Consider the following 72,089-nt stretch of genomic DNA (forward strand, 5'->3'; position numbering starts at 1 on the left):
CAACCCCTCTGTGATAAAAGTGATTTGTACTTATACTTTTTAAATTATTATCAGTTTTTTGTTTAAATAATAATAATTTATTAACCCTTAAAGCAATGAGTGATAAGGGCGAGAAGAAATGTGGCAAGAGTATAAAAGAATTGCCAAAGAGTGGAGACCATGTAGTGTGTACGATCTGCAATAGTGGTTATCATTATGGCAAATGCAGTATCAAAGATAAGACATGGAAATCGCTAGGTGAAAAGAAACATAAATGGGTTTGTGTTAATTATAGAAGCAAAAGAGAGGAAACTCAGCAAGCGAAGAACCCAATGAATTTCTAACGTCAAATGTGGATGACTATGTTATTAGTAGCCTAGGTGTAACAAAGTCCATTTCTCATAAAATAGATCAACTGCTCGAGACCAAAAGTAAATTCAACAGTATAAAAATGACCACGTCCTTTCTTGCAAACAAATATGACGAAATACTAAAGGAGTTTAAGCAATTGTCAGAAGAAAATAAAGCCGTAAGAATTGATATTGCAGTTTTGAAGAGAAATGAAGTGCAAAACAGCAATACAATTCAGGATCTACAAGAAAAACTGGCTGACCTGGATTAGTATGGGAGAAGGATGAACCTGCAAATTCACGGGATCGCTCAGGAAGCAGACGAAAAGCTCCCGGAGCTGTTAAAAGAGGTAGCTCAGAAGATAGGCCTACAACACTCGGAAGTGGACATCCATCCGTCTCACAGGCTACAAAACAGACGAGATTGCAAGCCTTTCACTATATTGGTACAATTTATGTCTGCAGCCAAAAGGGATGAGTGGCTGAGAGCGGGGAAGAAGGCCAAAATTCCGAAAACCTACTTCAACGAGAACCTCTGCCCAGAGTACCGGACCTTGATGATGGAGACTAAACAGAGAGAAAGAGCCCATAATTACAACTATGTTTGGTTCCAGGGAGGGAAGATCCTACGCGTAGTAAGGAAGAAAGAAGACGACAGGCAAAAGTGTTAGTGATCGAGTCCTTTAGAGACCTTATAAAAATAGTTTAGCTTATATAATTAGGTATTAAGTAGAAAATGGTTTACTCTCTTAGGTTAATAAATAATTATAATTACGTTTTAATTCAGTAATATGCACAGGGTCAAAATTCAATTTTTGAGTAAAACACATAGTCATTCTTTTTAGTTTTAGGTAGTCCTAGTAATAGATTAATATTTAATATAATGTTTAATGATGTGAATATTTGTGAGACCTACAGGTATTAGGCCTGTTCAGCTAGTAGTTTTTAACTATTACAATCAATGATGTAGATTTTAATGATGAAAATTTAAACTTCTAGAGTCACCTTGGTCTTAGTAGTTGGTCTAATTAACTATATATATATATATATATATATATATATATATATATATATATATATATATATGTTATGAATAAAATAGTCTAAGCATACTACACCTAAATATAAGGTCAATAGCAAAACATTGGGATGAACTTATAATGCAGATTAAACTATCAAACAGTGATTTTGATTTAGTAATCTTATCGGAAATCTTTTGTAGGGAGAATGAAATAAATTATTACAGTATACCAAGCTACGAAAAAACTTATAAGTTAAGAAAAACCAAACAGGAGGATCATAAGCTTATTAATTTTTTATTAATCAAACATAATACTACTAACAGCACTAAACACCAATACAGAATCATACGAATGCATGTTAGGTGAAATTTTAGTTGCAGGATTCAAAGACAAGATATGCCTAAAAGCCATCTACAGACCACCTAGTTCTTCAAGCAAATTGTCAATAAAACATTTTCTTTAAGAAATAGATTCAGAACTTAAGAAGTTGAGCAATTATACAATATGTGTGCTGAAAGGAGATGTTAATGTCGATTTAACTGATAAGAAAGATCAACGCGTTAAGGAGTATGAAACAATTCTAGCTGCTTGGAGACTAAGCAGGGGAATATGGTTCAGAATTGGTTGATGCATTAAGTAAAACAGGAATAAAAGGTATATATCTAAGATGGTTTTAATCATATTTAAAAAAACAGAAAATTCAGAATAAAAGTAGATGGATGTAACAGTGAATTAAAAGATGTGAACTACGGGATACCAACTTGGTCCGCTAATGTTCATAGTTCATATAAATGAAATGTTTGAGATTGTAGAAGAATGTCAGATTTGGACATATGCCGATGATATAGTCTTGGCGTCAGGACACAAGAAACAGAATTTAGCGCAGAAATCCCTTCAATCAGATTTTAATAAAGTAACAAAGTGGGCCCATGATAAAGGACTCGTTATTAATTGGGGAAAAACAGTAATGATGCACTTTCACATACAACATTTAAAAGTAATATAATTCCACAAATTAAATATCACACATGTGACTGTTTACATATGAATAAGAATTTGGAAGGAATAGAGTGTATGTGTGAGACTATTAAATTAACAGAAAAATGTAAATATTTAGGAGTTTTGGTAGACAATAAGTTAATTTGGAAAGACCACATTAATGAATCACAAAATAAACTGACAACTTGTTTTAATATCAATGTATAGAATAGGCAACGCAATAGACAGAAAATTAAATATACAATATATAAGGCTTTGGTTGAGTCCGTTATTAGGTACGGTGTAAATGTCTGGGAAACAGCTGCTAAGACACATTTAAATAAAATAAAAGAAAAACGTACAAGATAGGTGTTTAAAGATATTACTAAGAAAAAATAAAAACGAAAATGTACAGTAGGCAGGCCTAAGAAAAAAGAAGCAAAACACTCTCTCCAATTGGTGTATATACATATACCACAATAATAACAAATGTAAAAAGAAACAATCTTAAACGCATTGTTCACAAAAATGTAAACACAAGGAGTAAGGAAACCTTTGAAGTGCCTAGATCGAATACATTTTTATGGAGAGCGTCCACCGAATTACATCGTGCCGTTCCTGTATAATAAGATTCCTAATTATATTGATGATACCTGTATAAACCATTTACGATTTAAATATAAAATATTTAATAAGCTAATGGACCAAGAAAGTTCTGAAAGCTAAAAATGTGTAATATAAGAGAATAATAATTTAGCTAAAGACTCATCCCATACACTACAATACCAGTGACAATACTTTTCACTTTAACCCACGAAACACTTGACAAACTCCCGCATAAACACTTTACTTACCCAGAACTATACACTACGTACTACTGACATATTGGTGGACATGGACGATGAGCACGTGACGGGGACAGGACGGGAACTAACAGTACGTATTATAAAAATGCCTTTTGAAACAACTGCTGATAAGAAAGGTTAACACACTTTCACTAACAACCAATGAACAATCAAGTAATAATTACTGCAGGGGCAAAGTATTGGGTCTGTTTGCCAAGATAGCAGATGACAATGATACAGTCTTATCTAAAAAGGAAGTAAACATATTTTTATTAGTATTGTTAAAATTGATAGAAATGTTCGTATATTTGTGTACTCTATTTCTGTTAATATTTATTTAATTTATTGTAATGTTATTGTATTGTAATATATATTGCATGTGTTATTGATGTTATAAAGAACCCTTTTAGTTCACTGTTCTATGATATTCGCTACGGATTTCATAATTATATATGTTGCGCTTCTTGCTATTTATTTTAATATCTCGGGGTTATTGTAATTTCATGTTCATAACATAAATATTTGTTACACAACCGTTCGTTTTTTCAGTTACGGAGTAGTAAAAGTTGTAATTGTAGTTAATGAAATATCGTGTCATAGTATGTTCTTGACAAATTATTATGATGGAACAATTATTACAATAAAATCACTAACTAATGCTTGAAACTCCTCATCATACTAAATGTCTGATATGTGGCCTTGTGAATATGTAAGTCCTGGTATTAAATAGAAATTCCAAAATATTGTATCATTTCAATTAAAAAATAATTAAATTACTTTACCATCATTTTGGTCACAAGTGATATACATTTACGGTATGTTTCACATGAAACAAGGAGTTCCTATTTCTAGCATAATACTTTATTCTATGGTATAATGTTATTAGTACCATAACGAAAAATCATGGTATACATGAACTATCTGCATCTAACATCTATATATTCCGTATTCGTATCGTGTTGAAACATTGTTTATGAAATTAATTCTTATAGTATTTCGACCTCGCTGTGGAGGGCCATATTCAGCAAACAAGGTTACATCGAAATATGCTTAATTTATTATAAGGATTTACTTGTAAGTATATGAATATGAAATAATTGTATACGAGTATATTGATATTGTGTTTGCGATGATTTATTAGTATCTTCCGACATATTTTTTAATTCAACCATAAATAATATGTAATCCCTATTAACATATTTTAAATTACTATACATTTAGTCAAAAGAAGTGAGTAGTCGAAGTTCGCACTACAATGATTAGAAATATTTGGTGAGCTTAATATAGTTTATATTTAAAACAATAATAGTGTAAAATATATGAAAGTTATTGTTTAAATTTATCATTACCGGTATTTACCCGTTTAGTAATTTATTGCTTAATCTCTAATGCTGCTAGATGATAATTGCAGACTTGTAATCTCGAACAAGCATTTTTTTAATGTTAACAATAATTGAATTAAAGATTAATAATGTGGTTTTCAGAGTGGAAGTGTGTCCAGTTCGTCTACGTCTGCGGACAACTGGCCAATCGCCTCTCTGGGTGGGCCTCCGCCAATGGGCTCCTATCAAGAGCCCAGAAAGGGTTTACCCCCGCGGAGGGCTGCCTGGAGCACAATTTCCTGTTACAGGAACTCCTCGATGAGGCACGTATGCATGGGGGGGAGCTTTGCATTGCCTGGCTTGACCTGGCTAATGCATTTGGGAGTGTCCCCCACTCCTCGCTCTTCTCCGCCCTGCGCTCTGCCGGTCTTATAGTGTAAGAACCAGCACTCTTAGACCATCAGCTGATAGAAGACAGCCTGCAGGTTCGATGAACAGATGTTGTGCCTTCGGCTGGTGCTTCCACCAAATTTTAAGTTTTATATTCTACTCACATGTTTAAATATAAATCTTCTGAACTTTGTGGTATATGAAGTAATGAAAGTAAGTATATGAAAAATTAAGGAAATAATTCTTGAAAATAACTATAAGGCTAATTGCAATGAAAATAAGAGCTATTATACGTATACCTAATAGTTTTGTTAACATTTCCAAATACACTGGATAAATATGGCTGTATATATAGGTACCATACGACATTCAAATGTAGATATTAACACCAATTTATTTATTTGTTGGGTGTATTAGCTTATTTAATGTTTTATGGAGTTTGGTTGTTTTAACTGATTTTGCAATTGAATAGTAATGCAATAATAAACGAAGGTTTAATTTCAACTACATGTTTGAATATAATCTCATGTACTGTGAAGTAAAAGTCACTAAAATTACATAGTTGGTTTGAATCGCAATTCAATTATGTATAAGTCATCACTGTCTAATATATATGGTTATTTTAAATGTATTATTTAGACTGTCTTATATTACTAAAATTTACATGTATTTTTATGTTTTACATAAGAGTCAGTGGTCAGACTACGAGTATATCTGACCTTCAGAAGAGAGTAAAATAAAAATGTTATCCGATTTCGGAGAAACTCATCCTTATGATTGGGGCGAATGACTTTTTGAAGGTAAGATTTAGCACTGTATGGTTACTTATTTCATATCATTAGTTATTAACTAAAGAATATTCATTAAAGAAAAGCAAAACAATACACAATAAACAGATTTAGATACCGCAGCTGGTTAAATACTCTAAGAGTGATATTATATTAAGTTATATGATATTTATTGTCCTATTAAATACTGCGACTAATCTCATAACAGTATATCATCAGGTTTCACAAGTTTATACATTTTTTGTTACCCGCTGCAATTATAATTTTAAAAATGAGTTTGTGTTTTTTTTGTTTAGTACGTGTTGTTGGTTTACATAAAGCTGTATCATAAAAATTTGAACGAATACACATTCGAATTATTTAATAAAACGCAGCTGTTACATAATTTTATAGTGATATTAGGTACCTATACTCTTTGGTGTGTTTTAAAATTGTACTAATTATAATATGCGTTAAATACCAATTGCTTCTAATAGGATGCTATCGGTCGTATATGATTATTGTCAGAATCAGAATCAGAAAATTTATTGTGGTAAACATTTTCACAAATGTGACACAACGTCATGCTTAGGCTTAATGATTATTTGACTAATTACTAAGTCTATCTACCTGACTTATTAAACTAACAAATTCTTCAATATTGTAACAGCAGAAATCCAACAACAAACATTTAATTTTCATTTTAAAAGGTCTTAAGGTAAGTTGGTAACAAATGGTCTTATGGTTTGGTAACAAATTATACAGTTGTTTGCCTATTTCTAAAAAGTTTGATTTAGTGGAATGATAGTTGTACTGATCTAATCTAAGCATATTACAGTTTCTTGTGAAATAACCATGTACAGAACTATTAGTTGGCACAGAATTTAAATGAGTTTTTACATACAACAAACATTCCAATATAAAAATAGAATAAACAGTAAAATCTTAAGCTGTCTAAAATATGGTTTACAGTGAGTTCTATTCCCCACCTGACGTATAACTCTCACAGCCCTTTTTTGTAATACAAGTACCCTTTTTACATTCCCACCACTACCCCATACTAAAATTCCATAGGTTAAATGGCTATATATGGGCATAATAAACAGCTATTAACACTTCTCTATTAACAATTAATCTTAACCTACACAACATAAAAATTCCTCTAGCCATCTTTTTACATAACATTTCAATATGAACATTCCATTTAATATTAGACTGTACATAAACACCAAAAAATTTAATATTATATATATCAACATCATTTCTTAAACTAAACCTAAGATTTTGGGTTTTACTCTGATTCAAACATAAAGAATTTGCTGCACACCAATCATTTACTATTTGGTCAACACTTAACAGCACACTATCAGGTAAAAAATTAGTATCTCTTTCAATACTTATCTGTAAAGCAAGATTATCAGCAAAAAACAAATGATCTCACACAATCCATTTCAAGAGAAGCAGACAAATCATTAATATATATTATGAATAAAACCGGGCCCAAATTTGAACCTTGGAGCACGCTGGAAGCTACAGGAAGATACTGAGAGTAACAGTTATTATAACGTACTGCTTGATGCCTTAGAGAAAGGTAAGATTGTACAAGTTTTACAGAACTTTTATCAAAACGATAGAAAGTTAACTTATTTAATAGTTTAGCATGTGATACAGTATCGAAAGCCTTAGACATGTCATAAAAACCTACCATACATTTTGTTTTTCATATCTATACCATATATTCAGTCCCTCATAAACTCTACAATAGCTTTACAAGTCCCTTTATTAGATCTGTAACCGTACTGACAATCAAAAAACAATAAATTACCCTCAAAATACTTAAAAATTTGACTATTTAACAGTACCTCCAAGACTTTGGATATAACTGGGACTATTGACACTGGCCTATAGTTATTACAATCTGAAACTGCGCCAGACTTATACAATGGCACCACTTTAACCCACTTCATGCACAGCGGAAAGGTTTAACTTTGTATACACAAATTAAACAAATAGCTAAGGACTTCAACAATGAACGGAGCAGCTAATTTTAAAACTAAAGAATTCAGACAGTACACATCCAAGCTTATGCTGTTACTTAATGAGTGAATAGCTTGATAAACCTCCTCCCCTTTAACACAACTAAAACTAAATCTATTTACAGCACACACAGGCACATCTTTGGTAACTTTACTCAGGTATTGTGACATACTCTGATTTGAGTTTGGAATACTATTTATCACAGAAGTATCATTATTTAAAAAGGCAACATTAAACCCATCTGAATTACAAGTTTCATCTTTATATCTATGGTTAACTGCCTTATCATTGATGTTAAGATTCTCATTGATAATTTCCCAGACAGCTTTAGGTTTGTTGTTGACATTCAGAATTCTATTACAATTATGTGTTAACTTAGCTTCTTTTATTTTGTTTTTATAATATCTTTCAAACTCTTATAATAATCTCTATCATAAGCAGAACATGTGCGTTTAAAGTCACTATAAGCATCAAGACACTGTAGTTTAAGGTCACTGAGTTTCTTATCATACCACTTAGGAGTACCTAGTTTTGGTTTTTTTTACAGGCACATACTTAACAGGAAAAGCAATATCAACCCTGCCCAAAAAGACACTGAGAAAATAATCAAATTTTTCGTCTAGAGTTGTTAACGTGTACAAGTGCAACCATTTCTCAAGAACCATTTCTTGTACTGAATTTGGGGGGGGGGAGGGGACTTTACATATTTCTTTTTGAGGTTGAGATTACTTGCTGTTTAACCTACCGTTACAATATCAAATAACTATCAAACTATAATGAACTATTAAATAGTCGCTTGAATATATTTTCTAAGAACTCTCACAAATTCACCGCCTTTATATAGTTTTTAATAAAAATTGTAAGTTAAGAGTATAAATATAGAATTCTTGTTCTGACTAAAACAATACAGAAAATAAAGCAATAATATGACTAACCATTTTCCAAGCTACGGATGTGGCCATTGTACTCCTCCAAGAGTTTGAAATGGCTCAGACCGTATTTTTTCTCCAGCTTTGGTATCGGCGCGGCGGCAGGTTCAGCAGGATTAGACTTCTTACAGTTTCCTGCAGTGTTTTGATGAGTGCAGAGAGTTCCCTACACATTGTCGAAATGTCTGCATTCTGAAATCATTGTTCAAATGTTATGATACAGTATTATGTAAACCAACACGTACTAAACAACAAATAAAACACAAACACATTATGAAAGCTACGAGTGCATTGTGTAACACAAAATGTGTGAAAAACTTATTGCGTGAAATCAGTGGAAAGTACTGATAAGCAGTTTTTTTTTTCCTTTATTAAAAAACAGGCTTAGGTACATTCCTATGCAGCCTCATTTTTCACTGGTTTAATTAACCTTCAGCCATACTATTTATGTAAATTATATCGTTTAATATATCTTTATTAGTATTTATTTATTTATTATTAGTTGGATATACAAATATGTTTGTAAAATCTAATCTGTTTGTGTTAGTTAGTTTTCAGAATGATCGATCGAGGATTCTAATAATAGAGATTTAGGGGTATCAGGTGGTCTTCCCGCCAGGGGTCCATCAGGCATTCCTAATCCGAAATATGGACCACGGATATACAGCCCAACACCAGGAATACATATATGTTTTATATGCTGGTTGATGCTCTATTTGATTACATGTGTTTCTTAATATTAACTAGAAAGTTGTTTATTTCTTTATATATTTCTATGTCTTCAAGTTTCAACAATTTTATTCAATTTACCGTCTGAGTAGGTGTGATTAAGTTTTAAGGGATTAAGTAGTGAGTTACGTTAAGAGTTAATATAAAGCCAATAACATTGGCCAAGGCTGGTTGTTAACTTCAAAATTATGATTTAGACTAACTCTTATAATTTGGTTATAAAAGATTTTGAACACTGAGGGTGTTTTCCTTAGTTTTTTACTACATAGAAAATTATAGTGGCCATGACAGTTCAAATTTTGAAATATAATATAATTATAAATTTACGCTAAATTGAGTTTACATTGTGCACACGATAACAGCAACTACAGATCTTTAACCTAACTTTATTTGACCTAACCTTAAAACACATGTCGGGTGATGAATCAGATGATTTGTGTCCGTGCTGTAAAAAAGTGGTTAACGAAGATGATATTGCTCTTGAGTGTGAGGAAATGTGCAGAAAATGGTTTCACGGAACATGTATGAATATTAATAAGGAAGAATATAATAAAATTAGCGATGTAGGCGATAAAGTCAAATGGTATTGTGATACTTGCTCCCAGGAGATAGACCGTTTGTTGAAAAAAGTGTGTGCTTTTTAGGATTTCATGGCTATAAATGAGGCTATGAAGAAGCTGATGGAAATAACTAAAGGAGTTGTGAATGACAATTTGGAAATGAACAGGAAAGTCCAAGAAATGAATGCAAAACACTTAAAGTTGTCTGATGAAGTACAAGTATTAAAAAAGGTTAATAGTGATGGAAACTTTTCTGGTTCAAGTAAGCCTATTTTAAGGTTAGATAATCAATCAGTGTCTCAGCAAACTTCCGATGGTAAGGGTGATCAATATAATGGTCAAGCTGAGGCTGTTCCACAAATGTCAAAGAATGTGTACACTAACTCTAGTAGAGGCTGGAAAACTGTTGACTACAGTAGAGGTGGGCGCGGTAGATATAACTGACAGGGTGGCAGAGGTAGGCCTAGGCCAGACCTAGTACAGCCTCCTGAAATTGAATCAAATGTTAATCTGATTGCGCCTAAACCTCAAGTTATCAACACTGAAGATAGGCCTAAGGATAGTTATAGCAAAGTCTTGAAGTCAAGTACAAGAAATAGGGTTATTTATGGATCTTTGGAATCAAAGGGCAGCGTTCCTTTGAAGACTGTTAAGAGAATGTTCTGGTTGTTTCTATCTGGCTTTGACCCTTTGGTTACTACAGATGAAATTTTGGCCTACTTGAAGGATTTAAACGGTTCTGACGACTATGGTTGTTATAAGTTGGATACTAGGTATGACACATACAGCTCATTTAAAGTCGGCGTCCCACTTGAGTTGGCTGATGAACTCATGCATCCTACTCTGTGGCCGGCCGCAGGGTTGCATAGTAGCAAAGTACCAAGCGCCAAGAAGAAATCCTGTTGCGGAAGTTAGTTCTGGACAGCCTAGGCCTGGATCGATGCCTCCTATGTGCGTAATGATATTTTTTAACACAGGGGAGCCTATCACGCAGCAGTACGTAGTGAATAGCGACTCAAAATCAGTGACCGGTGATGTGTTTGTTTCGGTGCATTGGAATGTACAGGGACTATTGGGGAAAGTCGATGAGGTTAATTTGCTGAATTTAAAGCACACCACTGATGTACTGGGTATTTGTGAACACTGGTTGAGCTTTGAAGAGCTCAAAGGCATCTCTATTCCTGGTTTTTACCTTGCTAGCTGTTATTGTCGAGGGTCAGGACGGAGGGGAGGTGTAGCTGTATTTATCAGGAGTGGTATCAAAAGTGAAGAGCTTAGTAACATAGTTAATTTATCTGTTCCACATACTTGTGAAGTCGCTGCTGTTTTTATTCCTGAAATGAATTTGATTTGTTTAGAACTGTACCGCATTCCTGATGACAGTAATTTTGATGCTTTCATTGATGAATTAAACAATGTTTTAAGGGTTTTGAGTTACAAAAACAAAACTAATGCATCTATTATATTGTCTGGAGATTTAAATGTTGATATTATGTTTTGTTCCGATTTGAAAAAAATGTGTTTGTAAATTTGTTGTTAAGTTTTAACCTTTCATTAAAAGTGTATGATGTAACTAGGCCTAATATGATGGATGCTAGTAAGGGCTCATGTATTGATAACATTGCCATAACCATTCATGTTGATAGGGTCATGTCTGTGTCTGTGGAGAACTTAATTGTATCTGATCATTGCGCACTTGTGTTTAGAAGTAAGTTGCAACTGGCCTATAATAGACCTAAGGAGGGTAACGGTAAAAAATTAGTTAGGCCTATTGATAGTCTAAATTCTAGTTACTTTTCTTTGTTGATTCAAAAAGTGAAAAGTGAAAGTGAATAAGTTTTTCACACATTTTGTGTTACACAATGCACTCGTAGCTTTCATAATGTGTTTGTGTTTTATTTGTTGTTTAGTACGTGTTGGTTTACATAATACTGTATCATAACATTTGAACAATGATTTCAGAATGCAGACATTTCGACAATGTGTAGGGAACTCTCTGCACTCATCAAAACACTGCAGGAAACTGTAAGAAGTCTAATCCTGCTGAACCTGCCGCCGCGCCGATACCAAAGCTGGAGAAAAAATACGGTCTGAGCCATTTCAAACTCTTGGAGGAGTACAATGGCCACATCCGTAGCTTGGAAAATGGTTAGTCATATTATTGCTTTATTTTCTGTATTGTTTTAGTCAGAACAAGAATTCTATATTTATACTCTTAACTTACAATTTTTATTAAAAACTATATAAAGGCGGTGAATTTGTGAGAGTTCTTAGAAAATATATTCAAGCGACTATTTAATAGTTCATTATAGTTTGATAGTTATTTGATATTGTAACGGTAGGTTAAACAGCAAGTAATCTCAACCTCAAAAAGAAATATGTAAAGTCCCCTCCCCCCCCCCAAATTCAGTACAAGAAATGGTTCTTGAGTTTACTTACATACTTAAATATATAATGTAATATACTTGTTCTTACTTTCTTGCCGCGCTGTATTTTTATATACAAGATTTTTTAGTTGATTTCAGTAAATTTAGTATATTATACATTAAGTCTTGGTGATGTGATGGTCATAAATGATAGGATCATTATTTTTAATCTGCCTAATTGAGACTATTTTGCTCAATTTTATTGATCGTTAACCATTTTGAAATTATAACATTATGCCATATTTCAATGGTACTGTATGCCATGATACGTAATTTTATATAAATTTTGTTTGTTCCAGAAGAGTATGTAAGGATAGCCGACATCAGCCCACTGTACGTGACCTCATCTCCACGCCAGAAGTGCCTTATGCATCTCTTTGAACGGTATTTAAATTTAATGATTAATTTAACTTTGCAAGTATTAACTACTGCATTTTGATGAAGCGCCGAAAATAGATTTTTTAATTTTATATTGTAATCAACTATTAATATTGTTTTTTTATACTGTAAATTCTCTATTTTCATTAAATATCTAGTATGAAATACTTTTACTAACTGTCTGTTTTCACGTATTGACTTTTTACAGATTTTTCTCTGGAAGAGCTAGACGACCAGATTTAATTCACCTCAATCGGCAAGGTCTTATAGTTATGCGTAAGTATATCCTTGACAATGAATTGTTTATAAATTTTAGATTTGCTTTTACTCTGTAAAATTTTAGTGTTTATATAACTTTATATCTGGACATTTTATTGTTATAAAAACAACATAGCATATAAGTTCTTCATAATTGGATTTTTTAATTATGCTACACCAAAGATTTGTATGAGATCATGTCTTCCAATCTTTAGTGAACTGAAAAGTGGGAAAACGTGTTTCTTTTAATTAGGTTTAATAAAGTGTTACAGATATATTATTGCTCATTAAAACAAATTGTATATAACTGTTTAAAATTGTTTTGTGAGTAATAGTATACATATTTGTATTTTTAACATCAGGTTGTCCAAATTAAAAAGAAAATTTAAACATATAGTTTTGAGTTATTTAAATGTATAATAAAATTTAGCTGTTGAATATTTATATTTTTACAGAGTTATGCTATATCTTTGGATATTTGTAGGATGTATAGAGTAGTATGTAAAATGTATGTATTGTAGACTAGTATGTAAAACGTGTAACATAGTTATCATCATAGTAAATCTTTCTGTATATTTAATTAGCTGTTAAGCTTTTTGTGTATTTAAATAGACGATTTATTACTATTATTGTGTCAAGTACAATTCATGTAGATATTTTATAGTAAAGTGGCATTATAAATTTTACTGTTCTAGTACCATAATACCGAGAAGTCCTTTAAAGTTTGTGTATCATTGTAAATGCTGTAATACTTTTCACGAAAGACCATGTTTTACCATAACTATTTTCTTATCTTTGAACTAGTCTGTATATGTTTGAATGGAATAGTGCGGTAATATTTAATAGTACTAAGAAAAATCTTTAAACGTAACAATTTGGTATTTTCATTTCACCCTTACCCCACTAAATGTTTTAGACAGCTTAGCGCGCTAGATTGCTATTGGTACCTATTAGCCAAAACACAACACCTCCTGCTGACCAGTGCAGTATTTTCTCCCAATCTCTGTACTGCCTAAACCAGAAGTTGTGGCACAAATCCGAGGTCAGAATCGAAAGATAAAATTAAGTTTCCAACAAGAAAGGTCTAGTCCAGTCTATTTTTGTCGTATCTCTAACGGTTAAGCCAAAAAATGCCCTTAAAGTCAAAACTTTGATTAAAACTGGAAAATTCAATAAAATAGGTCTAACTTAAGTTCCCAGACCCGTAATCTAATTCTCTGATTTTACCTGTCACCGAATTCCGCTTATCTCCCAATTTGGCAAACACCCAAAAGGGGGCCTGGGGTCGTAGCCCCCAGCGAGCCGAAGGCGAGTATATATATGTAGGCTAAATACAGGATGGAAAAGCTTGGGTAATCCTCGCATTTTCTATCTTATTCCCGGATGAGGGGAAAATCCTGGTTAAGTTCTTGCAATATTCCCAAGTAACCGTTTATGAGGTTTTGCGTTATAGAAGTCTAATGTTTCCGGACTGTAGTCAGGGAAAGAATGGATCGTTGAGCCTTGTTAGTGTTTATTTCGTTTTTTTTTTACATTTAAGCAACTTTAAAAATGCCATATCACAATGTGAAGGAAGTCCACCTGTTTGGAGTACAGTACGTAAAAACATCCACAGGTTTGTCCGTCAAAGTTAGTTTTCTATTAGGTTTTAAACCATATTCCAATAAACTAGACATATTAAATTCGTCACTGATGCAAACTAGAGTAGAAGTTAGATATTAGCGTTTTATTTGATATCTTAATTACACTTCTAATCAAGTACTGTATTCGTAATAATTAATCAACATTAAATGTAAAAATTATGTTTCGGCCAATTTGTAAAACTTAAATTGAAAGTGTCGACAGCTTTTAATGTTAGTTAAATTTGGATTATGATACATAAGTAATAAAATGTGTTTAGAATTCATAAATATTTTGGCAACGTTTCTAATCTTTCTCGTCTTATACAATTTGCTCGAATTTTAATGAATGTTTTACAAAAAGAAGTAGCCAAGTAGGTTTAGTCGTTCTAAAGATTATCACCTAGCAACACAATTTGTGATTAATTTTTATCATGTTTTTAACACGCTTTTATTATAAGCTTCGGTTGTATCTATGTAATGGTATCTTTGAGCATAATTTTCACCAATTTCCAGAAGTCTGATCAATTTGAAACTTTGCATACGTATCAAGGACCGATGACAATGCAATAATTTGATCATAGATTTTCATTATCCTTATAAGGACCGCCAGGATTAATAAATTCTTTTATAGATCCTCTGTGATAGAGCTAGCGCGCGATCTGCGCTAACCCAGCGTTCAAGTCTCCATTCGTCTCGGTATTCTCGGATGTACTTGAGTCTCTTACAGTAATTACTGAACGAAACGGATGTAGCGTAGCCAGTAATTTCGTTCGGGGGGGGGGGGGTCTGAAACCGGGAGATCCGGGGGACGTTTTGTGTGTTATTTGCTAATGAGTTCACTGGTAAAAGGTAAATACCAAAAATATGGGCTTTAGTAACTACGCCTTATAGAAAGTGGAAAGATGTAATAGGCAAATTCAACTCTCACAGCAACTCTAGTACCACAAATTTTCTTGTATAGCTACAGAAACTTTACGAAGTTCGATTCTGGCCGAGTATAAGGCACCAAAGTGATGTTGGATTCACTGGATAAGAAAGAAAAATAACAAAACAGAGCTTCACTCGAGCGTATAATTGACACAACTATATTCTGTGGAAAAAATGAAATACCCCTTCGGGGACATTGGACCACTGATGGCCGAAACCCTTTAAAAAAGGGAGGGCAATTTTCAAGCGTTGCTCGGGTACAGATCAAACTAACGGTCGGAAAATGCACCGGAAAAAACTCTACTGATCAGAAGTTCGGCTACTTTGGATTTCACTGATTGAGGTATTTATGAATGAGTTATAATGACGATTGTTTGTATCGTTATACTGTAGACGAGTATATAATTATCGGAAAAAAAATCCAAACAATCACTTTCGGTCGGAAATAAAATACACCTGAAAAACTTTAATGATTAGAACTTCAACTACTTCGGACTTCAGTTATTGAGGTAAACGTGGTATTTTTGATTGAGTTAGGATGACGATTTTTTGTTATCATTTAAACTGTACTCGACTACCTATATAATTATCGAATAAAAATCACTTCCGGTCAGTAAATACCGAAGAAAAGCTCTCTACAGATTCAAGTTTTGACGATTTTGGATTTCACTGGTTGAGTGGTTGAGGTAAAAGTGGTATTTATAATTTTGTTAGGACATTGATTTTAGGTACTAATCCAACGCCGACTAATAAATATATAATTATCGAGAAAAAAAAAAACCAAAATATCACTTCCGATCGGAATATACTAAGGAAAATGAAATAATAACTCAGTCAGTGAAATCCAAAGTAGTCGGAACTTCTTATCAGTAGAGCTTTTAAAGTGTATTTTCCGACCGAAAGTGATTTTTTATATTTTTTTCGAAAATTATATACACGTCTACAGTTTAATGACACTAAAATCAACGTCGTGACTTAATTCTAAGCAGCCATTTTACGTCTCCAAGACGAATTTGAACGAAGTGGTCGCTAATTTAAACTGTCCAAGTCGGGTCGCTAGGATGGCCTCTGAGCGCTCCTCCTGGTCTGTGGGCAGTATCTGAGCAGTTGAGCTCAATGACTTGCCTGTCAACTGGAACAATTTGCTCTTGCAGCAGTCTAGCAGCTGGTCGGTGTGCCCCACTGAGGGCCACTGCTTCATTGAAGAGCCGGGTGGGGGCAGGGGCTGCGCAGCTATTTCAAGACGGCTTGTAGGCTGCGCTGGGCGGGGGCGGCTGCTTCTGCTGCTGCATCAGCTGTTAGCGCCTCCGTGTGTTGCGGCGGAGTGGCTGGTGTATGTGGCCACTCTAGTTTCTACGTGACCGGAAGGTCAGCCACAGATGCCGGCGGGCGGGGAAGTCGGTTGGCTGGGTTCTGGGGTTTCCTCCGGCGCTTCTTCTTCTGCGGCATGTCGTCCTCAGCTTCACTCTCCGATACGGAGTCCGCTGGTGACTCGTCCCGCGCTGGTCGGCTGGGCCGTTGATCGCCTCGCCACTGGTTTGGTTGGCCGGGCTTGCGGCCTAACTGGACAGCTGCCGCTCTGGCCTCCTTGTAGGCTGGACACCCACAATTGCAGCAGTGACTCTTCTCCGTCGAGGCTTTGGGGCAGTTCATCTTCAGATGATTTTCCCCGCAGCGGACGTATTTTCTCGGCCTCCCGCAGTTGCCGGAGCCGTGGCCAAAACCTTGGCACCAGTAGCACTGCGGCGGGCCGACCGGCTTCTTGTAGACAGTGACTGAGACCCTGACATGGAGCAGGCTTGTCACGTTGTAGATTTGTCAAGCCCGCCTGGGGCAGGGTTCTCTCGCTCACTGTCCCTGGTCAGCGTGATCAGCCAGCTCCTGGTAGGTCCCCTGGCTGTTCGAAGTCGTGCAACCTCGTCGACGGCAAAGCCCTCGTCAGTTAAGACATCGAAGAGCTCCACATCATCGGTGTCGGGCAGTCCGCTGATCACAATCTTAAGCGATCTTTCACGCCCAAGGTTGTGAGTGCAGAAGGGCAGCTTCTTGGAACATAGGTACCGCTGAACTGCCTTGAAGTGCTCCACGGTGGTCACTTTCAAGCGATAGTGAGCACCGCAGAATGTTGTCGTCAGGCCGTCCCGCGCCAACTCCTCGCAACTTCTTGGCGTGGGTAGGCCAGTCCGGAACACTGTCCAGGAACAGCAAGGGTATCCTGGGCGTAGAAACCGAAGCCGTAGGTTGGTCATATGTCACAGTAGCAGTGGTGACGTTGTGGCCTTTAAAAAGGCCCTTTGCTGGAGCAGCGACTTCTTAGGCGCCGAGCTGGCAGATGGAGAGCTAGGCCTATTAGCTGGCTGCCCGGCGCTTCCAAAGGCACGCTGTCCCATCTTCTTGAAGATGTCACTCATGTTGTTCCAGGAGTTGTTGACACAACGAGTGCTGGAGGTCGAATGTTCACCGTGTTACAATTTAGGTTGCTTCGCAACGTCACGTGACCGCGCTCTATAGCAATACCGTGATTACACTACACTATCCGAAAGGCCGAGCCCAAAAGTATCGTTTGATACTTTATGATTTAAACGAAAGGACAATTATATTTTTAACAACAGTCACTAATCAATTAAATCAATCAATTTAATGTTTGTAGACAAGAGTAAATGATAACTCTCCTTTTTTTCTCCTGATCCATGCTTTATTTTTTAATATGTCTTAAAATTTCGGGGGGGTTCGGACCCCCCCCCCTTCGCTACGCCACTGCTCTCTTAATATAGTAATATTATAGTAGTCATCCAGTCTCTGCCAGATCTCTAAGTACACGATCCATGCATGTTCTTTGTTTAGTATACATTACATAATACTAATTTGAGTTGTTGCTTTACAGAAACATACATAGTATTTTTATCAGACAAGTGTTTTTTAACTAATTCCATTTCAACAATATTCCAAATTTTTCTTGCATTTTCTTGCAATTTAATTTACTATAAAATAAAGTTGAACAATTAATACAGTTTAGTTATTTTACACACTACCGAAGATGTATAGCTAATAAATTAAATAATAAATGTACCAAAATATGGGTATATTCAAGTCTGAACTACAATAACCATTAGTTTTATTATGTATATGTATGTTTTATATATATATATATATATATATATATAAAGTGAGGGCTCTGTGGTGTAATGTTAGCACATTCACCCGGCAAGTGAGAGATCCGGGTTCGAGTCCCGGCGGAGCAAGTACTTTGAATCGCAAAAAGTACTTGCTCCGCCGGGACTCGAACCCGGACATATATATATATCAGAATATAGCAATTATATGATAAAAATATAAAATGATTTACTATACGAAAAATTGAACTTAGTTAAGGGTGTTGTAACATTTTTATAATAGTATACTGTATCTCAAATAAGTAATAGCTGTAATACAGGTCAGCAAGAATGATAAATGATATATACTAGCCAACATTACGTTTATTAAATACTTTCAAATACCTAACCCTCAAGTCCGGCAAAGGTGTTTCAAACAGCCACAGTTCCTTGGTAACTTGATGCCAGCATTTGATTTTTACGACAATAATTATTCTAAAGAGAACTGCGAAGCTCCGAGTCTCCAGGGATCAGAGCCGACATCTTAAGTGCAACCTCGAGGAGTCAAGGCGATGCAGGTTGCTATTTCCCCGTTGGTAGCTATTAATAAGACAGAACCTTTAATGGGGCTCCGATGACAGAAAACCCACCAAGCGGGCAAAAACCTGTCCAACCCGACATCCTTGATCTAGGCTCGCGATTGTTTGCTGCTGGACAAGCCTATGTAGCACTTAGTCGTGTAAGATCTTTAGACGGTATTCGGATTGAAGAACTTGTTTGCTCTAAGTTAACAGGAAATACCCCATGCAATAGTGAAGCTTTAAATGAAATGATGAGATTGCGGAATGATTCGTAAGAAATATCACATTTCCACAAGAAACTAATACATCGAACTAAAAAATGAAAAATAAATAATAGTTTAAAAAATTTAAAAAAAAACACGCTTTAATAGCTACCCAAACTAAAAAATAGAAAATAATTTTTAATTACAAAGAGTTTTTACTCATAAGAATATTTAAGAATCATAGTTTCGTCATAAAAATCGTGCTTAACAGATAGTGGTTAAGTCAGTTCGCGATTCAGGGTATCCTTATGGAAGACGAAGACCTATTACTATAACAACTCTAACCAAGCGACTACTGGCCGTAACTAATGACGGTGCCAACGGTTGTACAAATCCTAATGATGCTAATATTTTTCTGAGGCTAGTTAAACCCCCTTCATAGTTAATTTTTTCATTAAGCTTGTTTTTAACAATAAAGAGTTGGCAGGCAACTATCAGTTTTATAAAATTCATGGACGGTTCTTCGAACAACACATTTATCAAAGTCGTCTAGTTCTACTATTTTCCTTTTTATTTTGTATTTTTAGGGGTAGTGAACGAACACTCCCCTTCAGTGGAAGAATCCATTTTTTCACGGCGAATCTCCTTAATCAGTGCCTTTGAAACACCACAAGCCGCTGCAGTTCTTTCTAAACATTTATTTATAGGGATTCGTTCATCATTAGATAGACTCATTTGCCATGAACTCACTAACCCCCCATATTTCTCGAGCCTGGCTTCTCGTAGTTTTTCCTCGAGCCACGTTGGAAACGTATCGGGCCATTATACCGACTGAGATGATGAATCAAAACAAAATTACTAAAACTTGTAATATAACCTTATTAGCAAGGATAATATTAAATAATTTGTAACGCCCTACAACTACCAAAATTCACTAACCTCACTACTAACTAAACTAATGAATTGTGTATAACGCACTTAAACCACTTGTCCACTTCTAACAACAGTGAATACTCGACTGTGAGGGAGAACAGGGACAATATATATTCAGACTGCAGCGGGCCAAACATTGGCGGATATCTGCAGAACAGTTGTTATATCGTGCAATCCACCCGTCCCCCGCCAAAGTGCGCTCGGTTAACTCGGAGCCGAACCTTCAGCGCGCGTACTGTACCTGCCAAGCCCCTCTTACACACGTAGACGGCGCGTCGCTTTGATATATTTACAACCATCCAATTTCGTTAGTTTGTCACTCTAATCCTCTAAGACGTCCTGCCGACATAAGTCAGCTTTCTACTGCACATTTCCCGGAATAGGGCAGTAACCCCTTGGCACTGAATACATGGGGCACCCTTCCAGGTAGCTGGAGCACCGACCAGCGGCAGCCAAAGCCAACGAGCTCCTCCCGTTTGTCTTCAATGGGGTGATCGTGACAGGCGGAGAGAAAAAGTGGGGATGGAGGGGCCCCTCCTGCCAACTAGAGATAGCCCGCGTATTAGAATAGTGGAATAAGCAGTCCGCGCGTTCTCGCTCTGTACTCCTCTGAATTTAATAGAGCCTGGTGGTGTAATATGTATATGTATAAATGTAATATATATATTACATTTTCAAAGCTGGATGCTGCAGGATGCAGCGCAATTAAATTTATTTCATTGAACCGTGACTTTTACAACGTAATTAATGGCAGGCAATTACTCTTGTCTACATACAAATAAACCAATACAACGGAGTATCGAAATACCAAAAAAGACGTAAGGAAGTCTAATGTAACAAAGTAACTTCGTTACATTCAGTGGCGTAGCTATAAAACATTCGAGGGTGGATTAAACATCCAGGAGGATTAAAAAGAGCCCTACTTAGCATAGTAGTTAAAGAATTTATCTTCAGGGTCTCCAAACACAAAATCAACAATTATGTTGAGTTTTTTAATTGCATCTTTCGTATTAAAATGTAAACCAATAAAATTGTTTCGTAACATTATATTTGGTTCATTGCATTTTCCAACTGCCTTAATCAAATAAATATAATTTGTAGGTTACATTACTATTAGTTAGAAATTATTCGATAATTTCCATGTACTATAGATCAGATCAGCATTATAATCGCGTACGCCAGACGACACAAAATGACACTTATCAGGCTTGGTCGAAGTTGCATGCACAATTTCAAGTCTATAGCTTATTTCTCGATAACTGGATATGGTTATAATTTATATTTATGGCATTTTATGTATACTGAATTAGCTTTAGACTTTGAAAATTATATAATGTGTTTTTTATTCAAATTTGTTTTATTAAAGCTTAGTTTAAATGGGTAGATTTATCGTATTTGAATTTATTTGTTAATTTCATTTGCTTGAGTGTTGTTTTCTTTTGTTTTTCTAAGAAAGTTGGAGCCTCTACACAGGCAGTTCCTTGCCTTTTGAGGTCCTATTTTGTTTTCTTGAATTTTGTTTATTGATGTACCCTAGCTGTATTAAAATAAAAAAAGACATGTTCATATTTCTTTAATAAAAAGTAACATTGTTTTATTTTTATTCTCATGTCAATTGTGTCTACAACTAAGGAGCAATGTTTGTGTTTGTGCTTAAGGTATAAATGATGTTTATATAATTTTACTATTGTACATATTTTCAAGAAAATAAATAATTTTTCTATTCTATTCTAGATTATGACATTTTATTCGTTGTGCACCATCTCACATTTTGTAAAGTATCTTTGGAGTTATAAAGAAAGTTCAATATTAATATAATTAATTCGATATAATTTCTATGTTTTGCAGATATGTTCGGATATAAAACGACTCATTAATTCGGATATAAAACGACTCATTAATTCGGATATAAAACGACTCATTAATTCGGATATAAAACGACTCATTAATTCGTAAGATAATAGAAATCAGAACCGTTCCGAACTGAGGTCGCTATCAGCCGCATGTACAGGGTTTGTCAGGAATGTTCGGGATTTATCGGTACTGCTCGGCTCTGCCCCCACTCTTTCTCTCCGCCTGTCACGATCACCCCATTGAAGACAAACGGGAGGAGCTCGTGCCAAAGCCACAGTCATCCTTCAGCAGTTGTGCGGAGTGGTTGTTAGTAGATGTGTTATTTTTCCTCGTTAAATAATTCTATTTAATTTTATATATAGTGTTGTTAATGTAAGGAGTGTGAATATTTATGTTCTGTGTTTCAATTTTAACTATCCACATTTTTAATAGTAAACAAGAATGAGTAGCACTTCCATCTGCATATCATCAGCACTTCTGGATAAATTATTAGTAAGTCCTAATTCTAAGATTCACTATTATTTTAAGAGTTATTAACGATGACGCGCAAAATCGCGGTTGTATTTTTATGCGTGCCACAACGCTCTGGTATGATTCGTTTATTTTAACGCAGGTTTTAATTTTGTGTTAGGTTAGTTGTTTACCTGAAGAAGAGATCAGATTGCATATCTCGAAACGTAGTGTAACAGATTTTTGTATTATTAAATCTCTAAATTAAATTATTTCTGTTAATTACTGAAATTTTCAAACAAATTTAGTTTATACCTGAAAGATAAACTGCAACTCATAATATTTAGAGAAAAGAGGATGTAGGTATCTGGCAGAAATAAACTTCTGAAAAGTAATGCGTTATGTTTAAACTCCCAATAGAGTGGGAAATGTCCCGGGTCTGTCTAGTGTCGGTGGGATTTCCTACCAAGTACAAAGTCACAAACTAATATAATTGGATGGCTGTAAATAACTCAAGATAACGCGTCGGGCGGCAGCTGACCCGCACATATAAAGGCAACCGCAGCAGGCACAACTTGTGGGCACACTAGTTATCTGGTGGCCAAATATCTGATACCTTAACTGAGGTTAAATCTAAAATTAAAACTATGTTACAAAAATGAATTTGCCTGGTTGATTTGTTGTTTGTTGTTTTGATAAAATATATAAATAAATTAATGCATATAAATATATATATGGATAGGATTGAGAAGGTTGGGTAATCCTCCCACTTCCTATCTAATTCCCGCATGAGAGGGCAATCCCGGTTAAGTTCTTGCAATACTCCCAAGTAACCGTTTATAAGGTTTTGCGTTATAGAAGTCTGATGTTTACTGACAATAGTCGGGGAAAAAGGGATCGTTGAGCCTTGTTAGTGTGATTTCCCTTTGTTTTATACTTAAACAACTTTTAAAATGCCATATCTCAATGTGAAGGAAGCACGCCAGTTTGGAGTATAGTACGTAAAAACATCCACAGCTTTGTCCATCAAAGTTAGTTTTCTATTAAGGGTTAAACCATACTCCAATGAACTAGATATATTAAATTCGTCACTGGTGCAACTGTAGTAGAAGTGAACTTTGTATGTACTATCTGCATTACACTACTGATCAAGCACCGTATATTTAATATTTTTTATTAAGTAGCAAATCTGGAGAAAAATTTAGACATTAGCGTTTTATTTTATATCTTAATTATACTTCTAGCGAAGTACTGTATTCGTAATAATTACTCAATTTTAAACGTAAAGAGACGTTTCGGACAATTAGTGGGACTGTATTTGAAAGTGTCAACAGATTTTTATGTTACTTAATATTGTATTATGATACATAAGTAATAACATGTGTCTAAAGTTCAAAAATATTTTGGTAAAGTTTCTAATCTTTCTCTTCATATAAACCTTCCTCGGACTGATATGAATATTTTACAAAAAGAAGTGGGCAAATATGTTTAGTCGTTCTAAAAAGTACGACCTAGCAACACAATTTGTGATTAATTTTTACTCATAAGATTATTTAAGAATCATAGTTTCGTCATAAAATCGTGCTTAACAGATAGTGGTTAAGTCAGTTCATGATTCAGGGTATCCTTATAGAAGACGAAGACCTACTATTATAACAATACTAACCAAGCGACTACTGGCCGTAACTAATGACGGTGCTAAAGCGGCCTACACACGTTCAAATCGGCTTGTCAATTCGATGTGAACAAGCCGAATTGACTGTGTGTATGGGAGCGTCAGTTCAGTTCCTCAAATCAACTGTCTGCGCATGCGCACCAGTGACAGGCGTCTGTTTAGCAACTGTCCCGCGTGTTTGCTGCTGTGTCCGTAGTCAGTGAAATTTATAGCCCTTTTCCAAGTGACAGCAGACTTTGAAAAAGTAGTTTTTTTTTATTTACATTACACTGTGTTGTCAGTGCAATGAGTTCTTGGAGTAAGGATTTCCTTCTTCAGTTCATAAAGTTGTTTAGGGGAAAATAATGTTTCTTCGTTCATCCGCAAATAATTATGTCAATCTTTGGGGTGAAACCGAAGTTCTTTTAAAAGGTTAACATGGGAGTACTGGGCTTGTTTTCAAAGCCAGTCCACTGATCCCGCTTGAGTTGACGCTTTCTTCTTTTCACAATTACACAAGCCACTGCACCATATATTAGTAATAACTCATCGACCGAAAACATTATTTAACTTGCAATTTCCGAAACACAAGCACAACAAAATTTTGGGAGTTAATTAACCAGATCGAACTGACAAGCCAAACTGAACGTGTGTATGTGATTGCTGCGTCAGTTAGAATTGACAAGCCGAACTGACAAGCCGAATTGAACGTGTGTAGCGGCCTTAAAGCGGCCTACACACGTTCAAATCGGCTTGTCAATTCGATGTGAACAAGCCGAACTGACAAGCCGAATTGACTGTGTGTATGCAAAAGTTTGTTCAAACGATGTGAGCTCAAGCCAGAAATTTGAACTGATGGCATGATGGAAATTCATCATTTCGGCTTGACACATCGGCTTGACGGCAAGCCGAACTGATCGTGTGTATGGGAGCGTCAGTTCAGTTCCTCAAATCAACTGTCTGCGCTTGCGCACCAGTGACAGGCGTCTGTTTAGCAACTGTCCGCGTGTTTGCTGCTGTGTCCGTAGTCAGTAAAATTTATAGCCCTTTTCCAAGTGACAGCAGACTTTGAAAAAATTTTTTTTTTTATTTATATTACACTGTGTTGTTAGTGCAATGAGTTCTTGGAGGAAGGAGTTCTTCAGTTCATAGAGTTGTTTAGGGGAAAAGAATGTTTCTTCGTTCATCCGCAAATAATTATGCCAATCTTTGGGGTGAAACCGAAGTTCTTTTAAAAGGTTAACATGGGAGTACTGGGCTCGATTTAAAAGCCAGTCTTTAGTCCACTGATTCCGCTTGAGTTGACGCTTTCTTCTTTTCACAATTACACAAGCCACTGCACCATATATTAGTAATAATTCATCGTCCGAAAACATTATTTAACTTGCAATTTCCGAAACACAAGCACAACAAAATTTTGGAGTTAATTAACCAGATCGAACTGACAAGCCAAAACTGAACGTGTGTATGTGATTGCTGCGTCAGTTAGAATTGACAAGCCAAACTGACAAGCCGAACTGACAAGCCGAATTGAACGTGTGTAGCGGCCTTTACGTTTTTAAACTTTTGGCAAATAAACTATCTAATAGAAGTTTAATATTCTTATAAGACTCTATCATATTGTATCATATGTTTGTCCCAATAATAATACCGTCGTTTTAGTATTTCTGAAATAAGTGTGACTGAAATTGGTGAAGCTATTCATTCAAACAATTTGGATTGGTGTATATAAAATTGTGTACTTCATTGTTATTTAAAAACTATTCATTTTCTGACTTTAGGTCTCCATAACATTGCTATGTAAACTTAAAGTTGAATTATTCTTAAATGGGCTAATAGAATCTAATATTTTCTAAAGGCTATAACTTAATATCAGGAGTGAATATTTTGCTATATAACTATGATATGCCTATAACATATAGGCTACGTTATTCAATAGAACATTATTTGTTAAGACGCGGGTAAAAAATGTTTTTTTATTGAGTGGATGTTTTAAAAATTGTGAAGTTGACACACAACGTGGTGGTTGTGATTCCTGACTTATGCGTGTTTTAACGCTCTGGCAAGATTTGTTTATTTTAACATAGATTTTTATTATGTGCTAGTTTGTTTACCTGAAGAAGAGATCAGACTACAGATCTCGAAACGTGCTACTGATTTTTTAATCACTATATCTCTAAATTTAATAATTTCGGTAAAAACTGATTGCTAAAATATTAAAACAAATTTAGTTAATGCCTGAAAGACAAACTCCAACATATAATATTTACAAAAGAGACGATGTAGTTATCTGCTAAAAATTCACTTTTGACAATGGATTTCCCAAGTGTTTTGCAATATTTCCTTATTAGATTCGTGGAAAACTGCGGGGTCTGTCTATTGTCGGTGGGATTTCCTACCAAGAACAAAGTGACAAACTAATATAATTGGATGGCTGTAAATAACTCAAGGTAACGCGTCGGGCGGCAGCTGACCCGCACATATAAAGGCAACCGCAGCAGGCACAACTTGTGGGCACACTAGTTATCTGGTGGCCAAATATCTGATACCTTAACTGAGGTTAAATCTAAAATTAAAACTATGTTACAAAAATGAATTCGTCTTACATCCATATAGAGTTTACTATACAAAATAGTGTTACTAGTCATAGTGCTGCAATGCTGTCAGATTTTTAATAATACTATTATTCATTATTACTAATGGCTTTTTATTTTATTCTCAAAACTTTTCGACAATTGTTGGATACCTACACACTACTATAAGGCGTGCAAATATGTGAAATAAATGTTAATTAAAAATATAAATATCAATATATTGTCAAATTTCTGTCCCTGTACTTGTTGTCTGGTGGTTATATAATTATTATTTAAGTATTTGACGGTTGTTTGTAAGTAATTGAAAGAATATTATACAGATATTATCTGGGACCAAATTATCGTTTAGTATATTCAAAACGTTCGATACCATCATATTTTGAACTTCACCAAAATTAGAGCGGCAGACAATTTATTTGTTTCTTAGGAATACTCCCCAGTGAATTTCAAGGAAAACCAGGTAGTGTGCTTATAGAGTGAATAATACACAGAGTGAATAGTACAGAATTTCATGTCTGTACCTTTCATGGGTTTTTGCTGAGCATTGGCAAAAGTTTACGGAAGGGAAATTCGGTAAGCAAGCAAGCTTCAATAAACTGGTTTGTTTTAAAAATTAGTTCACATAAGAACAGGCGTTTATTTCTTAATAAAAATATAATGGGAATAAATATAATTTGTTGTACTTAGTTTAAAAGATAAAACAGATAGAATGCTATTTAATTTTTTAGACTGATAAAGGTTGTAATAGTTGCATGGCAGAGAAAACTATTATATATATATATATATATATATATATATATATATATATTATATATATATTATATATATAATTGAGATATATTAACAGTATTATGCATCACTAGACCAAGTGCCATTTCTTAAAATTTGAGGTAGAGGCGCATTCTGGTGGGGGAAAATTTACTCTACTGTACAAAAAATACTCACTCATTTCCTAGCAACAGTGTTCATAATAATTAAAAATTGACCACGAGCCAAACCTTAAATACAGCATTACGCATTTTGCATTACTAGACCAAAAGTAAAAACTCAATAGATAATTTGCATCAGTAGACCAAGCGCCACCAGCTGGAGTTTGGTCTTGTTATGCAAAACTCACCTGAGTCATTGTTGTCGCTTGGTCAGTTAGATGCTTGCGATTGTTTGTAACAAAAACAGACGGCTGTTTTTCCTTGAGCCAGTTATTTCTCCTATTATTTGTATTATAGAAGTTTCTAAGTTATGAAATTATGCATTCCTTTTGCAATCTTTTAGAATTTCAAGCTGTAAAATAAACACAGCTTTAAAGGCACTTAAACGACCCGGGGGGGTACGAGATTTGCGTTGTATTACAGGAGGACACAACAAAATTGAAAAATGTCGAGTTCAGGAAGTCATTGAACATATAATGAAATTTCCCAAGTTCAAATCTCACTGCAGTAGAAGTTGTACAGAGCGTGAGTTTTTCAGTCCAGACAAGCCGCTTGTAAAAATGAATGAGCTTTATAACGCAGAAGAGGTAGAAAATCCAATATCACTTTCTTTTTACAGACATATTTTTCTTACTAAATTTAATTTAAAGCGGAAAACGCGGAAAAAAGGACACTTGCAGTACATGTGACTGTCTGGATGTTTTTTTTAAACAACTGCGTTGATGAGAGTAACCGTAATCATTAAAAAAAGAAAAATATGTTCATTGAGAATCGTCAGAAGGTGTCCCAACAGCAAGGAAAACAGATATGATTTCATTAAAATCCTTAATGAAGTTCATTCCTAATGATGCAAGAGCTGTTTACCTAATTCTCTTTGCAAACTCTGCAGTTGAAGATGACACCGAAGGCTTCAACGGTCCTTTAGACTTAGAAATCGAAGAATAAGAATAGAAATTTTTGGTGGTTACTGTTACATTGTTCTACTATTTTCTATTTAAATTATAAGAAACTGAAAATAATTTTTCAGGGTGATTTTATTTAACTACAAACATACAGCATTTTGTATTTTGGTGTAAAATATATTATATAAAGCTAAAAATCTTATTTTATTTACCTTTCCATAAAGGAAACGTTAGTTGGTTTAGATTTGTAAAACTGCATTAAGACAGAAATCGGTTAAGCAAAACTAGACCAAGCGCCATTTTTATTTATTTACTTGATTATTAATATAATAAACAGATTAAAACCTGTACCTAATAAAACCTAATGTCTATTTACTGAAAAAATTACAAATCATGTAAGTGGCATCCTTGATTTATGAGAATAGTTTAAACTTAAGCATTGATTTCTGAAATGTTGGGTTTTGGCGCTTGGTCTAGTGATGCATAATTCAACGTTTATTGAAATTAAATAAGGCTATTGCCATTTATACAATTTAATGTAAATAAAAAAAAGTCGTTTGACAGGTGTTTAGTCTTCCGGTCATATGTTAGTTTGCTTATTTAAACGCATATGTGACAGATACGGCCAAATACAAAATAATTGAATCGGAAAAAGTAAGCGCTCTGTGGTGTAATGGTAGCACATTCACCCGGCAAGTGAGAGATCCGGGTTCGACTCCCGGCGGAGCAAGTACTTTTTGCGATTCAATGTTTATTGTTTATTGAAATTATATATATATATATATATATAAATTTATTTTAAGGAAGAAGATGATGAATCACAAATTAGTTACTAAAAAAAGTACTATGCCGATTAGTATATGAAATCTTTCAGTAAGTCAAACACACATGTTATTAAGTTATATTGATGGATTGGTTGGTTTCATCGTAACTTGGAACATTTTATCTTAATCGGCAATGCGATATTCGTATACTTTGCGATAGTAATTTCCTTGCTTGTATGTAATTATATATGACGTGTCGATTTTAAACTACTGTAACTTTGTGACAAATTAGAGACTTGAATTTTGAACAGGATGATTTAATACAGTATAAAAAAATAATTGTGTTTCCTTTGTGTGTCTAGTGTTATGCCCTTAAATCCGAGGGAAGTATTCTGTTACCCGCACATCAATACATATTTGTCACTGCTTAGTACCATTTATTTTTTGTAGCATGAATTTTCAGACGCAATTGAGCCTGACAAGCCTTGTCTGCTTTTATATAAAACATGCACAAGCACATAAAACGATAAGTTTGTTTTATTGTAAAATGTATTGCCGCGTTCCTTATATGCTTAAATTAGGTACTAAAAAGTTCATAATAATATTGAATACTGTCATTATTAGTTAAACTTTTGTAATTTGTTGTAATATGGATTTTTTACTGAAATTGTAATATAAAAAAATAAAACATGAAGAAATATCAAAAAATGTTTTATGCATGAGAAGAAATACAAATAAAGATTGGAAACATCATAAAATTGTGTAATTATGTATCTTAAATTCGAGTATATTCATAACACTGTTTTTCTTTTTGTATTATTTACTACTTTATTCGCAGAATTTTCAATTTTTGATATATCTGGCTATTGCCAGTGCTTTCAAGTGTTTGGCTCAACATTTCATGAGTGGACAACGAATTATGAGTGCTCCACAGTTGCATCCGGAAATCCGAAGGTGTTCCATATACTTCACAATCCTTCCATCGCCAAAAACCCCAAACAAAGGACTTTATTTTTATATCTTATTACATCAACAACGTTCATGTTCTAACGCATATTGACCTAAATTTCTAAAAATTAGTATCAAATTCTCAAAAATGTGTAATTATATCTTACAAACTTGAATATCCTTGTGTTTTAGAGATATTTGGAGGAAGTAAATGACTTTATTTATCTGTATCCATTATACATATGATAAAAAATTTAAATTGTGATACATATGTGTTATATTATATCTTAGGTCAAAAAAATCAATCCTGATTAACAACTCGCTTCTCACTGCTACACAGCTGCTTGATGAACACTGCAAAACACTGTTGACAAAATCACAACTAATGTCTGTAGTGTCGTTATTTTTCTTATGTAAAGTAACATTAAAAATAATATTTCAGCAATGAAGCCACAATTTGAATTTGAATTTGAAAACTTATAGAATGGATAAAACTAGAAAGAAATTAACTAGTGAAGTAAATAACAGAGTACCAGTGGTATTGGAATGCTATAGAAATGTTGAATGGCAACGGTAAGTTTTATTCAGATATCGATAATGAACTATATATGATTTTGCGGGAAATTTGCAGTATATAATAAAACTCTAAAGGTTAAATATTTGTATTTTCCAAGATAAGGTTTGCATTTCCTTATTTTAGCCCTCGGGTCAGGAGTTTGCCTGTGTCCGTTTGTAGATAACGAGAACGTTTTGAAGTTGCAAAGAACCTAACACTCAGATGGATTATATCGTTTATCAAAACAGGGAAAAGTAGAAAATAGACAATGTATACAGTTGAATACACTGTAAAAAAATGAATAAAAGGAGAATACACTGGGGAATAAAAGGAGAAAGAGAATAGGAGTATTTCCATCGGTCCAGCTGTTTCTTAAACTAAATGATTATGCCTACAGTATGAGCATCTTTACACTACCCAGTTAGGTTCGACCATCCTGACCTGTTACTATAGTATATTTAGACGAAGTCAAGGTAGATAATTTGATCGCAGGATCACCTTACACCATCGAACCAATTATAGCAAACCTAATCAATACGCTTAGGAAGAAGATATTTGGTTTTGTTAATAATTATTTGTTGTTGTGCCTGTTGCAGCATTAACCGTTGTTACTTATTTGTTTATGACTTTATCACAATGGATTTCATAAGCTTAAAATAAACTATAAATTATTTTTATTACAATATTTTACATTTTTGTAGGTCTTGAAAATATTATCAGTAAATAATACTATCAAATCACATAACTCTTCTTCAGTCTTGATCACTACCTCTGACGAAATTTTAAAATAGACCAACTAAATATAATGCTATTTTAGTATACAGGAGTGCTGAAAAGTTATGAAAAATGTTTAATAGTTAGTAACAAGCGTACGACACCGTATTGTAGAAGAAGCTGCGCGTATTCCAGTAGATGTAATAACCAACGCGTTTTCAGCTTTGTCGTAGGCTGGAATATTGCCAAGAAGCTGAGGGGAAACAATTTGAACACCCATAACAATCTAGATAGGTAACTTTGTGTTACTATTGTTACTAACAACTACGAAGCCTTAATTTGAAATTCCACTAATTAAAGAAACTTCCTGAATTTTCTGCTGAATTTACAGTTTACTTTTAAAATCTTTGAACCGCCGCCATTTCTTAACGGATACAAGCTTTGAAGTTCGATTTACGGCATACTTATGTGCTTCCCCAGCCCTTTAAAATGATGTGCATATCAATCTATGCTTACATTAAAAACTCTTCTTCTGACTCCTCATGGACCGTTCTAATAGAAGAATGGTAGAACACTGAATACATCTTAAAGTAGGTGTTTATGTACAGTAATTAATTTATCACGCGTGAAGTTTTGTAACTTCGTCTGATATGGTTACAATAGAATTATGCCATTCTTGAACTTGCACATAAGATCAGTATTGAAACTTTCGAGTTCCGCCATTTTGTTTAAGTTTTTGAGGTCTAATTTGCGGCATGATGTTCTACTAATTAAGACCTTTAAAATGGTATACACATTGACTCATGCTTTTATTTAAGAGCCGACTCCTTACGGGCCATCAGATGTGGGAATAAGCTACTGATTCCATCACAAAGATCAAATTTTATGTCCTCTGTCAGTGTACAAAAATGTTTATATTTGTACGTTTACGAGTACAGAAGATATTATGCCGTTTCTGACTTTTCAGCACCCCTGTATACAAAATACACTGTTTAGACACATGTTTTCCCAATTAAATCACTGCAGCAGGTTTTTGTATCTTGTTTGGGGCAAGTTTATGGTCAAGATGTAAAACGAGAGATTCGACCAACTTTATGTGAGTCAGCCAATCATCATACATAATTGATCAAAGGTGAATCTTTTCTGTAAGATCAGACAAAGCTATTCTTATATTGATTCCGATTGGTATCATTGTGGTCTACTCCCATCTTTAATATGAAAAACAAATCTTAGTCTACTTCCAATTAGAAAATATTTCAAATACGTGACATATTGATAAAACTAACCGCTAAGGGAATTTAAATTACTTTAATGAGAAATTGGATTTATCATATTGAGAGAACGATGTTTTCAGGGTTGTTCATTCTCCATTTGGTCCAGTCTTCAAGACTGGTGTACTTCCAACTAGAGGTTACTGGGTGCCAGAGCCGCCACCAGTCCAATATCTATACCGGCCAATTCCAGTAGCTCTACCATACAAGTCAAATCAAGGACCACTTTGGTACCCAAGCTCTCCTATGTGCAGCCAACATGCCTCGTGGGATTCTACATCAAGTGCATCTTCTCCTCATCCAATCTCCACATCCACTCCAAGGATGGGTGTCAATTTGAGAGATCAAAAGATGATTGTGCAAAGAAAACCAATTACCATCACAAAACCTCCAGAACCCCAACAAAATCAGAGTAAAAAAGTAGATAGTGGCAATAAAGTAGACAAAAATAATGAAAACAGTGCATCACTAAACAAATCAAATAAAGTAAAAGATCATACATCAAAAACAGACAACCGCACGAAAAGTGATGACTGCTGTAAATCACATGAAAGTAGAAAGACAAGACACCGTAAAGATAGAAAAGGAACAATAAAAGATAAGAAACCTCAAAACGTATCTGGACTTCAAAACAAAAACAGAAATAAAAAATTGTATCCTAAGGTTGAAAGTTCACAATGTCAAAAAATGGACGGTAAAATTCGTGATATTCCAACTGAAACAATGAATAATACAAACCTCATTGAAGAAGAAATATTGAAAGAGAGTAAGGACCTATGTATTAGAGTAGTAGAGGAAATTCTTAAGGATGATATGGAATGGACTATAGCTGACAGTGTTCATGAAGAAGCGATGGATGTCTCTGATAACCAAGATGTTCCTAAGGATGGTGACAATGGAAGGGAAATGCATGCAAAGGATACTGAGGTAAATCGCTTATTTCAGTTTATGAGTTGCAATTCCAATTTAGACTATCTTAGAATTATTTTATTTATTTCTTCGCATAAATACGTTTTTTCTTATAGCCAAAACCAATACTGAGGAGACAGGTTAGAGAAACTACCACCTCTACAAAGCCTCCTCCCGTAAGCTAATAAGGATTTTTTTTAGACAAACGCATTGGAAGTTCCAATTAAAATTAAGTAAAAACTAGTATTTTGCCTGGACTTATACCGTTTGCTTATTTTAATAACATAGATATTGTATTAAAGCGGTAGTTAAAATGTATTAATTTTTCTTCCAAAAGGAAGAAAAGTAATTAGAGGGCACAGAAACATTGTTAATTGAATACTTGCTATTTATCTTTGTCTTTTAAATAATGCAAATACTATATATTTACATTAATATTTGCTTGACTTTCGTCATACACTAAAGGTAAAATTGTCGTCAATATCTTGGTTCCCAGGGTGGACAAAAAAGATTTCCAAAAGGATTTAGACCATTTTTCCTAAACATATTTGAAGATCATCGATAAAATTCCACTAATTTAGGCTGAACCTAAAAACGAATGACATAACATGTATTAATGTTTTCGATAATGAGATTTTGGTGCTGTAAGGTATATGACTTACAACACTACAAAACTCTTATTTTTTAAAGACCTTTGCTTTTCAGTGCAAATTTTGTTACAAACTTTGCTTAGTAGGTCTACTTTGTAATTGCAGTAGACTACTAGATTGTATAATCAAACAATGAACTAAGAGTACAAAATTAAAAAAATAAAAATGATCGGTACGCTATTATTCTCATTCGTGTGTGTGAACTACACACGGAGATGCAACAAAACTCGTCGTGAACTCGCTAAAATGCGTCCTAGTGACGTTGGACAAAACGCAACCTGAAATTTTCATAATCGAAGCGCCGCACCGCGACCCGAAGTAACGACAGTCCTGATGACATGGGTGGTAGTCGCTTAAATAATAAATAAGTTAGTATGGTGCTAATCAAAACACATTTTGTTAACTCCAATATAACACTCTCTTTGCTGCGCCGCGAAACAAAAAAGCAGTTCGTTTTCAATTCAATAAAGAAGGGATGCATATGTGGTACTGGTGAAGAAGTTGCTTTGAATAACACAAACTTATTATGAGCTGCTGAGTCTCGTGGCTAACGAAATGTACCCGTCTTGATGCTAACGTCAACAGTACCCTACATGACTTCAATTTTTATTTTAACCTATAATGTCTGGGACGTCACTTAAAACAGTGACAAGAGCTAATAATGTTTATATTAACCACACAAAATGTTTGTGAGATACATAAATATAGATTCATAAATTGCCGAGTTGTTAAAATAATTCAATATACTACGTGAAGTTTAATTAACACGTAAATTTATTCCTACGAATTGCTGTGGTATTCGTGATACAATTGTAGTAAGAGTGACTACTCGAATAATCAAATGTATGAGTTTAAATAATTACTATTCATACCGCTACTATTCAGAACCTTACCGCTACGAAATAGTAAGGTTCTGCTCACGCACCTCCTCCTTCTACTGAGCCGCGCCTGGTGCTGAACCATTCATCATTATCTCAGAAGGTCGTTCATAGAGTTAGGTGCAAGTGCAAGTAACCACAGTTTCTTATAATTCTAGAAATATGTTTTTATTTCTATTTTAAATCAAAAGTTTAAAATAGAATTCAGTACTAAAGTTTATAGTTCTTGTTAGATTAACTGTAATTAACAAATAAATATTTGTTATTATTTTCCTCTGTCAGTATTAGAGTCCGAACCCTCTGGATCTCCCCCAAATACGCTGCTGGTTGCAATGAATTGCTCTTCGAATGCGACTTCAAGAACTATATAAAAATGAATATACGATTCAGTCAAACATGCAATTTCTAAAAAGAGATCGGCGTCATTATAACATAGAATTCACTCCTGCTTAGTTTTCAGATATTGAGTTTGGATTAAAACGTATGATCTACAATTAGCTAATCGTAAACTTTTATTTTTTATTTTAAAATGTAGAATGCAAATGTATTTCTTAATCTCTGCGTTGAGAAACAATACTTTCGCAAAGTCTTACATTATTCTGAATATTTTTAGTAGGTACTAAAAACTAATACTCCCATGTAATGATCACTTCTGAGCCACAGTGAACGTTGTCCGAGTATTGGGCTGCGTGCGGTTTTGGCCAAGTTGAAATGGTTTGGTAAAAAAGTAACGTTCATTATTTTCAATAAAAATATATTTATTGTGGCGTAATAACTGTAAACCTTACCCAAAAATACTGTACTTGCGGTCTACCTTACTGTTTAATTTATACTCTTTAGTTATACAACATTCATATTTCTACGCCTGTTCAAAGACGGTTATAATCATTTGAGAGATATTTTGAGAATACAAAACAAATATGTTATTAAGGTTTGAAAATTGACATCAAAACATACACACATAACCTTTACAAGCAATTTACATAGTATTCAAAAATGTATCTCATTGCAGTTAGTAGTTATCTTATTTTTAAATGGAAATATATTACGCTAAGGAAATTTCAGAAGAATTAAAAAAGAGTTACGTATATATTACACTGTCTGTTGTGCTTAAACAAACATTTCGTTGTATACGTGAAAGAAGCATTTTGATGCACTCTTATTTCAATAAGCACATTACTTACTTGGTATAACACATATGTTATTTCATTAAACTTTTTTGAAATGTATTGTAAAACATTATTGAGTACCAGGAAACCTTCCTTTCAGAATTACCTTTTAAAAGTCCAATATCCAACCATACTAGACTAGGTGAAGGTTTTTATGGAAGTTTGTAAGGCTTAACTCTGTTATGGATTTTTATAGAAAGATAGCATTTTAGTGGTTCGTTGCACAAAGGTCGGCTCTACAACACCGTTATCTTCTACAATTTGTTAAACATGTTATAATTTATTAATATTCGCAATGTAATTTTAACTGTTCTTGGCATGAAGCGCTTTGTGCAGTACAGTAAGTTATCGAAATAATATTCTTGAAATAAAACAGAGAAAACCTGTATGGAAAAAATCGGTTTTAGTTAATTCTAATTTATGTGTTGAAAACTTATTTAACAATGTTTACACATACAACTGTGTCTTATTTGAGAATAAAATGTTTGTTACCATCATTACAAAATGTCTAAGCCATTTGATGATTGTAAAAACTACCAGCTGTTACCCCCGGTTTCGCACGCAATTTCGTAGGTTTTGCACCTGTAAGAGCATTAATGATTCAAGTGAATTTTATTTCCCACACCAATGTTGAGTTTGTCTTCTTCCCACGATCAAGAAAATGTGTTAACAAAAGCATATTTATGGCGATTTTCATTTACTCCAATCTTAGTATTTTTGGTTCAATAGTTGATTTTGCCTTGTTTCCCGATCAAGAAAATATATATCACAGATCAGAGGAGCCTACTTCTGTAAAAAGTGAAAAGATGTGTTTCATATCAGTCTTTAAATTTGTAATAAAGGTTCATTTCATTTCATTTATTTATTTCCAAACAATTCATCAATACAATTGACTTACAAAATGGGTAAACGAAAATTGGAATAATACCTGCAGAGACTCCACTTCTGTGTGCAGGATTAGAGTTCTTAAGTCAGTCCAGCAGCACTAATAAACTTATTTATTTGAAATTTGTTAGCCTACATTAACATTAAATAAATGAACTTCTAAATGTGATATAATTTTAAACTAAAACATTGTATACATCCTGCATATATATGTAAAAAAGTAAACACGACATTCTACGATATTCTATTAATTAATAAAGCTAAAGAGAGTTAGTCCAAGAACTAAGGGAAAGTTACATACATTACTGTCAGAATAATCGGAGCTAGTCAAGCCAATCGTATATTATGCTGCAGAAAAGGTGCAAGGATGCGTGTTACTTGTTGGTTTTGTGCGTGTGCGTGTGTGTGTGTGGGCGCGCGCGCGCGCGTGTGTGTGTAAGTGCTTGTGATGGAATGATCGAACGTGTGTGCAATTTACCATTATGTGTATGGCGACTGAATGAGCGCCTCCGCCGCCGCCCAGCCCAGGTCAGGTTAGGTAGTAACATTATTTTTTAGATCTAATAATTAACATATTAAATAAAACTTCGCCTAAAACAAAAAAGGCACTTTCGTATTATTTATAGTATTATTAGGATGCTGTTAAAATACGTTTAATTTATGTTGTGTAGCTAATAAGATATTCAAGATTATTTTCACAAATGTCACTATGAATACTATGTATGTAAGAATAACATGCGCTTATTGTGCCCAACATTTCATGTTAAAAACTGAAAATCGATTTACAAATAGGTTTCTGTTCTTGGTCTATGACGTAGGATGGACAATTGTGTTACAGTTCATGCGGTACTATCTCGGTTTTTGTCCTCATTTATTCTTGTACTACATAAACTGCAATACCGAACTTTTCCCACAAAGGTATCGTGTCCGTCTTGTAGATGCGGTGATATATTCCGAGCTTGAGACAATTTATATATTTTTCGTTCTTTTCACGGTATTAGTAATACCAATGTGAAAACAGTAACAAAATTAATTTTGTAATTTTTAGGAAGTCATAATTCGACGAATACAATTGTTCTGTAGAAGAAAAAAACTGTGAAGTATCGTACATTAATGCTCAAAAGGTCAGATACAACCTAGTATCAAATGACCTGATAGACTATAATGAAAAAATTGTCGCACAGGCGGACAAACTGATCTTCAACCTTTTGGCTCCAAAATCTATTTTGTTCCTACTGGGACAAGATAAACTTATACACCAAGTTTCAAGTTTCCATGACTTCTTATCAAGAGTTGTAGCATAGTTTCAGACTGACGAACAGATTGTCCTTTGACTTTTTGACTCCAAAATTTGAGGGCTCTTCGTTGGACTAAGGGCAACCTATGTACTAAGTATCAAGTCTTTATCAGTTAATGTGCAGACAGAGAACCACACGATTGAAGGCCTTGCTGGATCCTTAATAATTTAAATTACATTATAATCCATAAGAGTTAATAAGTCCGCGTAGACTTATGGTAAATAAACTAATCTATGTAAATTGTACAAATTAAAACAGAGCAAACATATAAAGAAATTAGATTACGTCATGAAATGTAAACAAGATCTTCGATAGCTGCCATAACTGGGAGATCACAAGAGTGACGGTCCAGCTACCAAAAATTGCTGTTCGTTTAGCGTTACCCAGGGAGCACGTGTAGCAAGCTACGGACGCGAACAACTTCACCCCCCGAAAGCAGCGGGTGGCTTGGAAATTCCTCGAAAGGAATGGGTTTTATTGAATCGTTTTCGAACTGGGGTTGGGAGAAGCAATCACTGGAAATTCAAGTGGGGTATTACTGACGACCAGACGTGTGATTGTGGCGCAAACTCTCAGACAATGGAGCACATTGTAAACGACTGTCCTTTGCGATTGTTTTCTGGTGGTCTGGCTGGTCTGTGTGGTTTAGAGGATGGGTCTCTAAACTGGCTCAGTAATTTGGATTTAGCTTTGTGACGGGAGATTTTAATATTATTTTTAATTTATGACTCAAGAACTTTGTTCTTACGTACTTTTTAATAATTGTAATTTTTAATTTATTTATTTATGGATAGCTGCCTTTGTCCCCCATACGATATATATATATATATATATATAATGTAAACAAGATTATCTTTTATGGATTGTAGAGTCAACATCAAATTTCCTGTAATAAAAAATTGCCTCTTAAAGGCTTATGGCTTGATTTTGTAAAAAAAAAATAGGCGTGTCATTATATCAAGAGCTACTCTAGTGCTTCGTTTTCGAACATTTTAATGCAAGAATACGTTACAATTAATTAATGTTAAACCCAAAGACGATTATCAATAACATTTATCACATTCGTTAATGTACTATGATTTATAAGGGAAGGGATGGCAAAATGTTCATACAAATATGAGAAAACGGATATATATATATATATATATATATATATATATATATATATATATATATATATATATATATATATATATACTTAGTTCATGGACTGTCATTATACGAAGATAAATAAAATAACTCATAAAACAAATAATGCTTTCGTGAAATTGATTGAAAAATTTCCTACATTTTATTTGTAAATAATTAGTAATTTTGTTTTCTTAGACGTGAGAAGGTTATTCCCGGGGTGTGGGTGTATGTGATTCATTCCTCCCGGGAAATCCGAGACTCCTCCCACGGAAAATATTGAAAACATGAGGTCTCAAGCAAATCAAACGAACCAAAAGTTGCCAAAATTTTAGATTGATGCCAGTGCGTCCCGCCTCAAATTGTGCATTTTGAATTTATATCTTGAGCACAAAAGATAAAATTAAAAAGTGTTATGTACTAAAAGACTTAAGTCTTCCCTTTACCTAAAGAAAATAAATAGATCAACATTTAAAATCTAGAACAAGCAAATTAGATAATGGTTTGAAATCTAAATAGCCAATGTGATTAAATTTAAGATAAATGAATAGTTTTTTTCAAAATCTACATGTGTGCCACTATAGCTGCGTCGTTCCATGTTTCAGTTGTGTATTTATATTTTGTAGTTTTTTTGTTAATTATCATGTTTATTGCTTATTTTATACTCTTATTGTATGCTTCCTGAAGATTTTGGCATACAATTCCAGGAAATATATTGTTCATTTCACTATTATGAATAAATGGATACGTTTTTATGGGTTCATTTAATTTGTAGGCATATATTTTGTGATCGAGCATTGTCTCTCTTCATAGTCTCTTAATAGGGTATTGCAGACTTTATATAATTATAACATATCGTTACATTATTTTGCAATGAATTAAGTTTAGGCAGTTGGCAACAGTTCAGGTTAATGTGTGCTGGACTGCTGGCTTAGAAGAGGCCTTTAGTCTGCGTTATTAGTTACTTCATGTTTGAAAGGAACAGTAGTAGTTTACATTTCGGTTGTGTGGTGTTAAAACTTGTTTATGCATTTGGATCATTTAATCAGCTGATATTTTATATTTTTCTGGAATAACAACTGTTTTCTAAATGACTACTTCCTGTTTATCATCTCATCGTTACAGTAGTCAAAGTTGTAGGTCCTTACCAATTTCGTCAGTGCTTCTGGATAAATTATTAGTAAGTTTTAATTATAGGATAATTATTGTATGGTTTTAATTATTTTATATGTGTACGGAGTTGGAATTTATGTATTTATATGCAGGATGACTGTATCATTAATAATTCAGAATGAACTCTCCAGCTAACCTATTCCCCCATAAGTATTTTCACACCATGCACAACTTCAATTAAAAATGGACTACATAAGCTATCTGAAAAATGAATATAAATATCTTTGGAACTGTAATGTTTCGTGTTATGTTTTTTGGGTTGTCAGAAAATGAGCTTTCTTTAATATGTAGGTTTTAACTTGTCGGGACAACACTTGTAAAATACTAGGTATAATGAATAAACAAAAAGTATAAAAATAACAGTCTCCTACTTTAATTTAAAAGACCCACTTCACATTATTTGTTGTCTTTAAATTTCAAAGTGCTCAATAAATAATAGGATAGCAGTACTATTTAAATAAAAAAGTGAGGAAAAGGCCTAAACAACTAAAAAGAATAGGCTACAATCCCTAATAGGAGAGTCCATCTTGGGTTGAGTGGTTAGCTCTCAGGTAGGACAAGATGGTTCATGAGTAGAGCGTTTAGTTCTCAGGTAGTGTTAAAGCCTTGGTTATAGCATTTGACGGGTAGACTTTAATATGCGGCCTACACTTGTTTTTCGGTTGTTTTGTTTTTCAGGAATAATTCGATATTACAATTGATTTAGCATATGAATAAACTTAGTTGCAGTAATTTTATTGTAAACAATAAACAGCAAGAAGTAACAAATACTTTGAGACTGAATATGAGAAAAATAAGTGAGATATTTCTTAGGCTGCAGTATAATAAGAGGCTACCACCAGAATAGAATCATAGTATATCCTTAAAAACAGCAAAAAGTAACTAAATGTTTAACTGTGTTGTTAAATTTTTTAGATACATAACATAGATAGTTTTATATAACGTAATTCGTGTCAAAGTTTTTGTTTCTAAAATTTAGATAATCATAAGTATGATCTGTTGTGGTGGTGGCCTCTTATTATACTGTAGCCATTTCTTACAATTTATGAGATTTGTTTAAGTGGCTTTAACATGTGAGTTTGGGGGAGAATTCTTTCCTCCATTTCACAAAAGTGGTTACTCATTGCTATCAAGGGGAAAGTTATAAATACTGTAAGCTTTGTTTGATATCTAAGTTTAGGCCATATTAGGTTTTGTAATGTTAGTGTTAAATTTGTGTGTTTAAAATTGTAATGTACTTGATTCTTCTTGTTGGGTAATTTATTATAACTCTTTATTTTGTAGGATTTTTACATAGCCTATCGAAGTTGGATAATATACTGAATTGTTCTATAAAAATAACAGAAAAACGAGTGTAGGTTGCTTATTAAAGTCTGCCCCCATTTGACTCTCAAGTAGGCCTTTGGGTAGTGGATTTGGCAATTTTGATTAGGCAAGACAGTCAGTTAGTTAGGTAAGGTATTTTTTTTAGCTTCATAAATTATGTCAAAAAGTAGTTTAAGTTTTGGGCTTCATGTAGAAATAAAATTGTATTAAAAAAAAAATAGTAAAAATTGTTTTTTTTTTTGTTAACGGTACTTACTGTCTGAACACGCCTCGTAACAGTTAGGTCTAGCCTATTTTCAGTTTTTCTCGTATTTTTCAATAAATTTTTGGTTATAATATCAATATTTTTGGTCTAAGGTAAGGAGATTTAGGAATTCACTACATAGGGATTTACTTCCTTATTCAGATATATGTTTTAGGACTTTCTTACTTTTTTTCATTAATATTGCTATCCTTAACACTCTTTAAGGCTGCAGTATAATAAGCTGTCCACAACAATCAAATCGACTATCGATTAGAAATATCTAAACTATAATATATAAAGTAAATTCATTGGTAGTGTGATTTGGTATCATCTGGATGATGTTGAATTGAATTAAGTTTTAGGCTTTACAAATGTTAATATAGAGAAGTTTTGTTAGCACCTTCAATTTCAATGGTTAAGAAGTGGTTTACAGATTACTGTTGTTGTCATACCAGCACTAGTGATGCCAAACGTTCAGGTCGCCCAAAAGAAGGTATTACGCCAGAAATCATCGATAAAAGCCATGGAATGATATTAGATGATCAGAGAAAGAAAGAATGTGAGTTGGTTCATGTTATAGTTGTCTCAACTGAATGGATATATCACATTTAACACGAATATTTAGACATGAAAAACTCTAAGGGAGATTGGTGCCGTGATTGCTCACACTCAACCTAAGCGCAACCATGTGACCACCTTAAATGAGTGTTTAGCGATGTTCAGCCGTAATCCGGATTAGTTTTGGCACCGTTTTGTAACTGTGGATAAAACATGGATCCATCACAACACGTCAGAGATCAAGGAACAATCGAAACAGTGGGTTTTTCAGGGTGAACGTGGACCAAACAATGCTAAGGTGAGTCTGTCAGCCAATAATGTCATGGCCACAGATTTTTGGAATGCACAAAGTGTCATTCACATTGATTATTTTGAGAAGGGTAGAACGATCACCAGCGAATATTATTCAGAGCTTTTGGACAGATTCAACGTTGAATAATTGAAATAAAAACTAAGGCATTTGGCGAAGAAGAAAGTGCTGTTCCGTCAAGACAATGTATGTGTGCACACTTGTCTAGTCATACTGTAATGGTAAAAATCCATGAATTGGGCTACTAACTGCTAGTAACCCATCCAGCATATTCTCCAGATCTAGCCCCCTTGGAGATTTCCTGTTTTCAAACCTAAAAAAATGGCTGGACGCTAGGAGATTTGGGTCGAATGAAGAAGTCATTACTGGGTAATTCTAAGCAATATATGGGTCAACCTCGATTTTTCTCATATTACAATATAATGTTCCAATAGTCAATTAGAAAAGGAAATGACTAGAATTTCTTGCCGGAAAGCAGTTATAGGGAGCAGGCAACCGCCAGACGGTCATATATTGCTTAGAGTTACCTATTAGTGATCAGGGGCACTGACGTGATCTGGGCTTCAAATTTGGAACTACTCGAGTTAATTTTTTTTCTAAAAGAGCAAGCAGCGCGAAGCGCTGCGCAGCGGGCAGGCATCGTGCGTGATCCTTTTTTTTATTAAAAATTTCTGATAAATTGTTACTACATATTACAATATAATGTAGGTAATGTATGTAAAACAATTTTAAACACATAATTACATGCTGGAAAACAAAGTAAACCAATATAATCCGCCCAATACAAAATATCCGTAAAAATCTGGTAAAGGAATCTGTGTCATTCCTTTGGCCTGAATCAATTCAGTATAGACGAAGATCACGCACGATGCTTGCCCGCTGCGCAGCGCTTCGCGCTGCTTGCTCTTTTAGGAAAAAAATTAACTCGAGTAGTTCCAAATTTGAAGCCCAGATCACGTCAGTGCCCCTGATCATTAATAGGTAGTTCTCGCGGTTGCCTGCTCCCTATAACTGCTTTCCGGCAAGAAATTCTAGTCATTTCCTTTTCTAATTGACTATTGGAACATTATATTGTAATATGAGAAAAATCGAGGTTGACCCATATATTGCTTAGAATTACCCATTACTGAAACAAATGCCTATTTTGAGAGCCTTGAGAAACCTGTTATTTGGAGGGAATATGAAAATTATAAAAATATCTTAAAAAAATATTTGCATGCCACTTCCAACATTTTTTTATGTGCTTCCCTAAGTTTCCTATTACTATAATTTTTATTACTTACCTACAATAAGTTACTAATTTCCTTATTAGAGGTTCTTTTCCACTATACCTGTTTTCATGACTTGCGCTTGGGTGCACAAGAGATACAGAATGTTGTATGCAATGCCGCCTGTCCCGAAAGTAGTAACAAAGCTGGTTGCATGTAGTCACATGTGTTTTCCGTGATTGATGAGGAGCATCTTGCATCAATCATGCCTCTCCAGCAGCTCGGTGTATATGCCATTCTTATTTTATTTATTTCTTTTGTCAGTGGTATGCTACACAGAGGTCAGGCGCATGGGTCAAGCTCAAGTCGCTCTGTGTTAAGGGTAATAAGATGCATGATGTATTACACAGAATCAGAGGCCTAGTGGAAATGGACCTTAAGAAAGCTTATGTTCAGTTCAACAGATACATAAACCCAACCAAAATGTATATTTTTGTTTTGGGTGTTATTATAGATACTAATTTACATTATCACTAGACAAAAGTAATGTTAATGTTCACCACCAACAGTAAAATTTTAGGTAGAGCTTCCTCAGCTGAACAAGGAAAAATACCTACAACAAATTTTTGCTCAGGGGAGTTTTAGGGGATGCTCTTTTTGTAATTGCCATGAAGCCAATTCATATTATTATATGTATTCTGAGCACATACGGTATGGCTTGTTGCAGATGTCATCACCAAATAGTGAAACTGTGAAATCAACAAAAAACAATGAGGTAAATTCATCAGAGAGTACATTAAAGAGATCTTTGGAAGATGAAGGTAATGGACCTACACAATCCGAATTATCTTCATCAGTTAGATTCACTCCACCACAAGTGTACAAGGTAAGGATACATCTTGCTTAAATTAATCCTTTAACGTATGGGATTACGTACTACATAACGTAATCCTTTAAAAGTACCTAAAGGTGGGGGGGAGGTACACTGATAAAATAAAATTTTAGCCTGATTTTAGAAGATTTGACCGGGAATGATTGGCCAAACCGTACTAGCCTAAGCTTAAGACAAGTTGCTGACTGACATTCTGATCTGATGAAACCAAATTTATAGGAACGTTCAAATGGGGGGGGGCTTCACCTAATTTTTATTGACAGTTAAAAATATGATTTTATAATTTCAAATTTGGCTTGCCATTTTCCAATATGACAAGTATTTAAATTTATTACAGGGATGCTACAGGTCAGGGTCAGGGAAGTCAGGGAAAAGTCAGGGGAAAAAAACAGGACTGGAAATCAGGGAAAAAGTCAGGGAATCCGGTCTCAAATCAGGGAAAAGTCAGGGAATTTCGACGTTGGTCAGGGAAAAATATAAAATCCCTTTACACAAATAAACTTACTGCCGCCGCGCCGAGTCCAAGCCTGCAGACGACGCGGCGCATGAAGCAGGCAGCCAAAAACCCTGGGGATTGCGTCAAAAAAAGTCAGGGAAAAATGAAAAATTTGGTCTGGAAATCAGGGAAAAGTCAGGGAATTTCATTATTGGACTCCTGTAGCAACCCTGTATTAAGTAAAATACCTATACTTTCTTGCAAGTTTGGATTTAAAACAATGTTTAAAAAGTTTTTATTCTAGGTAATTTCCTTTTTAACTTATTTGTTATTAGCTTCAGCCTATTAAAACTTTTATAATGACATGTTTTAATATTTTTAAGAATCATTGTATGATTATTTCAATGCAATAAAAAAGCCATTGATTTGCAGTCTACAAATATTGTTTTGTGTTATATAATATTTGTAGATCAGTTTAGTTTTGCATTAGATATCTTTATGTCTTCATATTATTTGTATTTATTTAGCTCCCAAGCATAAATTATTAATTTATAATTATGTTTCATATTACGTAAGTAAGCTTCAATTTCGAAAAAGTGCATTTTATAATATCCGTCTAAATGTACTAATCTTGTTATAGTAAATTTAGTTGCTCTACTTTTCGGATCTTGCATTTTCTATTAAGTAAGCAAACATGTCTTTACTTGCACATAAATGATAACCAATTCACGTTTGAAGAGTTTTTCTTAAATACCCCGGAAAATGTATACACAAACATTCCCATACGCAAACGTAAAATTAAGAAAATAAATGTAGATTTAAACTGGATATTAAATAACATTTTAATAACTATGGCCATTACAACTACAGAGACCATGTTTTCCTGAGGACTGATGTTTTTGTGTGTGTTGTCTCTCACCAGACTATTGCCATAGGATGTACGAGAGGGTTATTTTCTTCTCAGGACTGAAGGGCTTCCACATATTCTCCATTTGTATGCCCATTGGGACTATATTTTAAAGTTTTGTTGTAATATTGAATTAACTGATTACAATATCTGGACACAGTTTTTTCAGGTATGAGTCTATCATTGGGGCTGGTAACCTGTACATAGTGAAGAAAACTTTTCATGTGGCACGTTACTGGTGTTGTTAGATGTAGTGTATCTCAATATGTGTGTGTTTTTTTATCACGCCAAAGCAATATACATTGATTGACTTTTAGAAAGTATGTACATATAAGATGATTTATCTCTTAATTCAATATATTCATGTGTACGCTTTATTGATTAACCACTTTTTAAACTTGTTTTTGGAAAAAATGGCATATTCTACAGAGAGAAAAAGACACACCCAAAAATTCTAGTCTTCAAAGTTTTAACATTATTCACTTTTCATTTAATCCAGATTTTATTGTGGTAAAGAGTTTTCCTTGATGAACATGTACCAGACTAACTCAAATCTATTTTATTAGATTAAAAGAATGGTGCAAAATAGTAAAACTGAAGAGAGAAATTCTTCAAAGGAATGTTCAAAATACTTAGTTAAAAGTCCAAGTTCATCTGCTTCCGTTGCAACACCGACTTTGAAAAGCCCCAAAAGGTCAACTTCAGAGGTGAGAACACCAATCATCTGGGATGACACGATTCTTGCACCGTCAAAAGTGCGAAGTGCGACAAGAACCTCAAAATCTGGGAGTTTATCTAATGGCACGCCAGAATCATCAATATTCATTACTCCAGAAAGCACGCCGAAATCTATAGAAGTAGTTGTGAGTATATAATTATTTCTTAATTTAATTTTAACTCAAATATCAAGTGTTAATATCAGTTTTTAGAGTATAATAATCATATGTAATTTTCACAAATTAATACACTTCTTTCTGTTTTTTTAGGAATTGTTTGCCAATGAATTTGGCATATTTTAAAGTATTTCTGAGACTATTATCAAGAACAGATGTAGTGTCTGTGATTTCCTGATTATTGGAAGCACTAAATATACCTTTCTCATAAACAGATGGAGAGTTACATATGATAAATATTACAAATCAAACAAATTATTTTAAAAAACAATTAGGAGAATCTTACGGCACTGCTTTTGGTTTTCCAACAGTACCTATGAGGATGGCTATCTGTGCCATTTTTTTAGTAAAAATTTCTAGTTCATTATCCTAATTTTCTGTTTATCAAAATTGCCAGAAGAAATATTGCAATTTCTTTAATAAATATTAAAAATAACAACAATAATCTATATTATGCTTGATCATCTAATCTCCAAATTAAATATATTTCTCTTGTTAAACATTGACAGAAAAAAATATTATATCAAGCTAAAAAATCTTGTCTAGCTCTAACTTGCATACAAAAATGAAAATTTGTGGTATAGTATTATAACTTAATTTTATTTACTATTTTTAAGATTATAGTCAACTCTCCAGAATTCGAGCTAAGTTGAAGTATGAAGGGATTTTAATTCCAAAGATGTATGAACTATACAAGCCCAGTATATTAATAATAAAAAAAGATATTATCTGTAACACCACATAGAGTAATTGTCATCCACAAAAGATACAAATTTTTATATTGGAACTAAGTGCCATATTTCTCACATTGGCACTGTGTTGTTTTTTTTTATTTTGCAAATCATCTTTATTAGTTTTGTACAACATTTAAAGTATAAAATAAGTTGAATTTTCTATGAAAAGTACTCATACAATATATTAAGAATAATCTGTTTACTAACAGTACACTTATCTTATGTATATTTATAAACTTTTTTTAAAGTTAATAAAGTAATTTAAATATACACCAAAGTTACAATTAGTAGTATAAAAACCAAATTATACAAATGATAGGTCATTTAATAGAAAAGAAATATTAGATTGAAATATTTTAATGTATTTATATGTATCTTAAATAAAAACAAACTCTTAAATAAATACTAACTCCAAGATGTGGTTTGATTTTCTAAGCTTGTAACTAATAATTCATGTTAACTCACTTATAGAAAGGCTATGTACAATTTTTACAAATTATTGTATTTATATATATTACAGGTATTGTTATATACTTAAATTGAACATTCCTTATGTGATTAGCATCAAAACCAAGCAGTAAGATGTAATAGCCTAAAAGATGTAAGGCAAGTTTAAAAAACTCTTGATAAATTGAGTGTTTTCCACTTTCAGGATTAACAAATTCTTTTCATATGATTTCTTCTTCTGTGGGGCGGTCTACTGCCATGCACTTAAGCCTCAAGGGCCTTTTGCACACACCATGAGGCCTAACAATCTATGATTTCAGCAGTTCCACAAACCGCCGAAAACAACCTATCAGGTCTTCCTGGGGAGATCCATCATCCTTGTCCAAACTACCAAAGATGGCATACTGCTCCCTTGCTATTGAAGGGCAATCAAAGAGCAAGTGTTCGGCAGTTTCATCCTGTTCATCACACATTCTACAGAGCGGATCCTCGTGAAGGATGCCAACTCTGTGAAGATGGTTCCTCAGGTGACCATGTCCTGTGATCAGACCTATAATCCGAGAAGACATTGATCTATTTAGTGAGAGAAGGTCAGAAGCCACTCTGGAGGAAGGTGACTGTAGTACCATTCTGCTCATTCTCAAGTCCAGATACAACCTCCACCTTCTCTCATGTTCAACGCGAACCCATTTCGAGACAGCCCCAAAGGATTCACACCTTGGAATACCGCAGAATGGTTGAGGGCCTGTCATAATTGGTGCTGAGCCCCAGTTGACCAGGGCTTCAGCTCTTTCATTCTAGGGATCCCCTTATGACCAGGAACCCAACAAACAGTCACATTGTTGATTCTGGCAAGGGAAGAAACAACTTGATAGCAATCCTAAACAAATTTGGATTTGAACACACAAGAGTCCAGCGCCATCAGTGCTGCCTGACTATCCGTGAAAATATTGATCGTCATGCTCCTATATCAGCAATGACTGATTGTGTAGATTGATTCTTAAATCTGTGTTTAATTTTTTAGGAGTGTCTGTGGCCAGGTTCACAAGAGTTGTATTCATTGGCTTGACGTAACTAATCAATATTTATTTTCAGAGACCACGTTTTAAAAGATCACTAAGTGATCATTTCGAAGATGGCAATTCAAGTCATGAGTTGAGTCAAAACTCCTCAGCATACTTCACGCCTGACAGTTCTCCTGGTGAATATGTGAGTTGTTACTAATAATCTTCTCTAAGTCTGTAACTTTAGGCTTCATAATTTAAATACTGTAATTCATAAGGCATGAAATTTATTAATTAATTATTTTATGTATCTTTATAACAAATATATGAAAATTGTAGAAAACAATTTAACGGTTGTAAACCCACGTTAAGTTAAAAACCACGCTGTGGTAAATTCAAAATCATGTCATCTAGTCAAAATTTTAGCAGTAACGTAACTAATAAAATGTATCCAACTAAAGGGACTACTAATTGCAATTCAACCAACATAGTATATAATCTAAATTGTAATTTTTGTAGTAACAATATATAGGCCAAACCTATAACCACCTTCATATTAGAATGACAGGTCACCGTTGTTGTTCATGGAGATGATAAACCCCTCGATGTACATTCCAGAGAACTCAATCAGGACAAAATTTAAATCATTATAAATGAAAAGGTATCAATAATGTAATATTACACGTTTGCAAAAATATCAGTAGGAAACTGTTTATCAACTTATATTAAAATTAAAATTTCCTTTCAGTTTAAACCTTTGATAATTTATGAACATTTTTTACTTTTCTTATTGGCATTTCTGATGAAACATTAGCTGTGATGTATTGTTTACTGTTTATTTTTGAATTAGAGTTACTTTTTCTTGTCAATTTAATAGTTATATATTTAAAATATTTATACACTATTTTTGTGTGAAGAAGTACGCTAAGATGTACAAAAGTTCATATAAAGATAAACCATATTTGGTTTTTTAATTTTTGTTCACAGAAAGTTAATTTGTATTGATATATAATATATTTAAAATAGTGTATAGATAAATAATTAGTAAATGGTAGATCACAGAATTTTTTTGCAAAATTCACTAATAACTTAAAAAGTATAATAATAATAATAGTAATTCGTTTATTGAAGAAATGCTTACATTACAGGCATTGCCCAATTACAATGAAGCATTAAAGTAATACTAAATATATTAAATAGAGGATAAATACTAAAAATAACTATTTAAAAGTTCATCTTCATGTGCTTTCAAAACGATGACAAACCAGTATAATTTACAGCTGAGAAGTATAACATTAATATTCAAATTTTGAATTAACAACAAGCAATGTAATAAAATGTGTATGGATGATGTAAAATAATAAGTAGTAATAGTTGACGACAAATAACGATAGATATATGTAACAAATAAATAAGTAACAACAACAATAACAAGAATTAATATATAACAGTTAAATAACGATAATACAAAAACCAAACTAATTAACACTGAGTGAAACACTCTGAATAAATTGGTCTAATGAGTTGCCAAAAATATCAACATTGATTGGGAGTGAGTTAGGCAAACGAATCATTACATTTAATGGAGAGTTAGCTGCCAGATTGGTACGAGAGTAGCAAGGTGAAAACAATAAACGACTTCTTGAATTCAGCCGAGGGACATTGAATTGTAGTTTAGATAACAGAGCTGAGTCGTCGAGCACACCGCCCACCAGCTTATCCAGGCACACCAACATAGCCACCCGTCTCCTTTTACCCAGGGAGTCAATACCGAACAATGATAACAATTCTGGATATGGAACGACTGTTGTGTATTGAAAATAAATTCTTTATAATACAAAAACCTCAGAAATTTCTTTTGAACATTCTCTATTAACCCTTACCGCGCGCGATGCACTCAAACGCTGAGTGAGGTTCACATGTTACTGAAACGCTGTGAACTCAGATGCTGAGTGCATTCAGTTTATTGGCTACAAATGACGTGTTGTTTACAACAAACGTGCTAGAACGAAGGGGAAGGTTGATTTATGGCCTGGGCAACCCAACACGTGGACACGGACCGTTCCTTGTCGGACAGACAAAATATTATTTATTGTTTTTGTGTCTGGAGCTTTCACGGCGACACTCCAGGCAGCGCGGTTGACTCAGGGTCTGCGTGCGTGTACTGCCAGCCGTCAGTCCACTTGTATCTCGCTTTCAACTACGGATCGTTGCTTACTCGTTTTCTATTTTTATTCAGTTACAATATTATTTTAGTGTACAAAGACATTTTTATAGTAGTGTTTTATTTGTAGTGTGATGTAGTTTATGTGTTATAATAATGGTTATTTAGTATCAGTTAGTTTTTATTAGTATTAGTGTTTCTTTTGTGAAAATATGGCGAATCCAGACGATCCGGAGTTTGATAGTTTTGTTGAGGGGATAATAATGGACACATCCTTTTTCGAGTGCTTTTTATCCAAATGAACCAGAAGATTTCGATATGGACGATGTGATTTTGCACAATATAACTAACAGTGACACAGACAGTGAAAGTGGTGTTCCAAATGAAGGATTACCAAGTACTAGTGGCGGTAATCAAAATAATGACGGATTACCAGGTATGTCAACTTTCATGAGGAACTATAGGCCTATTCCCACAAATGATAATGAATGGATAGATGTAACCAATTTCGATCAAGGACCTTCTACTACTATTCCGATTTATAGTGTAAATACTGGGCCTAACTTGCCCACCAGCTTTGATCATAAGACAAAACCAATGGACTATTTTGCTTTATTTTTTAACGATGACTTGTTAAAATACATTTGTGATGAGACTAACTATTTTGCTAATACAAAAAAAACACGTTTGTTGTCACCAAATTCTCGCCTACAAAAATGGACAGACATATCTGAAGTAGATTTGAAAGCTTTCTTAGGAGTTATCATCAACATGGGCCTTTTAACTATGTCTAATATAAATAATTATTTCTCTTCTAAGTGGGTTAAGCGGATGCCATTTTTCAGCGATGTGTTTTTCTAAGGACGAGTTTCTCAATATATTTTGGAACATCCATTTTAACCACAAACGAAACGCAACTACCAAGAGATAAAGGGTTTCTTGTGAGACCTATTATTGATCATATAAAGAAAATGTGTCAATTTGTTTTATAATCCAACTAATTCCGTAGCTATTGATGAAAGCACAGTTTCCTTCAAGGGAAAATTATTAGTTTTCAAGGTTTATAACCCCTCAGAAACCTGTAAAATTTTGGAATGAAACTTTTTGTTGTCTCAGACTGTGATAACGGTTATGTTTATAAATTTCATTCCATATTTTTGGAAAAGAAACCTTGATTTCTGGTTCAAAATCTATTGAAAACCACTCAAATTGTGAAAGTTCTCAGTGATTCTGTAATCTATAAAGATGTAACTAATCCCAAACGCGGTCTTCATGTATATACCGACCGCTACTATACAAGCCCGGAATTAGCCGCAAGAGCTATTGAAAACTCATTGCCATATCACGGGCACTGTAATGACGCATAGGGTTGGAATGCCACGTGGACTCAAAGAAAAATATATAAAAATGAAAAACCCCCCCCCCCCCCCACCCCCCCCCCCCCCCACCCCCCCCCCCCCCCACCCCCCCCCCCCCCCACCCCCCCCCCCCCCCACCCCCCCCCCCCCCCACCCATTTCAGCATCATAAGTTTCATATCGACGATAAGTCGAACTTAATTCTCTGTTCCATATTAACTGAACAAGAATAAGGTTTTACCTTTGCCTTTGTTGGTCATCGTAGGAAGCTTTCACATTCCTTGCCTTAAAAAATTGAATTATATCATTACGTTAATTGCAATATAATTTTGTAAAAGGAAAAAACATAAGTTTATATTTTTAGATAAAACTATGGTGTAGAGATTTTGAATTTATAAGCAAATGTTTATTTTGAAATTGTACAATCTCATGATTATACTAAGGTTTTTTTAATACGTCGTCTCGGTCTGTGTACAGACAGTATCGTACCCAATGTTTTGATAGGGTGAGTTAATATCTTGTTTTTGGAGATGTGTCGGTAATAATTGCAAGAGCTTAAGTCGTATGATTAATTGGTTGAATAATGAAAGTAATTGCAAACAAAATAAAGCAACCGTGTATAGAAAATTTATTCCAAATGTGGCAAGAAAAAACGATATTCAAGGAACACCAATACTAAAGATAAAGCCCCATACTAGTCATGTAAAAGTATTATAGTTTCAACTGAAGAGTCATAAAGCAAGCACAAAATATGTTTATCTTAAAATATATTTATTAGGTAGAAAAGCTGACAAAGTAAAAAAACATTTTAATTATACTATGGCCAATAAAAAAATCTAAAGTACTATAATATCAATAATGTAAGTGTTACATAATAAGCAAACAAAGTAAAATAATTATCATACAGATTCGGTCTCTACTATTTGCAAAACTAAAAAAATTTGCATATGCTTTAAAACCTATAATTTAAACCACTAACCTAAATTACCATGTAGACCAATGCTCTATGAATAAACATTTCAACACATACTTTTTCTGCAAACCAACTTCTAGTAATGGATACCCCAACATGCCATCAAGTAAATATTTTCAAGGGATATCGTCAAGGTAAGAAGACTGCCAGAATGTTTGAAATGGAAAACAGGATTGAAACTTAGAAAGGCTATAACTGCGGGAGATACAGGAAACAACGATAACAGTTACAAAAGAGTATTTGTTTCCAAAGAGCGTTATTTAGTTATCGTCAGTCATCAGACTGTAACGATACATTTAATATAATGTAATTCTTCTTTTGCAATAGCATACTTAATTTCATCAGTATGTCTAAAAAAACTCTCATTACCTATTATAAATTACATTTAACTTATATTATACCTTCATGTACTCTCCACAAACTACTGAATATTTATTTATGAAATTATATCAAGTAAAACGTACTAAATCACATAAGTATTTTACTGAAAGATTTCTATTTAATGTTTTTCTGAGGATTAAGATTTCTTCACACTTGCCTAAAAATATCTCAATTTTTTATTAAAATCTTTGGAGCTATGCAATAAAAATATCGTTTAAATATTGGAGCGCTATTCAATAAATGTCAGGTATAATATTATGTATTCGTTATATATACCCATGATATATAACGATTAATTATATCAGGATTGTTGTTGAGAATGCCATCGAAGAAGAATATTCCTCACGGTTAACTTTGTTCTTCTTATATTTTTTTTATGAAATTGCATGCTAAGTCGCAGGTAACTTCTAGTATTCTAACATTCTTAGTAGTCAAGTGAAATTTGAATTAATTTGTTTTGGAAAAATCTCGCGTATAAAAAGACTTGAAAACAACTTTACAACCAAGTCAAAGAATCGTCGTGCTTTCTAATCGTAAAATAGGCTACGGGCCAAAACATAGCCCTAAACTTTTGAATGTATGGATGACATCGGAATTTATTTACTATTCATATAAAACTTTATTTAACCTTATTTCATTAAATCTGAAAAATATGTAGTAACACACAAACCATAACAATCTCAAATATATTGTCAGTCAAAACATTCATTATCAGGCTATTGTTATCACTTTTAACAAAGTGAAAGGAATACCTAACAGTAATCTCTGGAAGTAAATTATTCATGCAAGGTCACAAATAAATCAAAGAAAAATTTAATATTCTTTTTTTCAAATAATTAACTGATAATACTGTCATAATAAACTGTACGTAGTAATTTCCTGTCTGCTGAGCCTAGTATAGTAACTCTTTCTTTTTTTCCACCTTGTTGCTGGTTTATGACACAAACAATAAAAGAGGTATTCAATAAAGATGAGTTCATTAACGTAACCTAATCGTCATAGTTGTTAATTAACGATACATGAAATTAACCTTCTTAAGCATAAGGTTCTCATGAGTAATATAAATTTGTTGAATAATTAAATATAGACTTACTTTATGAGAATTTCCTTTTCTTTGATTGTTAAAAAACCACCATTTCTGTTTTTTAACAAACCACCATCTGAACGTAAAGTACACTACTTACTATTGTCCACTGGTCAGTTGTCAGTGGTTGGTTTTGTTTTAGGAAGTGCGTGTCTTAAGGATAGAGTGGAATTGAGTTAACACACATCATAATCCACTTCCATCCCTAAGATATTACGAGTGATACGTTTTTGTATCATATTGTCCGGTCTATATCCGTTAGTTCACTACCAACGTTACTTAATTATCTTATAATTCATCTTAATTAAGTAATTAATTAATCTTATTCATCTTTCGTATCTTTATGCGCAGTTATGTATGAATTGCAATATGTCATGATTTATATTTCACTATAAACAATTATGTAATAACAATATTAAAAACATGTTTTCACTTACGACAAACAGTTTATTGATTGCCTAAAATCTGAACTTGAGTCATAAGCTAAGAAACTGTTAAACCTGAGGAGGTTAATATTGTTGCCGCTTCCACAATAGTACCGAATAGTGCAAATCATCGCTTTACTGTGATAAGATAAGGCAGGTCCCGCACATCTTATCAATTACCGTATAGGGCAAGACACTATATAATATATATATATATATATATATATATATATATATATATATATATATATAGTATAATAAGTTTTTTGTTATACATGGAATTAAGAATAAAAGTATGTTACAGTAAACAATCTTATTAACATCTATTGCTTTGATTACTTTGACAATTTATTTGGTGGTACTATATTGTTACGTTTACTTTAATTTGAGTCATACTCTTTGTTAGAAAGTCATATTCTTACCCCTAGACTTTGGTGAAGTTCACATTTTGTAACGGAATGCATTTTAAATGGAGAACAACCCTCGATTACTCAAACATTCAACAGTCTTCCAGGCCGGGTAAAGAACTTCACTTTTACCACAATTATAAAATTGGCTTGTATATAATACATCTTTTTTATCCAGTTTTGGAATGCTTAGTAAATTATATTTTATGATTTTCGTAAAAAATTATCAATCAATCCTTCTCTTAACAGATATTATATTATGTAAGATAGTACTTGGTAATATTAAACCTATACGTAAGCCAAAGAATTGTTTTTACGCGTAATACTGGCACTCAAACGATATTTACGACTAACAAATTATTATTTCTCACTTTTTTAACCATCACCAAGTTTTGGTAATATGTTTTTTGGCAAACTTATATACCTAATTTGGTTGAGACTATAAATGATTTTTAGGATCTTAGACAACGCAAGTAAACATTACAATACAACGTATTTATATTTTATAATATGTGTAATATTATATTAATATATGTATAATATAACATTATAGTAAAACATTGCAAACATTATCAATCCTTCTGCATGACCTTCATACACAGGAATATTTTTACTCCAAACGTTAAATGGAAATGTTAAAATGAACGTGCGATGCGTGACAGCGCGAGTGAAGTGGTTGTGGCGTAAATTTACTTTGAACAATCAGAGTTGTTTTGTTAAAGCAGCAACAACAACTTGCTGAAACTCTTGTAAAAAACATGTTTTCATTATAAAACGGTATTTTCAATTTCCACCTACTAACGCGTGTGTCTGAGTTGCCATGATTGCATTTTCAATTACTAAATTTATATGATCTAAAATTATAGAAGAACTTAAAAGAATCGAGGACAAACGCTGGATACTACGATTATTTTCGATAAATTATGGTTAAGGTAATATCGGATTTTACGTCTGGAACTACATAAAAATGTTATTGTTATACAGGCAGTAAATTTAAGCAATTGGATATAAAGATATCTTAAGGCTAATTAAAATGTATTATCTTTGTGTGAAGTTTATTTAAAATATATATTATACTTGATTCTTAATGTAAATACATTTTAAACAATATATCACTAAAATACCTAACCGGTATTTAAAGTATAATTTGTCTGATCAAAATATATGACATGTGGTTTTAAGGTATAATGTTATATTTCTTTGTTTACTATCTGTGTGTCTATTTTTTGTCTTAACTATATCATTAAACTGAAGGTATAAATTTTAAACTTTGCAAACTCTTGCCTTAAGACCCGATAAACTCATATTAGGTTAACAGTATCAACTGAAATATTCTTTGGAATATTTTGCTAAAATTACCTCCTTTACGTTTCTTTCAGCCATTGCAGAACATTCATCGTGCAGATTGTTTATTTTAGCAGCCTGTTTAGATAGGGGAATTGAGCATAAATAATTAAGGAATGTTCAAGGTTATTCTCTTTTCAATTTAGCGATTGTACATATATTTTTCCTCTTCATATGAACATTACTCCTTTTCATAAGTAGGCTCTTTTGTTTTTAGATTCAATGAAAGTACAACATTTAGCACCTGCTTCAAAGGTAGCAGAGCCACTTTTTCGCCAATTTATGTCGAAATATTATATTAATTTAAATTTCTCTACATAAAGAGGTGATATTGATTTTCTTCTAATGATATCAATGAGGTCTTTATATTTCAAAAATGTGTTTGAGAAACATAATGTCAACGGTCCCGACCTCATTTACAGTCGCCCTAACATACATATGAATCAAACTGTAAATGCTTAGTTTAGAATTTTAGCAGAGCCAAAGAACCCCGTGGGAGTGGAACTGCTGTACAGAATCAACGATGTTCTGTTGTACTTACCACACAACGGCTATTGTTCAACTTTAACCATTAGAACTCGGCGTCACCGCCGCTCCGCCACGCTACTCTCTCAGTTTCTGACTATTCAATCACGTGCATCGATTCTGCAAGGGCATAGGATTAAACTTATAATGAGCCGTTGTTGGTATATACATACAGACAACTCGTTTCTAATTATACACTGTATTGTTTTATTTATTTTAATTTATATTTTTCATGGCAACAGTTTTGTTTCAGCATCATAAGTTTCATATCGACGATAAGTCGAACTTAATTCTCTGTTCCATATTAACTGAACAAGAAAAGGTTTTACCTTTGCCTTTGTTGGTCATCGTAGGAAGCTTTCACATTCCTTGCCTTAAAAAATTGAATTATATCATTACGTTAATTGCAATATAATTTTGTAAAAGGAAAAAACATAAGTTATATTTTTAGATAAAACTATGGTGTAGAGATTTTGAAATTTATAAGCAAATGTTTATTTTGAAATTGTACAATCTCATGATTATACTAAGGTTTTTTTAATACGTCGTCTCGGTCTGTGTACAGACAGTATCGTACCCAATGTTTGATAGGGTGAGTTAATATCTTGTTTGGAGATGTGTCGGTAATAATTGCAAGAGCTTAAGTCGTATGATTAATTGGTTGAATAATGAAAGTAATTGCAAACAAAATAAAGCAACCGTGTATAGAAAATTATTCCAAATGTGGCAAGAAAAAACGATATTCAAGGAACACCAATACTAAAGATAAAGCCCCATACTAGTCATGTAAAAGTATTATAGTTCAACTGAAGAGTCATAAAGCAAGCACAAAATAGTTATCTTAAAATATATTTATTAGGTAGAAAAGCTGACAAAGTAAAAAAACATTTTATTATACTATGGCCAATAAAAAAATCTAAAGTACTATAATATCAATAATGTAAGTGTTACATAATAAGCAAACAAAGTAAAATAATTATCATACAGATTGGTCTCTACTATTTGCAAACTAAAAAAATTTGCATATGCTTTAAAACCTATAATTTAAACCACTAACCTAAATTACCATGTAGACCAATGCTCTATGAATAAACATTTCAACACATACTTTTTCTGCAAAACCAACTTCTAGTAATGGATACCCCAACATGCCATCAAGTAAATATTTTCAAGGGATATCGTCAAGGTAAGAAGACTGCCAGAATGTTTGAAATGGAAAACAGGATTGAAACTTAGAAAGGCTATAACTGCGGGAGATACAGGAAACAACGATAACAGTTACAAAAGAGTATTTGTTTCCAAAGAGCGTTATTTAGTTATGTCAGTCATCAGACTGTAACGATACATTTAATATATGTAATTCTTCTTTTGCAATAGCATACTTAATTTCATCAGTATGTCTAAAAAAACTCTCATTACCTATTATAAATTACATTTAACTTATATTATACCTTCATGTACTCTCCACAAACTACTGAATATTTATTTATGAAATTATATCAAGTAAACGTACTAAATCACATAAGTATTATTTTTACTGAAAAGATTTCTATTTAATGTTTTTCTGAGGATTAAGATTTCTTCACACTTGCCTAAAATATCTCAATTTCTATTAAAATCTTTGGAGCTATTGCAATAAAATATCGTTAAATATTGGAGCGCTATTCAATAAATGTCAGGTATAATATATGTATTCGTTATATATACCCATGATATATAACGATTAATTATATCAGGATTGTTGTTGAGAATGCCATCGAAGAAGAAATATTCTCACGGTAACTTTGTTCTTCTTATATTTTTTATGAAATTGCATGCTAAGTCGCAGGTAAACTTCTAGTATTCTAACATTCTTAGTAGTCAAGTGAAATTTGATTAATTTGTTTGGAAAATCTCGCGTATAAAAAGGACTTGAAAACAACTTTTACAACCAAGTCAAAGAATCGTCGTGCTTTCTAATCGTAAAATAGGCTACGGGCCAAAACATAGCCCTAAACTTTTGAATGTATGGATGACATCGGAATTTATTTACTATTCATATAAAACTTTATTTAAACCTTATTTCATTAAATCTGAAAAATATGTAGTAACACACAAACCATAAACAATCTCAAATATATTGTCAGTCAAAACATTCATTATCAGGCTATTGTTATCACTTTTAACAAAGTGAAAGGAATACCTAACAGTAATCTCTGGAAGTAATTATTCATGCAAGGTCACAAATAAATCAAGAAAAATTTAATATTCTTTTTCAAATAATTAACTGATAATACTGTCATAATAAACTGTACGTAGTAATTCCTGTCTGCTGAGCCTAGTATAGTACTCTTTCTTTTTTCCACCTTGTTGCTGGTTATGACACAAACAATAAAAGAGGTATCAATAAAGATGAGTTCATTAACGTAACCTAATCGTCATAGTTGTTAATTAACGATACATGAAATTAACCTTCTTAAGCATAAGGTTCTCATGAGTAATATAAATTTGTTGAATAATTAAATATAGACTTACTTTATGAGAATTTCCTTTTCTTTGATTGTTAAAAACCACCATTCCTGTTTTTTAACAAACCACCATCTGACGTAAAGTACACTACTTACTATTGTCCACTGGTCAGTTGTCAGTGGTTGGTTTGTTTTAGGAAGTGCGTGTCTTAAGGATAGAGTGGATTGAGTTAACACACATCATAATCACTTCCATCCCTAAGATATTACGAGTGATACGTTTTTGTATCATATTGTCCGGTCTATATCCGTTAGTTCACTACCAACGTTACTTAATTATCTTATAATTCATCTTAATTAAGTAATTAATTAATCTTATTCATCTTTCGTATCTTTATGCGCAGTTATGTATGAATTGCAATATGTCATGATTTATATTTCACTATAAACAATTATGTAATAACAAATTAAAACATGTTTTCACTTACGACAAACAGTTATTGATTGCCTAAAATCTGAACTTGAGTCATAAGCTAAGAAACTGTTAAACCTGAGGAGGTTAATATTGTTGCCGCTTCCACAATAGTACCGAATAGTGCAAATCATCGCTTTACTGTGATAAGATAAGGCAGGTCCCGCACATCTTATCAATTACCGTATAGGCAAGACACTATATAATATATATATATATATATATATATATATATATATATATATATAATAAGTTTTTGTTATACATGGAAATTAAGAATAAAAGTATGTTACAGTAAACAATCTTATTAACATCTATTGCTTTGATTACTTTGACAATTTATTTGGTGTACTATATTGTTACGTTTACTTTAATTTGAGTCATACTCTTTGTTAGAAAGTCATATTCTTACCCCTAGACTTTGGTGAAGTTCACATTTTGTAACGGAATGCATTTTAAATGGAGAACAACCCTCGATTACTCAAACATTCAACAGTCTTCCAGGCCGGGTAAAGAACTTCACTTTTAACCACAATTATAAAATTGGCTTGTATATAATACATCTTTTTATCCAGTTTTGGAATGCTTAGTAAATTATATTTTATGATTTTCGTAAAAAAAAATTATCAATCAATCCTTCTCTTAACAGATATTATATTATGTAAGATAGTACTTGGTAATATTAAACCTATACGTAAGCCAAAGAATTGTTTTTACGCGTAATACTGGCACTCAAACGATATTTACGACTAACAAATTATTATTTCTCACTTTTTTAACCATCACCAAGTTTTGGTAATATGTTTTTTGGCAAACTTATATACCTAATTTGGTTGAGACTATAAATGATTTTTAGGATCTTAGACAACGCAAGTAAACATTACAATACAACGTATTTATATTTTATAATATGTGTAATATTATATTAATATATGTATAATATAACATTATAGTAAAACATTGCAAACATTATCAATCCTTCTGCATGACCTTCATACACAGGAATATTTTTACTCCAAACGTTAAATGGAAATGTTAAAATGAACGTGCGATGTGTGACAGCGCGAGTGAAGTGGTTGTGGCGTAAATTTACTTTGAACAATCAGAGTTGTTTGTTTAAAGCAGCAACAACAACTTGCTGAAACTCTTGTAAAAAACATGTTTTCATTATAAAACGGTATTTTCAATTTCCACCTACTAACGCGTGTGTCTGAGTTGCCATGATTGCATTTTCAATTACTAAATTTATATGATCTAAAATTATAGAAGAACTTAAAAGAATCGAGGACAAACGCTGGATACTACGATTATTTTCGATAAATTATGGTTAAGGTAATATCGGATTTTACGTCTGGAACTACATAAAAATGTTATTGTTATACAGGCAGTAAATTTAAGCAATTGGATATAAAGATATCTTAAGGCTAATTAAAATGTATTATCTTTGTGTGAAGTTTATTTAAAATATATATTATACTTGATTCTTAATGTAAATACATTTTAAACAATATATCACTAAAATACCTAACCGGTATTTAAAGTATAATTTGTCTGATCAAAATATATGACATGTGGTTTTAAGGTATAATGTTATATTTCTTTGTTTACTATCTGTGTGTCTATTTTTTGTCTTAACTATATCATTAAACTGAAGGTATAAATTTTAAACTTTGCAAACTCTTGCCTTAAGACCCGATAAACTCATATTAGGTTAACAGTATCAACTGAAATATTCTTTGGAATATTTTGCTAAAATTACCTCCTTTACGTTTCTTTCAGCCATTTGCAGAACATTCATCGTGCAGATTGTTTATTTTAGCAGCCTGTTTAGATAGGGGAATTGAGCATAAATAATTAAGGAATGTTCAAGGTTATTCTCTTTTCAATTTAGCGATTGTACATATATTTTTCCTCTTCATATGAACATTACTCCTTTTCATAAGTAGGCTCTTTTGTTTTTAGATTCAATGAAAGTACAACATTTAGCACCTGCTTCAAAGGTAGCAGAGCCACTTTTTCGCCAATTTATGTCGAAATATTATATTAATTTAAATTTCTCTACATAAAGAGGTGATATTGATTTTCTTCTAATGATATCAATGAGGTCTTTATATTTCAAAAATGTGTTTGAGAAACATAATGTCAACGGTCCCGACCTCATTTACAGTCGCCCTAACATACATATGAATCAAACTGTAAATGCTTAGTTTAGAATTTTAGCAGAGCCAAAGAACCCCGTGGGAGTGGAACTGCTGTACAGAATCAACGATGTTCTGTTGTACTTACCACACAACGGCTATTGTTCAACTTTAACCATTAGAACTCGGCGTCACCGCCGCTCCGCCACGCTACTCTCTCAGTTCTGACTATTCAATCACGTGCATCGATTCTGCAAGGGCATAGGATTAAACTTATAATGAGCCGTTGTTGGTATATACATACAGACAACTCGTTTCTAATTATACACTGTATTGTTTTATTTATTTTAATTTATATTTTTCATGGCAACAGTTTTGTTTCAGCATCATAAGTTTCATATCGACGATAAGTCGAACTTAATTCTCTGTTCCATATTAACTGAACAAGAAAAGGTTTTACCTTTGCCTTTGTTGGTCATCGTAGGAAGCTTTCACATTCCTTGCCTTAAAAAATTGAATTATATCATTACGTTAATTGCAATATAATTTTGTAAAAGGAAAAAACATAAGTTATATTTTTAGATAAAACTATGGTGTAGAGATTTTGAATTTATAAGCAAATGTTTATTTTGAAATTGTACAATCTCATGATTATACTAAGGTTTTTTTAATACGTCGTCTCGGTCTGTGTACAGACAGTATCGTACCCAATGTTTGATAGGGTGAGTTAATATCTTGTTTGGAGATGTGTCGGTAATAATTGCAAGAGCTTAAGTCGTATGATTAATTGGTTGAATAATGAAAGTAATTGCAAACAAAATAAAGCAACCGTGTATAGAAAATTATTCCAAATGTGGCAAGAAAAAAACGATATTCAAGGAACACCAATACTAAAGATAAAGCCCCATACTAGTCATGTAAAAGTATTATAGTTCAACTGAAGAGTCATAAAGCAAGCACAAAATAGTTATCTTAAAATATATTTATTAGGTAGAAAAGCTGACAAAGTAAAAAAACATTTTATTATACTATGGCCAATAAAAAAATCTAAAGTACTATAATATCAATAATGTAAGTGTTACATAATAAGCAAACAAAGTAAAATAATTATCATACAGATTGGTCTCTACTATTTGCAAACTAAAAAAATTTGCATATGCTTTTAAAAACCTATAATTTAAACCACTAACCTAAATTACCATGTAGACCAATGCTCTATGAATAAACATTTCAACACATACTTTTTCTGCAAAACCAACTTCTAGTAATGGATACCCCAACATGCCATCAAGTAAATATTTTCAAGGGATATCGTCAAGGTAAGAAGACTGCCAGAATGTTTGAAATGGAAAACAGGATTGAAACTTAGAAAGGCTATAACTGCGGGAGATACAGGAAAACAACGATAACAGTTACAAAAGAGTATTTGTTTCCAAAGAGCGTTATTTAGTTATGTCAGTCATCAGACTGTAACGATACATTTAATATATGTAATTCTTCTTTTGCAATAGCATACTTAATTTCATCAGTATGTCTAAAAAAACTCTCATTACCTATTATAAATTACATTTAACTTATATTATACCTTCATGTACTCTCCACAAACTACTGAATATTTATTTATGAAATTATATCAAGTAAACGTACTAAATCACATAAGTATTTTACTGAAAGATTTCTATTTAATGTTTTCTGAGGATTAAGATTTCTTCACACTTGCCTAAAATATCTCAATTTTTATTAAAATCTTTGGAGCTATGCAATAAAATATCGTTAAATATTGGAGCGCTATTCAATAAATGTCAGGTATAATATATGTATTCGTTATATATACCCATGATATATAACGATTAATTATATCAGGATTGTTGTTGAGAATGCCATCGAAGAAGAATATTCTCACGGTAACTTTGTTCTTCTTATATTTTTTATGAAATTGCATGCTAAGTCGCAGGTAACTTCTAGTATTCTAACATTCTTAGTAGTCAAGTGAAATTTGATTAATTTGTTTGGAAAATCTCGCGTATAAAAAGACTTGAAAACAACTTTACAACCAAGTCAAAGAATCGTCGTGCTTTCTAATCGTAAAATAGGCTACGGGCCAAAACATAGCCCTAAACTTTTGAATGTATGGATGACATCGGAATTTATTTACTATTCATATAAAACTTTATTTAACCTTATTTCATTAAATCTGAAAAATATGTAGTAACACACAAACCATAACAATCTCAAATATATTGTCAGTCAAAACATTCATTATCAGGCTATTGTTATCACTTTTAACAAAGTGAAAGGAATACCTAACAGTAATCTCTGGAAGTAATTATTCATGCAAGGTCACAAATAAATCAAGAAAAATTTAATATTCTTTTTTCAAATAATTAACTGATAATACTGTCATAATAAACTGTACGTAGTAATTCCTGTCTGCTGAGCCTAGTATAGTACTCTTTCTTTTTTCCACCTTGTTGCTGGTTATGACACAAACAATAAAAGAGGTATCAATAAAGATGAGTTCATTAACGTAACCTAATCGTCCATAGTTGTTAATTAACGATACATGAAATTAACCTTCTTAAGCATAAGGTTCTCATGAGTAATATAAATTTGTTGAATAATTAAATATAGACTTACTTTATGAGAATTTCCTTTTCTTTGATTGTTAAAAACCACCATTTCTGTTTTTTAACAAACCACCATCTGACGTAAAGTACACTACTTACTATTGTCCACTGGTCAGTTGTCAGTGGTTGGTTTGTTTTAGGAAGTGCGTGTCTTAAGGATAGAGTGGATTGAGTTAACACACATCATAATCACTTCCATCCCTAAGATATTACGAGTGATACGTTTTTGTATCATATTGTCCGGTCTATATCCGTTAGTTCACTACCAACGTTACTTAATTATCTTATAATTCATCTTAATTAAGTAATTAATTAATCTTATTCATCTTTCGTATCTTTATGCGCAGTTATGTATGAATTGCAATATGTCATGATTTATATTTCACTATAAACAATTATGTAATAACAAATTAAAACATGTTTTCACTTACGACAAACAGTTATTGATTGCCTAAAATCTGAACTTGAGTCATAAGCTAAGAAACTGTTAAACCTGAGGAGGTTAATATTGTTGCCGCTTCCACAATAGTACCGAATAGTGCAAATCATCGCTTTACTGTGATAAGATAAGGCAGGTCCCGCACATCTTATCAATTACCGTATAGGCAAGACACTATATAATATATATATATATATATATATATATATATATATATATATATATATATATAGTATAATAAGTTTTTGTTATACATGGAATTAAGAATAAAAGTATGTTACAGTAAACAATCTTATTAACATCTATTGCTTTGATTACTTTGACAATTTATTTGGTGTACTATATTGTTACGTTTACTTTAATTTGAGTCATTACTCTTTGTTAGAAAGTCATATTCTTACCCCTAGACTTTGGTGAAGTTCACATTTTGTAACGGAATGCATTTTAAATGGAGAACAACCCTCGATTACTCAAACATTCAACAGTCTTCCAGGCCGGGTAAAGAACTTCACTTTTACCACAATTATAAAATTGGCTTGTATATAATACATCTTTTTATCCAGTTTTGGAATGCTTAGGTAAATTATATTTTATGATTTTCGTAAAAAATTATCAATCAATCCTTCTCTTAACAGATATTATATTATGTAAGATAGTACTTGGTAATATTAAACCTATACGTAAGCCAAAGAATTGTTTTTACGCGTAATACTGGCACTCAAACGATATTTACGACTAACAAATTATTATTTCTCACTTTTTTAACCATCACCAAGTTTTGGTAATATGTTTTTTGGCAAACTTATATACCTAATTTGGTTGAGACTATAAATGATTTTTAGGATCTTAGACAACGCAAGTAAACATTACAATACAACGTATTTATATTTTATAATATGTGTAATATTATATTAATATATGTATAATATAACATTATAGTAAAACATTGCAAACATTATCAATCCTTCTGCATGACCTTCATACACAGGAATATTTTTACTCCAAACGTTAAATGGAAATGTTAAAATGAACGTGCGATGCGTGACAGCGCGAGTGAAGTGGTTGTGGCGTAAATTTACTTTGAACAATCAGAGTTGTTTGTTAAAGCAGCAACAACAACTTGCTGAAACTCTTGTAAAAAACATGTTTTCATTATAAAACGGTATTTTCAATTTCCACCTACTAACGCGTGTGTGTCTGAGTTGCCATGATTGCATTTTCAATTACTAAATTTATATGATCTAAAATTATAGAAGAACTTAAAAGAATCGAGGACAAACGCTGGATACTACGATTATTTTCGATAAATTATGGTTAAGGTAATATCGGATTTTACGTCTGGAACTACATAAAAATGTTATTGTTATACAGGCAGTAAATTTAAGCAATTGGATATAAAGATATCTTAAGGCTAATTAAAATGTATTATCTTTGTGTGAAGTTTATTTAAAATATATATTATACTTGATTCTTAATGTAAATACATTTTAAACAATATATCACTAAAATACCTAACCGGTATTTAAAGTATAATTTGTCTGATCAAAATATATGACATGTGGTTTTAAGGTATAATGTTATATTTCTTTGTTTACTATCTGTGTGTCTATTTTTTGTCTTAACTATATCATTAAACTGAAGGTATAAATTTTAAACTTTGCAAACTCTTGCCTTAAGACCCGATAAACTCATATTAGGTTAACAGTATCAACTGAAATATTCTTTGGAATATTTTGCTAAAATTACCTCCTTTACGTTTCTTTCAGCCATTGCAGAACATTCATCGTGCAGATTGTTTATTTTAGCAGCCTGTTTAGATAGGGGAATTGAGCATAAATAATTAAGGAATGTTCAAGGTTATTCTCTTTTCAATTTAGCGATTGTACATATATTTTTTCCTCTTCATATGAACATTACTCCTTTTCATAAGTAGGCTCTTTTGTTTTTAGATTCAATGAAAGTACAACATTTAGCACCTGCTTCAAAGGTAGCAGAGCCACTTTTTCGCCAATTTATGTCGAAATATTATATTAATTTAAATTTCTCTACATAAAGAGGTGATATTGATTTTCTTCTAATGATATCAATGAGGTCTTTATATTTCAAAAATGTGTTTGAGAAACATAATGTCAACGGTCCCGACCTCATTTACAGTCGCCCTAACATACATATGAATCAAACTGTAAATGCTTAGTTTAGAATTTTAGCAGAGCCAAAGAACCCCGTGGGAGTGGAACTGCTGTACAGAATCAACGATGTTCTGTTGTACTTACCACACAACGGCTATTGTTCAACTTTAACCATTAGAACTCGGCGTCACCGCCGCTCCGCCACGCTACTCTCTCAGTTCTGACTATTCAATCACGTGCATCGATTCTGCAAGGGCATAGGATTAAACTTATAATGAGCCGTTGTTGGTATATACATACAGACAACTCGTTTCTAATTATACACTGTATTGTTTTATTTATTTTAATTTATATTTTTCATGGCAACAGTTTTGTTTCAGCATCATAAGTTTCATATCGACGATAAGTCGAACTTAATTCTCTGTTCCATATTAACTGAACAAGAAAAGGTTTTACCTTTGCCTTTGTTGGTCATCGTAGGAAGCTTTCACATTCCTTGCCTTAAAAAATTGAATTATATCATTACGTTAATTGCAATATAATTTTGTAAAAGGAAAAAACATAAGTTATATTTTTAGATAAAACTATGGTGTAGAGATTTTGAATTTATAAGCAAATGTTTATTTTGAAATTGTACAATCTCATGATTATACTAAGGTTTTTTTAATACGTCGTCTCGGTCTGTGTACAGACAGTATCGTACCCAATGTTTGATAGGGTGAGTTAATATCTTGTTTGGAGATGTGTCGGTAATAATTGCAAGAGCTTAAGTCGTATGATTAATTGGTTGAATAATGAAAGTAATTGCAAACAAAATAAAGCAACCGTGTATAGAAAATTATTCCAAATGTGGCAAGAAAAAACGATATTCAAGGAACACCAATACTAAAGATAAAGCCCCATACTAGTCATGTAAAAGTATTATAGTTCAACTGAAGAGTCATAAAGCAAGCACAAAATAGTTATCTTAAAATATATTTATTAGGTAGAAAAGCTGACAAAGTAAAAAAAACATTTTATTATACTATGGCCAATAAAAAAATCTAAAGTACTATAATATCAATAATGTAAGTGTTACATAATAAGCAAACAAAGTAAAAATAATTATCATACAGATTGGTCTCTACTATTTGCAAACTAAAAAAATTTGCATATGCTTTAAAACCTATAATTTAAACCACTAACCTAAATTACCATGTAGACCAATGCTCTATGAATAAACATTTCAACACATACTTTTTCTGCAAAACCAACTTCTAGTAATGGATACCCCAACATGCCATCAAGTAAATATTTTCAAGGGATATCGTCAAGGTAAGAAGACTGCCAGAATGTTTGAAATGGAAAACAGGATTGAAACTTAGAAAGGCTATAACTGCGGGAGATACAGGAAACAACGATAACAGTTACAAAAGAGTATTTGTTTCCAAAGAGCGTTATTTAGTTATGTCAGTCATCAGACTGTAACGATACATTTAATATATGTAATTCTTCTTTTGCAATAGCATACTTAATTTCATCAGTATGTCTAAAAAAACTCTCATTACCTATTATAAATTACATTTAACTTATATTATACCTTCATGTACTCTCCACAAACTACTGAATATTTATTTATGAAATTATATCAAGTAAACGTACTAAATCACATAAGTATTTTTACTGAAAGATTTCTATTTAATGTTTTCTGAGGATTAAGATTTCTTCACACTTGCCTAAAATATCTCAATTTTTATTAAAATCTTTGGAGCTATGCAATAAAATATCGTTAAATATTGGAGCGCTATTCAATAAATGTCAGGTATAATATATGTATTCGTTATATATACCCATGATATATAACGATTAATTATATCAGGATTGTTGTTGAGAATGCCATCGAAGAAGAATATTCTCACGGTAACTTTGTTCTTCTTATATTTTTTATGAAATTGCATGCTAAGTCGCAGGTAACTTCTAGTATTCTAACATTCTTAGTAGTCAAGTGAAATTTGATTAATTTGTTTGGAAAATCTCGCGTATAAAAAGACTTGAAAACAACTTTACAACCAAGTCAAAGAATCGTCGTGCTTTCTAATCGTAAAATAGGCTACGGGCCAAAACATAGCCCTAAACTTTTGAATGTATGGATGACATCGGAATTTATTTACTATTCATATAAAACTTTATTTAACCTTATTTCATTAAATCTGAAAAATATGTAGTAACACACAAACCATAACAATCTCAAATATATTGTCAGTCAAAACATTCATTATCAGGCTATTGTTATCACTTTTAACAAAGTGAAAGGAATACCTAACAGTAATCTCTGGAAGTAATTATTCATGCAAGGTCACAAATAAATCAAGAAAAAATTTAATATTCTTTTTTCAAATAATTAACTGATAATACTGTCATAATAAACTGTACGTAGTAATTCCTGTCTGCTGAGCCTAGTATAGTACTCTTTCTTTTTTCCACCTTGTTGCTGGTTATGACACAAACAATAAAAGAGGTATCAATAAAGATGAGTTCATTAACGTAACCTAATCGTCATAGTTGTTAATTAACGATACATGAAATTAACCTTCTTAAGCATAAGGTTCTCATGAGTAATATAAATTTGTTGATGAATAATTAAATATAGACTTACTTTATGAGAATTTCCTTTTCTTTGATTGTTAAAAACCACCATTTCTGTTTTTTAACAAACCACCATCTGACGTAAAGTACACTACTTACTATTGTCCACTGGTCAGTTGTCAGTGGTTGGTTTGTTTTAGGAAGTGCGTGTCTTAAGGATAGAGTGGATTGAGTTAACACACATCATAATCACTTCCATCCCTAAGATATTACGAGTGATACGTTTTTGTATCATATTGTCCGGTCTATATCCGTTAGTTCACTACCAACGTTACTTAATTATCTTATAATTCATCTTAATTAAGTAATTAATTAATCTTATTCATCTTTCGTATCTTTATGCGCAGTTATGTATGAATTGCAATATGTCATGATTTATATTTCACTATAAACAATTATGTAATAACAAATTAAAACATGTTTTCACTTACGACAAACAGTTATTGATTGCCTAAAATCTGAACTTGAGTCATAAGCTAAGAAACTGTTAAACCTGAGGAGGTTAATATTGTTGCCGCTTCCACAATAGTACCGAATAG

At 32.9% G+C, this 72,089-nt stretch overlaps 1 protein-coding gene and 1 long non-coding RNA gene across 2 annotated transcripts; both read left to right on the plus strand.

The window, feature by feature from the left end:
- The first annotated feature begins 1,463 nt into the window (after nt 1–1,463).
- Nucleotides 1,464–13,930, plus strand: LOC124357759. Its single transcript, XR_006921972.1, has 4 exons — nt 1,464–5,686; nt 11,871–12,056; nt 12,634–12,718; nt 12,921–13,930. It is a non-coding gene; the product is annotated as an uncharacterized LOC124357759 (long non-coding RNA).
- Nucleotides 13,931–30,853: 16,923 nt separating this feature from the next.
- Nucleotides 30,854–50,237, plus strand: LOC124357760. Its single transcript, XM_046809796.1, has 5 exons — nt 30,854–30,996; nt 33,048–33,891; nt 45,428–45,586; nt 47,502–47,798; nt 50,105–50,237. Exons 1-5 carry the CDS (start codon nt 30,908–30,910, stop codon nt 50,231–50,233), a joined length of 1,518 nt encoding a protein of 505 aa, XP_046665752.1. The 5' UTR covers nt 30,854–30,907; the 3' UTR covers nt 50,234–50,237.
- The last annotated feature ends 21,852 nt before the right edge of the window (nt 50,238–72,089 follow it).

The sequence above is a fragment of the Homalodisca vitripennis genome, chromosome 3 (assembly GCF_021130785.1).
Source record: "Homalodisca vitripennis isolate AUS2020 chromosome 3, UT_GWSS_2.1, whole genome shotgun sequence".
Taxonomy (NCBI): Eukaryota; Metazoa; Arthropoda; class Insecta; order Hemiptera; family Cicadellidae; genus Homalodisca; species Homalodisca vitripennis.

Bases quoted from the DNA above. Each gene is read 5' to 3' on its own strand.
- LOC124357760 (XM_046809796.1), top strand. From the start codon at position 30,908: ATGGATAAAACTAGAAAGAAATTAACTAGTGAAGTAAATAACAGAGTA. The intron at 30,997-33,047 runs GTAAGTTTTATT...CGATGTTTTCAG, and splicing joins AGAAATGTTGAATGGCAACG to GGTTGTTCATTCTCCATTTG. The intron at 47,799-50,104 runs GTGAGTATATAA...ATTTATTTTCAG, and splicing joins CGAAATCTATAGAAGTAGTT to AGACCACGTTTTAAAAGATC.